Source organism: Falco peregrinus, chromosome Z, assembly GCF_023634155.1.
Source record: "Falco peregrinus isolate bFalPer1 chromosome Z, bFalPer1.pri, whole genome shotgun sequence".
Classification (NCBI taxonomy): domain Eukaryota; kingdom Metazoa; phylum Chordata; class Aves; order Falconiformes; family Falconidae; genus Falco; species Falco peregrinus.
Genome location: NC_073739.1, coordinates 28,900,828 through 28,972,916, shown reverse-complemented (window position 1 = coordinate 28,972,916; position 72,089 = coordinate 28,900,828). Strand labels below are relative to the sequence as shown.

At 40.9% G+C, this 72,089-nt stretch overlaps 1 protein-coding gene across 1 annotated transcript; it reads left to right on the top strand.

Moving 5' to 3' along the window:
• Positions 1 to 51,373: 51,373 nt before the first annotated feature.
• On the top strand, positions 51,374 to 71,688 carry RGMB (repulsive guidance molecule BMP co-receptor b). The gene is made up of 3 exons (XM_055791653.1): positions 51,374 to 51,798; positions 54,191 to 54,702; positions 68,910 to 71,688. Exons 1-3 carry the CDS (start codon positions 51,678 to 51,680, stop codon positions 69,573 to 69,575), a joined length of 1,299 nt encoding a protein of 432 aa, XP_055647628.1. The 5' UTR covers positions 51,374 to 51,677; the 3' UTR covers positions 69,576 to 71,688.
• Positions 71,689 to 72,089: the final 401 nt, after the last annotated feature.

Sequence of the window (72,089 nt, the reverse complement as noted above, 5' to 3'; positions counted from 1 at the left end):
TAGTCTAGTCTAGTCTAGTCTTTCTCCTTAAATCAAAACTAGTCTGTCTATAGTACTTTATCTATACATGCTGGTCCTCCATTAAGTCATCAGCAAAAAAGGCTTCTGACCTTTCCATTTCAAAGTGTCGTAGTTGAACCTCTTGAGCCTCTGAACTATTTCTATCCTAACACAGGTGTTAAAACTGATTTCTGAAAGCATTAAGTGCTTGTTAAAATCACTAACTTAATCCCAAAGCTGACGTTTTGCTTCAAAATGAAACTTTGACGTACTCCAGGGTGTAAAACCTCAGTCAGGAGTGAAATGGATTAGTTTCATTGGGAAAGAGTAATTAGTTTGGTTTGGTGGTGGGTTTTGGGGTTTTTTTTCTGTTTGAGTAAATGGCCTGTTCTCTCTTATCATGTCTACATGGAGGCATAATGTGTACTTTTCTGATTTATTACTCCTAAAGAGGCACAAGTCAACAAGGAAATACAGTGTTCACCATAAAAGAAAATATTCTAAGTCATGCATGTACATTAAGAACTGATGAAAGCCAGACTTAACAGTTTACTATAGTTGTCTAGGATATTAAAAAAGAGGGGTCTGGAGGAAAAAAACAAACAAACAAACAAACAAATCTTTTGTAAGTAAAGCATGAAAAAACTAACAAAAACTAAAGAATGTCAGGTATCACTGAAGAGAGTTTATGCAAATCACAGTGTGAAGTGAATGGCTAAAAGCTTTCTATAATAAATGTCTGGACTTGCTATGTCCTAAATAATCATAAGTTGTACAGCCTCAATGTTAAGCTTTTCCAAATTTATGTCTCACATGTATATGAACAGGCAAAAATCACCAAAAAAAATGTGAAGAGTGAACTGGTAGAGCTGATGAAGGAAAATTATTAACTGTAGACATTAACAAACTTTTGGGCAGCACAGGTTGGGAAAACTAGAACTAAGGATATTTTTGTTTTCTGTTTGTACAGTACATGGCACAATGAAAGCTTAGTCTAAGATTAGGGTTTGGAGGCTTACTGAAATTACAGAGAACAATTCTTGTGAAAATGTTAGAGGGGGTACCTACAAAACCAATTGATCTTCTCAAGCTCTCAAGGAAAAATCACCCCTTGGAAGAATTCTGTTTGCTTTGAGTAGTGAAGTATAGTATTTTAGGACAGTTACCCTGTATTTGCAACAGCGAAAACCCAAGGCAATCCATACTAAAAACAGAGGAATTAGCTATACAAGGAGCACTGATGTTGGCAAGGAAGGTTTAAGGACAGCAGGAAGCACACTTAGTTAATTCATTCCAAGGTGTCAAGGAAATAAGAAGGGTCCTTACAAAGTCTCTTTACATGTAAAAAATGACAAAACCAGTAAAAATATCATGTGTATACTAAGAAAGGAGGTGTGAAATGTAATAAATAATAAAATACTGAAGCTATGCATCTTGTTTTATTCAAATCTATCTTCAGGACTGAGTTAGCAGAGGTATAAACTAAAATCCCAGTCCTGCTGAAGTCCCTGACTAAGTTGCCACTATCTTTGAGGCTTTTACCCACCAACAATTTAGAAGTAATAAACCAATGGCCAATAAGCAGTTGATTAAAAAACAGAAGGGCTAAAGGAACACTTTGGAGAAGCTAAATAAAAGCAAATCAGCAGGTCCATTCAAACTTTCACCCAAGGACATCAGGAAGTCTTAACAAGCTTGAATTGCTTGTCATTTGAAACCTTTAATCTGTTTGCAGCTGGAGATACAAAGCTGTGCAGAAGTTCTTGAGTGTGGGGGATGGCGGGGGTGGTATGGTGTGTGTGTGTGCAAAGAGAGGCAATTCTGGAGACTAGCTATTGACAAGTGAAGCCTACAACTGAAAAATGGATAGATAGAAGATCTAGTGTTCTTGTACAGGAGCTTTGAAAGGGACTAGAAGGTAACACTATTTTTAAGGGCAGTGCACTGTGTTTGTTAATAATATGCTAGTTCAGACAAGTAGGATAATATATTTTAATGAATAGTGGAATTGAGTTGCAGTTCCCAGAAGGTGCACTACACTATCCTTCAAGTGTATTGATAGTACAGAAGCAACTTCAAGAGAGCTGTAAATGTTCATAATAATACACAAGAAATACAAGAATTCCTAGAATGATTGAATAGATAAAATATTTTCAAGAGAGACTCAAAATAGCTAGAAATCACAGGTGGCAAGTATTCATCTGAAACATATATTTAATGAAACATGAAATATCATGCTGGTTTTCTTACTTGTATTCTTTATAATGTGAATTTGGACCACCTTAAACAGGTGACTTCTCATCTCACGAATCAAGTAGGCAGTATTTCCTCTCCTTTTTAAAAGTCAGTGAAACCACGTAAGTAAGACTATGTTCCATCTGCAAAAAATACCAAAAAAGTTTTCAGTGCTGTGAAAATAAATTCAGTAACAAAAATATTCATGGACTAAGAAAAAATGATAAAAAACTATATTTATTAAAAACACAAAAGAGGGTGTGCTGACACTTTAGAAATCTGTAACAGTGTGTACATCAATAAAAGTAAGAATTGTTTGGATTAGTTAACAAAGAAAAATGTGGGGAACATCAGGCAATCTTTCTGATGCTGAAAAATGTTTTATTTCCGGTCTTATAAAATAAATATTGGAAAATTCCTTCTTGAACAATGAGTTTAGTTGTTTGGGCAAATCTTTGAGGGATATACTAGTGAAATAGAAGAACATTTAGTTACATAATTAAACAGCCTTTTTCTAGAGTTTTCTTCCCCATAAATAGTCATATTGGGATTTTTTTCAGTATAAATTGGAATGTTTCTCAAACAAAACTAAAACACTTCTCAGAATTACCTGATATAAGTGTATTTGTTTCCTTTTAAACTTTCCAAGACATTTTTTACTTAAACCAATTAAAAACAAATAAGCCAAATATTCCTAATGTTTTATAGCTTCCAGTTAATAAAATTTTCTGCAAACATTAAAACTTTCGTATAGGTTTTGTAGCATTTGAAGACATTTCAAACCCACCACAATGGAAACAACTTTACATTTTGAAGTCTTTTGACAAATAGCCCCTCCCATCCATTTTAAGTCACTTTTGTCTGTTTTTGTCTGGAAGAACCGTGATTATAATGATGTACTCTATTGCACAGTGACTAGACTGTTGGCATGTAACTTAAAACAAGCGTGATGAGGCAACCTTGCCTAAGTCTGACCTGAAAAGCTTTGGTTGTTGAATAGCTTGAGAGCACATCAAGTTAATTCAGCAAAACTCCTGTTTGCTTATGTAGCTCAAAGGCAGTTGGGAATACCTAATATTCCCTTTTTCTACTTCTAAACGGTGTCACCTGTCTGAATGACATTTTCTGTGGTTAAACAGGGGTCTTTCCTCCTAATGACCAAGGCATATAGTTCAGATTATTTCAAAAAGGATCTGCTCTGGCCAAGTTACAGCAAAGAAAGAAGTCAATACCTCTCTCGGTGACCCCAGGAGACTTTATGCCACCAGAGTGTGAATCATTGTGTATATATACACTATCGATGTTTATCATTGCTGAACTGAGTCAATGCTCAGTATTTCTGGTTTAATTAGACATTGCAGTATTAGTTTTAAAATGTTACTGTTTAATAAGAATATATTTCACTACAGTCAAATATATTCTGTTTCCACACTCCATTCACTGGAAAAAAACATAACATTTCAGACTTCATTTGGCTTCATGCTGAGAAATAAAACCAAAGTGTTGTAATTTCTGACACATTAATTTTATGTTTCCTTAATTCTGCTTAAGCATATTGCATGACAGTTTCACAGTTCCTTCAGTGTCAACAAGCTGCAACAATTGAGTAACTCACATTTTATTATCTTACCCAAGTGAATGCTGATATGACTGGGTTTCAATGAATTTGATTTGTTGACTATGTTTCTCCCACAGTGATGGATATCATAGTGGTAACACCCAACCATCTCTTCCCATACTTGTAGTACTGAAATAAGTTTCTACAATGTTTTCTTTACTCATATTCTTTTTGGTTTCTTTAGCTGTATAAATTTGTATTTGAAGTTTGTCCTTCATTAGTTAACTGTCACCATAAATCAATTTGATCAACAAGACCTATTCAAGTATTTGAGCCATTTGAACTATAAAATATTGTTTTAAAAAAATCCAAACAGTATTTCATGGTAGTCTTACCACATTCTATGCTCTAATCTATTAAAAATAATAATTGACCTATCTTTTTGAACTTTTAAGCCGTTTTCATTTGTTGTTCCCTTAAGAAAAGCACATCATTGGATAAACTCAGAGATACAACGTTTTATTCCTGAAGCAGAAACACATGCTTATTCTAGCCCAGCTGACTTTTAATTCAGTATAACTGGCTCTCTTGACCCTTGGTATTTGACACAGTAAAAGTAAAATAAATGTGACTGAAGAGACTCTGCTTTTTTATAGATCTGGAAGGCCTCTGGATACTTTCTTAAACATCACCCACTCTATTCCAAGTATCTCAACTTAGCTTTATTAGCACATTCACAGAGCCTGAGAAACAAAGGGCTAAGTGGTAACATCTGAAGCCCATTAATCTTGGGGCATGACACCAAGATTAAAAGGAAAAACTGGAAAGGCAGTCATGAGGGTAAAGGAAAACTTAGGTTTTGTGGATAGGGTAGGATATGCTTTTCTTGTATGCTTCTTACCTTCAAGGCAAATAAGAAAGGTCTTTAGATTTTTATTTTATTGCTTGTCAGATTTAGCATCAAATAAGAAGAGTTTGTACTTTGACAATGTTTGTGTGTCCTATGTACTATTCCATGTTGTATGCTCATTTCCCAAATGCAAACTGTTTTATCAGTGTTGGTCTCAATGTTGTCATAATGCAATTAAAAAACAGTCTATTGAAGACTGGTCTCATATACATAATTAATGCATGATTATTTTGGCTATATACTACCATGAACAACAGTCAGAGTGGAAATACTGATGGCTGTATTTGTTTAACTCCAGCAGGAATTCCAAGCTGTTGGGACACTATTTCACAGCTAAAGTGGAGTCCTCAGCCTGAAGCACAGATGGAGACAAGTACATAAAAGCGTATATATAATAAAAGCCTAGAACAACTTGTGTGACACCATTTATATAGAATATGTGTTTCTTCAGCTGTGTGGTTTTCTTCTCTTCTGACCAGCATTTCAAGAGTTACTGTATTATTATTATTTTAAAGAAAATCTCTTTAGAGGTTTTGTTGTCTGCATCAAATCATTAACTCAAATTGTTAATATACTCTACATAGTATCTCTCTTAGATGTAACTACATTATCTACATACTGCTTGATTGTTTGATTGTTTGTTTTTTAATGAGACCCCAGAATGTATCCAATCACAATAATTCAATGGGTGAGATATACATCACTTAGTTTTGCTTAGCTACAAGTTATTAGTCCTGTGTAATCATCTAAGCAATCTTTATTGTCAAGGCAGAGAGGCAATTCCATCTTACAGGATGGAACAGGAGGAATCAGCTAAGACTGCTAGAAACCAACTTTTTGAGTTGGCAGACAATTGCTTCTGTTGTCCAGAAGTCATTCCAGCAGATGCAGCTTGCTGTCAGGACGATTTGTGTCTGTGCATCACTGAAAGCCTGCTTAGTGACTAGGGTAATTAACCCTCTTTCACTACAGTCATAAACACTTAACCTTATATGGATGTCCTTCCCATGGTTTTGCAAACCTCTAGTACAGTTTATCTGGATTTGCTAAACTTTTGTGGTCTCTGTGCCACTGGGTTTTCCAGAACACAAGCAGAAGCTGTTGCACCAGAGTAGCTTGAGTTCTTGGGACACACTCCCCTTTGCTTTGGCAGCAGAGCAGAGCTAGCTGTATTTTCTGTGAGAGAACTGGTAAAACAGCATATGTATGTGGCTGGGTAGTATGATTTCAGTGACAGAAAAACTACTGTTGTGTGATTAATGTACTGACATACAACTTGAACCATGTGTCTATAGCTCATTACAGCAATCACTTAGTGAGTTACTCCAAAGCTTGGAGTGAAAAGAAGCACAAACAGAAAGGCGCAGAACTGTCTCAACAGTATCACTGAAGAAGATTTAAGTACTTTTTATCAAAAATTGAATTATCCAGGAAGCTTTTCATTATAAATTCAGTATTTGGTCAACTTCAAAAACATTAGCGCTACATAGAAAAAACATCAGGAATCTTTTTGAGCCCACAGAGTGGTCAGAGCCTGGGTAGCAATGTAGCAAGTTTTGTCAGTGCATCTTGAGTAGGAAGTATGAAAATAACATTAGAGCTAGGAAAGCAGCTTGGACTGCATCCCTCATCGGTTCCTTGCTTATGCACAAAACTGCGGGTGCCAAGTGTGGCTTGGCAATGCAGACTGATACCCAGAGAGTTGTGACAAAAAACTATACCCATCTAGTTCCAAGACAGCAAATGGTCAGTGGACAGGAAAGAGTTGCAATTACAGATTCTGTAAGACACATTGTACATACTTATTTCTTACACTGGTCTTAAGACTTTCCTGGTGAGTGTGCAGATGCTGACATGAAATAACTGGTCTACTTTTTGTGCTATGGGCTGTATTTAGGAACAATTAAAAAGGAGCTTCCCTTGAGTGAGAAATAATGGATAAGATAAAATGTCTTTTGTCCAAAAAAAGACCCATAATTTCCTATTCTATTATGGCACCATATGCTCACATGCACATACACATGCTGAATTATTGGCAAGGATGGGGAGGTTGAGTGGGTGCAGGATGTATGCCCTGAGTAGTACTTAAAACAAATTAAAACAAATAATTAAATTAAAAACAATTAAAAAATTAAAACAAATAATTCAGCAGTGATAAGGTACTACAAAAACGTGTAACTGTCATGAAATTAACCCTTTCCAGGGGCATCAGCTGCAGAGTCCCCAAGTCAATCAGATGTGATTTCATCATGTGAACAACACTCTGTAGACTTGTTTCCCATGCCCTTATAAAAATTTCTGTCAGTTTTTGCCCATAAAGAATTTTAGGAAATGGTTTTAGCCATTACAAGCTGGCAGTTATTTCAATGCCACCACTGACCATCACCACTGTGTCAGCTACTCCATTATGAACACCCCAGGTTCCAGATGAGAAAAACATCAGGTTTTTCATTCCAGCATATGTATTTTCCAAAGTCCTCTATATGAAAGTGTATTTTATTCAGAGTGGTACCTTGCTCTGACTGTTGCACTTACTCAGATTTTAAAATATGTAGCAGTTAGCTTTTATGTTTCTCTGGATGCAGTAAACAAGCAAAGCTTGACTGACAATGGAGATACAGCAGTTTCTATCAAACAAGTATCTCTCTCCAAAATACTGTTCTTCAAGTTTTGAAGGTGACTCATTTAACCACTGATGTCGACTTGGTCAGTTATCCTAGCTATCATGACTTACTTGCATTGTGTTACTGTCTGGAAGACAAAACCATACTGAGTTGGTCACTGTGTAACCACCTCAAAAAAGATGTCCCACATGAACAAGCTGTGATATGAAGCTATTTGTGTGCTAAAAGGAATGATCATTAGCCTCTTCAGTGACCTCAAAAATGAGCCTATTTTAAGCAGGTTTAATGCATTATGTAATTAAAAAACTGAAGGAGAGGGCTATTTTGGGGGGGGGGGGGGTGTTTAGGGGTTTTTTTGTTGTTGTTGTGTGTTTGGGGGTTTTCACATCGTCGCTGGGAAGATTTCCACTGGAGCCCACAAACTGAAAACGGTAGCCTTCTGTCTTATTATTTACAAAGCAAGTTACAAGGTACTTTTCTAAATTTTTAGAGATATAAACTACAGCTGATTATTTTGCATTTTAATCTGAATCTTTAATGGAAAATCTACTTACACTTATACTTAATCATCAATAATATTTGTCTAATCTACCAAGCAATGAATTTAGCATTTTCATTTTGGAAGCACTAATGTATAGAGGAGTGTGTGGGCGAAGGTAAAAGAGCAGTGTTTTGGGAATTAGCACCATGGTTATATCTGAAGACTTCAGTCAGACTGAACATAGATAGGTGGATGACATGTTGCTGGTTATGTTGGTGACATTAAGTCCCTGTGTCATCATGCATAAAAGCAGTGAAATGAGCGTGTTTTTTTCCAATTTACTACATTGACAACTTTCAAGTGGATTCCTTCTCATTTCCTAAGACACTGTTAAAATCAAAGCAAGAGAGCACTCTGTTGAGACTCATGCCTAACGCGTTATGTTGGCAGCTTTTTGTCAATCCTTATGAAAGAAAACTATTGTGAACTTTATCATATGAGGTATGTGGGTTTGTTTTGTAATGCACCACAATGCAGTAATTCCAATACTTTATTACAGTTTGTGATCTTCTGTGAGAAATATTTCTGGTCCTGAATCAGTTAACCTTTTTCTGGGTAGCCTGAATTCCTATTGTTTGGTGACTAAATGATGCTTCACATGCTACTTAGCCAAAGCCAGTCAATAAGTTATTAGGGCCATCATCATCATGGTGTCACAGCTCAGAGCTGAACTGATTAGTTATGTTATCAGAGCTTTAGCACCTTCTGGTAAAAGCACATTAATGCTTTTTTGGAAATTATTTTCCAATTAACAATTAATTGGAAAAGTTACAGCAAATTCAAGGGAATAACAGAACACCCAGAAATATCTGGAATTCAGACTATCCAGCCACTTGAAATGCCAGGTTTCTTCTTTTGTCTATACTGAGTGAGGAAACTAGAAAGGGGGTTCAAACAGGAGTGAGGAATTAATCTCAGTAATGGGACAGGAAAGCCTTTTCGCCTGGCAAAGCAATGCTCTAAAGTCACTAATCCAGAGCAAGGTAAGAAAAGAGTGCATAGACATTTCTGCTGTGCTGATTTGCATCATGTGGGAAAGCATGGCTGGTTACCAGTACGCAATCTCTGTGAAATGGCCTCTTCTGTTACTGTTTTGTCCGAGGATTAATAGGGCAGACACAGACATATGAAAAGACACTAACATATAGCTCTTCCCTTTGATTTTCTTTTCCATTTAGCTTTAGTTCAGCTATCGTTAGTTCAATTACTCTTCTAGCTATATGAGCTCCTTGTGTATAACCACCTACAAAGCTGAAAACAAGAAACAGCAAAGAACTATGGGGTTTGAGTCGTGCTCACTGAGAAAAAAACTGCAAGGTCTCTAAAATGGCACTTTGCCAGAATGCTATGGAGGTAGAGAAGATCCAGTGACCACCTGTTCAGTAACATCTGTGACTGTCTCCCAAGCAATAAACTACACTGGTCATAGCACAGAAAGTAGTTTTATAAAGTGCTTGAGAAAAAAAAACCACCCTGCAGTTTTACTTACTTTATACATGCAAAGCATCAGAAGGCATCAAATGCAAGCTATTGGGTGTTGGTAAAGAAGAAGAGAACAGTAGTAAGATCTTGTTATGCTGCTGCCATTCCTCATCTTATTCCTTTGTATTCTTCTTTCTCAATTGCTGAATTTGATAAGAATATATGACAGCTTGTCAGTCCAATCATCAAAAGGCTGTGAAGTACATTTGCCTTAAAGATAATAAGCAGGTTTTGGGGTTTGTTTTTTTTGTATGGGCAATAAACATCATCTGTCATATGACCTGGAAATTTAATCTGACATCATGACTCTGTAAGTGTTTCTGTGTGCCTGTGTTCCTGTACTGTGTGTCTTAAGAGCATGTCAGCAGCATAGCAATGCAATCACCAAAATGCCCAGATTTTCTACCAAGGCTACAAACACCAAATCAGTCAGTGTGAGTCCCATTCCGAACTGACTGGACTTTTAAAGCTTGTTTCCAAGTTTCATATTTTTAATCTACAATATTACTATATGGTGGCTTAAATTTATCAATTTAAATGAATCCTCCCCAACTGGAAAGGTCTGTCAATCTGTCAGAGCTGTTGTGGTTATTTTTTTAAAAAGATAAATGAATGCAAAGATACAAGACTTTTCCAGGTCATTTTCAGAATTCAGGGAAAACTGAGGAATCTGGAGGTAGAAAAAAGGGGATATTTTATTATCCATTTAGAATGCTAAGAAGTGCAATTAAAGAATAGATTATTTATTTAATCTATAACATCCCTTACTATCACTATTTCTGCATACTCATCTTTCACCTTTTTGTCAATAATTTCTTCTTCTGAACAGATCTTGAAACAGATTTGAACACAGAGGAAGAAATTAAGCCAATGACAGGCCAAAGGAAGAACTTAAGTCACAGAAAAAATTATTCACAGATGTAACTGGCAAGGTGAAGAGTATCAGAGGGCAGCATATGTTGTTTCCGCATCCCAGCCATTCACTACATCTCCTTTTAGTCTTCTATATTCAATATAGAAAGCTACTGTACAAGAGCTCACAGCAATGTCAGCTGCATAATGTGCTAATACTGAACTCCCTGTCGCAGTAAGGTTTATGTGCACAATTTTGAGATGACTGGATAGAAGAAACTATACCAGTATCAATATCATAAGTGAAGACTACAGTTTACAGTTCCTGGCCACGTGAGTTCAGTCTGATATCTAAAGATTCAGATGTGTAAAACTGAACATAGAACTTAGAATTAATTCAGTATTCCTTCCTTTTTTATGCAAAATTTTGGTTAAAAATAAGAAGAACCTACACCTTTATGGTACCATATACTTTTAAAATATCACAAATCTGAAATACAGCAAAGGCAAATAACTCAAAAGAGAAGGATCTGAAAGAAAAAAGTTTCCTTGAAAGCTGTGTGAGTTTTCACTGAAAACTTTTTCCTACAGTTTTGTTTTAAAAAAAAATCTTATCACCACACATCTGTTTTCACTGGGAATTATTAAAGCCTTCCATTCCACACTTCCAATCCGGCACAGCAGCATCACATCCAGTGTTCTTGTAACCTACTTAGTATCTGTTAAGGTGCAGTAAAAGACCTCATTTGCTAAGCAGGTTTTTACACACATTCTTGTGAGCTGGGATGGATTCACTTATTTCTAGCAAAGATCTAAAAGGTTTTTTATAATTAGTCCTTCGAGCTGCTGTTCCTGAAGCTGGGGTTCTGTACTCAGTGTGCAATAAACCAATCTACACAATGAGTTGAGATATTTGTTTATTCCAGTTCTGCACAGAGAAGGGTGCTACGGTAGTATGGAAACCTGGCACACCAATTACAAATCTACAATACATTTATACACTTCAAACTTTATTAGTACATGTCCCTACACCAATCTCATCAAATTCATGGGTTAATCACATTCTTATCTTTATTTAATGGTACAGTACTTCATAATCTCTGTACACATCCTCAATGGGTAGGGGGTTGGGGGGGGGGGGGCAGGGCAGGGAACTTAAGTTGTGGAGTGGTTTTCACAATTTAATCAGGTGAGTTCACCCAAGTACACAAAAAACTGGTACATACAGGAAAGTTTGACCATATAATCTACAGTCAATCAATCTACAGAATACAATGCCTTCTACCTAGACCAGTTAACCCTAAGCTTGTCTATACTGATAGTAACCCTGGTTACAAACACTTAAAATAATAGGATGCTTCTTCATTTGATGTTTCCCCAGTTTGAGACTTATGAATTCATGTAATAGTTTCATGTCTCATTAATTTTATTTGTGAAAGAACAAGGTAGATTCTATAATTGGGAAAATAAGTTTTTTATCTTGACACTGAATAGTGTGTGATCGCAGTTTTGAGCAGTCCCACAGCTGTTTTCTGTTCCTCCTTCTCCCTGGCTTCTGGTAGATGATCTTGTTTGATCCGTGTATGATGGAGTCCAGGAGTTAATCCCTTTTATTTTGACCATAGTGTAGGTGGTTAACAGTACTAGGTATAGTCCCTTCCATTTTTCCCTTAGTGGCTCATCTTCCGAAGATCACATGTACACAAGGTCTCCAGATCAGAAATTATATACTGGGGAGTCCAAAGGAAGGGGGACTTGTGTGTTGGTTGAGGTACCTGTACAAAGAGGATAGTACATGTGACAGAGACAATAAGTAATTCTTTAAACTCTTTTCTTTTTATATGCATCTGGTCACTTCTATTGGCTGTACTACTAACTGGATATGGTTTTCCATAAAGCATTTCACAAGGGCTTAACCCTTCCCTAGCCCAGGGGGTAATTGTGATTCTTATTATACCAGTGGGTAAAATATCTGCCCATTTAAACTGAGTTTCCTGACACAATTTTGAAATTTGTCTTTTTAGGGTTTGATTCATTCTTTCTATTTTTCCACTAGACTGTGAATTCCATGGAGTATGCAAATCCCATTTAAACTGGAAGCTCTTTGAACTGTGTCTGAAATTAAATGGGCATAATTATCTGATGATAACCCCTCAGGCACTCCTTACCTAGGGATTGTTTCTTTTAATAACACCTTAACTACTTTCCTAGTTCAATTGGTGTGGCAAGGGGAAGTCTCTGGCCATCCTGAAAATACATCCACAAAAACAAGCAAATATTTATATTGTCTCAGAGAAATCTATTTGCCAGTGCTCCCCTGGGGTTATCTCTCTTTTTACATTTCCAGCAGGTGGTCATTTTTTTTATTTTAGGATTATCAGCTTTACAAATCTGGCATCTTTTTACTTCCATATCAGCACTTGTTTACATTTTTAGTCCCACTGTATCTCTTAATGCTGTTTATCACAGCACCGGTTGCCATTTGTGTTTCTTCATCAAATTTCTTGAGAAAAGTTTCCATTATTTTGGCTGTGGTAAGAACTTGATGATCTGGGGTTACCCATCATCCTTTTTCTTCTTCTTTTGGTTTGTGTTTTTTTTTGTTTTTTTTTTTTTTACATACATAGTTCTGCTAATCAGTTTTGTCTCTCAGAATATTGCAGAGGTTCCATTTCTACCTTACTTCCAGATATCAAAACTCCTATTATATTGTGGAAAGCTGCCTACTTTGCTGCTAAATCAGCCTTTTTGTTTCCTTTTATAATATCTGCTTGTCCTTTTTGATGGGCTTTACAACGAACTATTGCTACTTCCCTTAGTTCAGTGGCTGCATTTAATAATTTCAAAATCTCTTGTTTATACAATTTCCTTATGAATTTAATAATCCTCTTTCTTTCCAGATGGCTCCATAACTGTGTACCACTTGAAAAGCATATTTAGAGTCCAGATATATGTCAAGCCTCTTCCTATTTCAAGGGCCCTAGTCAATGCAATAATTTCTGCCTTCTGTTCAGAAGTGTACCACGGTAATGGTTTGGCTTCCACCTCTTTCCATAGCATCATCACTGCATATCCTGCTCTTTATTCCCTGTGGTATAAAACTGTTACCATGTGTATGTAATTCTAAATCTGTATTTATCAATGGTTCTTCTTTTAAATTCAGCCTCCTAGTGTATACTTGTTCAGTCGTAGTTAAAGAGTCATGTTGTAAAGCCCTGTTTTCTGCTATGAATAGTAATGTGGCTGAGTTCAGTGTAGGAATTTTACTAGAAGTTATGTCTTCTTAGTACACCAGGATAGTTTGATATTTTCCCAGTCTGTTTTGGGAAAGCCAGTAGTGTCCTTTATCATTTAGGATAGCCTTCACTGCATGAGGGACCATTACTGTCATAGGTTGTCCCAATGTAAGCTTTTGTGCCTCTTGAATCAGCAATGCAGTAGCTGTCACAGCTCAAAGACATGCAGGCCATCCTTTGCCCACTTCATCAAGCTGTTTTGAAAATAAGCCACTGGTCTTTTCCAGCTCCCAAGCATTTGCATCATTAGTCATAAAGCCACATGTTGTCTTTCATGTTCATATAATTGAAATGGTTTGGAGACCCAAAACTGGAGCTTATCTATAAGTTTTCATTTCATTGAAGCCCTTTTTGCATTCTGGTGTCCATTCCAAAAAGTCCCCTGGCCCCTTTACAGCATTATATAGGGTTTTGGCCATCAGTTTGAAATTTAGGATCCACAGTCAACAGAATATGGCCATTCCCAGGAATCCCCACAAAGGTTTCTTAGTTTTTGGAACTGCAATTTGGTGTATAGCCTCTCTACTTCAAGATGTCTCTGTCCTTTTGATATTTCAAAGCCCGGGTGCAGGACTTTTTCTTTTGCTGTTTGTGCCACCTTCTGAGAAACTTTGTAGCCTACTAGTCCTATGTAATTAAGTAGGCTGATCATAACTTCCACACAGCTCTTTTTTTGTATCAGCTCCCGTTAATAAATAGTCTACATATTGCAATAAAGTGACGTTGTTGTTGTTACCTTGCCACTGTTCCAGCTCCTTTGCCAATACATTAACAAATACCTAGGACTATCCTTGAATCCTTGCGGGAGCACCATCCAGCATAGTTGCATCTTTGCTCCTGGAGTGGGATTTTCCCATTCAAAGGTGAAGATTATATGGCTCTGTTCATCCACTGGGGTACAAAAGAGGGCATGTTTTAAATCTAAGTCAGTAAAATAAGTGTTAGACTCAGGTATCACAGCTAGCAGGGTGTAAGGATTCGGTACCATGGGATGTATGACCATGGTTATTTGATTTACAGCCCTTACATCTTTGACTAGCCCATATTCCTGAGAATGAGGTTTTCTTGCTAGCAAAATGTGAGTATTGAATTCAGATTGATACCCTCTAAGCAGTCCATATTGCATGAAAGTGTTTATCAGGGGTTTAAGGACTCTGCCAGCTCCCAGTCTGATGAGGTACTGATGTACCCTTACTGGTTTCGCTCCCACTTATAGTTCTATTTTAATTGGACTTACATATTTTGCTCTTACTGGTTTCTTAGAAGCCCATACCAGTGGAATTACTGCATCTAGTACAGTGTTTGGAATATTCTCCTCAGATTCTTACAACATCCCATCTGTCAGCAGGCAGATCTGGGCTTTCCAGGTAGTTTCAAGTGGGATATGGAGCTGCACAGCATTCTCAGAGGTTAATTGTGCATTTAGTTTGCATAGTTAACTCTCATCCCAGTAAAGGAAAGGTGCATTATGGCATGTATAGAAACTCATGAGTTAACTTAATGTCTCTAGTTGTACATTTCACATTCCATAGGTTGAAAGAATGGTCTCAAAGTTTTTTCTCATTGCTCTAACAGTCTCTACTGTGATTATACTGGGTGGTCCTCTACAACTAGTTATTACGAAATGGGCAACTCCATTATCTATTAAAAAATCTATTATTTTATTTCCTATTCTGTCCTTTTTGGTCTATTTTTTTCCTATTGGGTGTTATACACTTTGCATGCTCTCTCTGTCAACTGCAAAGTAGATGTTCCTCCTGCCTCGTCAGCCTTCTGCATTTGTAACATATAAAGGTGAGGCTGTGGGCAGCAGCAATTGTACATACTCCAGGTCCTCCCCTATACAATGTACAATCCCATTCTTATTACTATTGTCACCACACACACTCTCCTTCTTTTCTGGTACACATAGCATCAACACATATCCCCCCAGTTTACACTTTCCCTGAATATCTGGTTTTCTATACAGAGTCATGACAGTATCAGCTTCATCCCACTCCCTCAAGAGGCAACAAAACAATATTAATTGTAATATAGTATTAAATTGTAAAGACCTATTTTCTAACCACCATTCAACATCAACCAATTTATAATTTGGCCACTAGTGGTTACGATATCTCTTCATTTTAGCTTTAGTAATCTGATCACCCCCAAACTTACTCCAATTTTTTTTTTTTCAAAACACAACCAAAAGGGCTACAGAGAGGAATTGTGGATCAGCCTGACCCCATCCTAACCAAAAGCAAATACTGGTGGCTGTGACCCCTCCACAGCTTACCTCAATATGCACTTGTCTCTGACCCCACTAGTCAGTTAAGGCCCCTCTGGCAGCTATGCGTGAGAAATAATAAAAGTATTTAAAAGGTGTTTCTTCCTTTGATAGCAAAATAGTGAAGAATTTTTTAAGAGACTTAATCTAAGTTCTAAACAAACAAAATTGTTTAATTGTAAAAAACCTAAATAAACAAATTCTAACAGTAAAGCCTAGTAGTACAGCTCAGCTACATTTATGTTAAGAGCTAGATAAAGTAACTTTCTTATTCTTACTTTAAACAGAAGCTATTTCTACTTAAAACATTAAAAGAGAACTCCTTACACTGAAGTTTTACCTATCAAGAAAAACAGCAGTTAAGGTAAGGACAAACATGGACCTAAGACTTTTATAGCATCCACTTAAGTTTGGAATTAGAATTAATGACTTTGAAATAGTTCACTGCCTTCTTTTTACAACAGAATTTAAAAATATGTGCATTTCTCTGCCAAGGCAGAAAAGATAAAACTCCATAAATAAATAAATAAAACATTTTATTGTTTTATTCTGGCTGTGAAATAGCAAATGTTTATACCAACTTTTTTAAAAATACGTTTTAAATGAGCACAGCATTTAAAAATACAACCTTATTCTGTACTATTTTTATAAATAATTAACATATAATTAAAAATGCTATTGGATGTTAGAATTGAAATATTTCTTTACAGAAAAAGAAGTGATTTCACTTCTGCTAACCATATAGAGGAAGGAGACAGATGTGTTTTATAAATGATGACTTGTAATAAAGAGAACTCTTAGAGTTAATGTTGAAGTAAAAGCTCAGATCTCCTGAATTTTGTTTGAGGCTGGTCCTGTGAATTATTTTGAGAAATGCTTTTTCCAATGAACCATGCTATTGTAATAAAGTTATAAAGAATTACAAAGGCAAATACTCCCTTCAAATTTACAGAAGAATCTAAGCAGACCTGAAGATGTGTAGGATGCATCTGGGCAGAATAATGGAGCACATGCTTACAGGAAAAGAAGTAGGATGAAATCATTATTAGAAGACCTTTCTGGCAGAGAATGAAAGTCATGAACTGCTGTTGGTAGCTCCAAGTTTGGGAAAGTTTGCTGTGCATGGGCTAGCAGTGATGCTGTGACTACTTCAGTTCCCTCTGCTGCAGCTTTTTTTTTTTCCTATCAGATAGTTACAGGGACTGAGAGCTAAACCAATTATCTGGAACAGCTTATTCTTGACTGCTTTGCCTTGGAACTCAATCTAACAGGTGGAACTTGTGTTGCATCTCTTTTATTGTTTTTTGGAAGAAAAAAGAAAGGATTTTTTTATTTTGCTTTCAACAAAACTGTATGCCTTCTCTCTGTTCAAGATATGATTTTATATTTTTTATTATATGGAAGTTAATTATTGCCTTAGCAAAGTGTGGTCTAGCAGTAAGTGACTAGACTAAAATTCAGAAGAACCTAGTCCAGTTCCCATTTTTGTTCCTTTTGCTATATGACCTGAAATGCTCATAAGTAACAATGTATTGGTTGAAACTAAATCTTCATACACCAAGTGTGATGTTTTCACAACATTGTGCCCTGAAAGACCAGGAGTACTGCTTTTCCTTTTTCTATGAAAAAACTCACATGAAATGTGTATGTATGAGTGTGTCTGTGCATTTGTATAAACAATACTTATATACATAAATAATCTGTGATGGCAATATCAATGTGATCTTCCTTTCGTGTAAATTGTAACCTCAGAAGATCAGACTGAGGTCCCTTGGGAGTTATATAAAGATGACGAGACCTGACTGCTCAGAATCCCACCCACATGAGAGCCAAAGACAGCAGTCATACTATAGTGAGTGGTTGCGTTAGATAAGGTTCAGGCAGAATCCTGCAGGTAGAAAAAGGATTTTGGATTCTTAGTCTCTCCTTAAACTTGAAGCATGAATAAATTACATAAATTGGCATTAAAGTTACATTTTGTTCACCATGTTTTGGGAACATAAAGTGCCTGTACAACCATCATGAATTTCTTTGCACTAATGTCCTATTTCCCACCCCATTCACATATCCAGTTCATCAGAACTGATGTGGACAGTCAACAGAAGGTTGCTAGTTTTGGACCAGTTCTACAAGTTTCTATACAGACCAATTTGCAGGGATGTTTTTCAAACTTAGTTGTGTCAATTTGTCATACTGTATCATGGTGAACTGTAAGGTGAAGACAAGAAAGTTTGATGGTAATAGACCAAGGTGATTTAGCCTCCAGTTTAGGTCCTTTAGGAAGATCTATATCTGTGCACTTGAATGGATAGGTATTGTCTGACACTTAGATTTTTGCCACACAATGTCTTTTTTTCTAACTCAGCAAATAATGTATTCAAGGTATAAGAGAATTGTTTTAGTATCGAGAAGAAACTCAGTTTTCCTTGTTTTAACTTAATAATAAGCTTTTTCAGTTACTGTGCTACAGAAAAGGAAGTCTGGTGATACAGAATCATCCAGCACTGAATCTGTAGTGTCCCAGTCACGTGGTTCAGAGTATTGTTTTGCAGTAAGAGATCATTTTAAAAGTTTTTAGCTTGAGTGAACACAGTTGTGATGTTTGTATAGGTCTGTTTTTAATTCCAACTGTGCTATTCAGCTCTGGAAAGTAAATGTCCTCACTTGTATAATCAAGGAGGACTCTGAACTTGCCACTACTTGATCATCAGATTTAACTGACTCAGTTACTGACATGATACTTAAAAGTTTAAAAGTTGTTTAATAGCTTTCTATCATCTAGGTCGTTACTAATACACAAGGACAAAATATTTGCTTCCACAGTCTTCATAGGGGCATTTCTTTTAATTTGTGAAACTACTGCATTTTTCATAACTAATGCACAAATATTTTTATTTTTATATATCATGAGCCTGCTGTCTGTGAAAGTTCTTTCAAATAAGGTTACTAGTGTGGTGCCATTGCACAAGTCGTGCTCATAAAAGGGCTTAAAAAGTAATACATTTATATGTTTATATATGAGGAACTGGATGACAAGCTATGAAATGGCTTTATCTGTATTTGTAGCTTGCATCTCAGAGGTCAGCAGTTTTCATAAAGCCTAGACATTGCTCACTCTTCCTCCTCACTTTCACAGCAGCCATATATCTCCATTTGGAGACTGTCTGCAATCGCTCAGTAAAGAAAAGAAAGCTGTAGCAAGGGATATTATTCATATCCTGACATAGAATATGCACCCAAAGGAAGCTGTAGCAAAATAAACCCTTTTGAAACCTTGGCCCATTTAACTGAGGAAGTTTTATAGCTGATTTTATCAGGTCCAGCAGTTCACCTCTGTCCAAAAGAGAGCACAAGGTATCAATCAATTTTAGTGGTAGTTAGACACCTTTCCCTAGCTCAAGTTCTGCAAGTTTTTTACTGCCATTAAACAAGTAATGTCTAAGTTATAAATGAACTTTTCGTACTATTTCTCTCATGCAGCATTACTACAAATGGACAGCAATATGAACTGTTTGCCCCACACTCAAACCTGGCTCAAGTCCACACTGACCCACACACTACGGCTAGCACAGGTTTATAACTAAGCTAAACTCAAGCTAAAAGCCTTACTGACAGGCTACAGACCAGGGCTGGCTTGGATCACACTTGATGCTTATCTGTGTGATTCAAAATACAATGGCCCTTGTTTATATGCATGTATTGCTGCCTGGTTTTCTGTCTTTTTTGAACACTATTTCATTGTAACTGAAATTATGATTTCAAGCATATATGTGAGTAGGGGGAAGACATGATTGAATAACCTCCTTGGGGCAGGATGTGTCCGTTCTTGCCATTGGGCTTTTACAGCTTCAATCATGATAATGATTTATCATTTATTTATTTACCCTTCATGGAATTTTCTTGAGAAGAAAGTGAAAAGCAGTTTTAACATGAATTATCTTCATTATCAATAACTTGCAAGAACACCATACAAACACATTCTGAGGTTTGCTATCCCAGAGAAATGTGACTGGAGGAATAATCTTATAATAAATTATATCATAAATTTATATTGAAAAAATGAGAGGCAGCCTCATATGACTACAATGAATCCAAAGGCTGCCTCAGAAAAAAGGAAATAGGAAAAACAGAATGTAAGCGTAAATATTTAAGCCATGTGCTCACAGCCAGCTGTTGCATTTGAACTGATAGAATATATTTCTAAAAATAAGAGGGGGGGAAAAAAAGGCAATAATGCATAAACTCTTTTTCTTTCAAAATTATTAATAAAGTATGATATATTTTAAAAAAGCATGCCCTTGGTCACTTTTCAAGCTTCAAAGAAGTACCTTATTTCTAAGTATCACATCGACTTTTTTTTTTTTTATTTATAATTGTAACACCTTGGGTTTTCCAGTATTTATGAGTTCATGGAACATTATTAGCAAAAAAATATGCTAAGTGTTTCCTGTCTTATTTTTGTATTGGTGTTTATGTCCCAAGCAGTACTGGTCAGGTGTCACAGAACCTCTTTCATGCATGCTTCTTTGGAGTTCTTACATCGAACAAAGAACCCTGACTGTATATGACCATGGGTATGTGAAGAAATGAAAATGTTTAACTAATCAGATGTCTAATTAAATGTGATTAAAATATTTTTTTCATTAGGGTAGTCTTTTGCAAGTGGATTTTCAAACAAAAATTTATAAAACATCTAGTGTTATAGAGACAACCACCAACGTCTTAGGAGAAGAAATAAAAATAATGAAAGCTTTGTAGTTTTGAGAGGGATGCTCTTAAGTCATTGGCCTGTACACATCCTTGGGACAAGTCACACAAATGTCACAGGTAGCTGGATGTTTCCAGTTTCTGGATGCTTTAGAGTCTTTTTTGTAATGTTCACAGGAAAACTAAACCATATGTAAAAAATTATTAATTCTATTCTATGCATTAATCATTTCTTGTTTAAGTGTTATTTCTTCATAAGTAGAATGACAGTAATAGAATGTCAACACCAGGATTTGCTCATTCTCCTAAAAAAAGATAAACCCATTTTTTAATGGAAAAATCAATGTGTGTTTCTTCCTTACTACATATGTTTACTTGTTACTACATAGTACAGAGGACAACACCATTGTCACAACTAACTTAAAATTGCCTTCTGCAATTGTACTTTAAGATCTTTCTCTAAATGATTTTAAAAACTTCCTTCTGCCTGGATGCCTGTAGAACTTGGCACCTGGTTGGCAGTTGCTATGTTCATGCTGACTATTGTGTTGGTGTTCCCTTGTAAATCTGTTTTACCTCTTATCTTTCATGATTAAGTAAGGAATCATCCTTTGTTTCTCTGTCTGAAAGCACCTGGTCCACAAATATGCCATTTAGTTGTTTCTATTTGAATACAAAGTGAAGACAGTAGCTACCTCCTCCAGCAAACACAAAAGAAGGACAAAACCAATTAATTTCAGGTTTTACTGCTTTCAGCTTTAGAGAGGAATAGTGTGACTACCAGAGGAGTTATGTGTGCAAGAGAGTGATACTGCCCCACACATTCATCACTGAAAGATATAGATGCAATCAGTCGTTGCATGTAGTGTTAATTCTGCTTGAAAAACAAAGACATTATTTTCAGTCTTTCTTACTATGAGGATGTGGCACTGAGTTCCTGGCTAATGCTTTTCTGTTTCCAGCACAGTAAAGCTGAAAGAACAGAAACTATCACAATGAGTTACTCCTCTCTCCCACTCTTGCCCCAATGGGACATTGTGGTAAAGCACAGTCATTAAACCTCTAAATGATTCTGATAGGGTCTTGCATTTGATTTCTGGTAGTACAAAAAGAATCAAAAGTAAAAGGATATACCCACCTAGAAATATCACTGTTAATAGACATTCCAACAGTCCATATGCATTTCGACAAATGTTCTTGTAAGACTGTTGCCTAAATGGATTGCAGATTTCCTCTGTGTTTGATCTGGACAAATATTTTACGTCAAAACCTGATAGTCTACTTTGAACAGTGAAGCAGACTGACCTTCATGGCTTTCAGATTTGGTACTGCAGGTTGCAAAAATCAGATTTACAGCTTAAGAGATTCTTCTTTCAACACACTTTTACAATATCAAAATACTTGATGTTGCCAATCCATTCCTAAATGAAAGCAAAGATTTAGGTGGTTTTCCCAGACCAGTACTTTCAAAACTTCTTAACATCTAACATCAAGTTAAGATATGTTTACACATGACGCTCCAGGCAAACAAGAGCTAAGTCTCATTCCCTGGACCTGGAAAAAAGCCATATGACTGCATTCATGACAGTGCTGAATTTAAGTTAATGTACCCTGTCTTCCACGTGCCTCTGAACAGTTTATTTGCATGATATTAATGCTGTCACATGGTCATTTTTTTAGCTAGGAGAACAAGACAAGCAAGTTCACATCTGCCTAGATCGTGTTGTACAGATGTATCCAGTTACATCATATTTACATCCAAGACTATTTTGTTTTGTTTTGTTTTAATGAAATTCTTCCTTCCCATTGGCATCCTGATCATTGTCATTTCTTTCTGAGTAGGTACTTTCTCTGCTGCTAGTTTCCCTTTATCTTTCCCTGGTTCTTCTCATTACACTTCCTAATCCCATGTGTCTTTTTCTACAGCTTGTTCTCTTACTACTTCTCTTGTTTACCAGAGGAAAGATGTCTTCAAAGGCAAAACACTAGTGTAGTACTCCCTATCTTGGTTTTACCACTCCACTTATTGCAGATTTCCTTTTCCACTTTGACTGGGCTACTTCATACTTCTGTGATTCTTCTTCCCTGTCCATAAAACTTGTTTACAGAGTCAGAGGAAGCAACTAACTCTTGGCAGGGAGATTCTTCAATATTTTTGAGGATAACAAAGTGGGAAAGTCAGTAGAAATCCATATTTGTACAGATGCACAACTGTCTTGGTTTCTGTCAGCTTTTCCACCTGTTTCATTGCATTTTGCCTAAGCCAGGATTTAAGATTACAGGACCAGTCCCATGTCTAGGATTCCAAACGTGACAATCTCATGGCTACTTACAAGTGGCAGTGGAATTGTGTTGCTTTCCCTAGACATGATGAGTAATGTGATATGTCTGTGTTCCTTAGGACATCTTTGCTTGTCTTTTTCTTCGAACGCCTTAGAAATCTCCCTCAGTGCTTTTCTTCCTAAATGCTAATAAAACGTCTATACCCTTTCACAGTTCGGACTGAACCAACAGGTCCAACAGTGCTGGGTAAGAAGTGTAGTTGGCAACTGCTGTTATACCAGCCCTGGGGAGCCCAGGGAACAGGAAAAAGCAGTGGCAGATTTCTCATCTGTGTGCATGTGTGGATGAGTGTTCCCCATATTAACCTAACAACTGCGAGAATTTCACACTGAGGATTCTAATCTTCTGATGATGAATGAGGCTTTGTAAAACTCAGTTGCTCAGGCTGTGGTTTAAAGAGGGCTTCCAAGAAGTCTGTATAGCTGTTTCTGTCAGAGGGGCAGGGAGCATCTGCCTATCTATTTACAGCTGAGTTTGATTAGATTTTTCAGAACACTCACAGGACAGTTTTGAGTATAAGATGCCCTCTATAAATGTCTTAGGTTTCTGTCTTTTTTTGTCTGTTTGCATGTTTGGTGCAGGGTCAGTGGTTTAATGCTATAACATGGCTCAAACCAGTGCTTGGAGGGGCAGTTATCAAAGAACAGAGATGAAGTGTCAAGATACTGGAATAATTAGAAGCCATGAGGAGGATAGAAACAATCTGTCACAGGAGATGTTACATCTTATTTACAGGGAAATATGCAGTGCAATGCAGAGGATTCCTATTTGGGTTGTGAATACCTAGCAAGTTACTCTCAATGATAGCTCAATGGGAAAGAAAGATGTCTTTGCAACACCGTTTTTGAAACAAGTTGAAGTTGCAGTCACTGTGGTAACTTAAATCATAAGAGGAAAGTGATATTAAGAGAGGTTATTTTTGTCTTCACTTTCTCTTCTATACCTCAGAAAAGTTGCCTTCTGAGTAAAGTTAAAATGTACTATAATAAAAGAACATACAGGTCTCTACAAATACAATTCAAAGCATATTTGTAAACGCTGAACAGGAACTGTGCTTTTAAGTTTCCTAGCCATTAAAATCCTAACTCAAAACACCGTAAATTCAGTTGGATGCTTTACATTTACTTCAATGAATTTGGGACCAAGCTTAATTTACATAAATTGAAGTACTTTCTTATGCCCCAGAGCATTACCTAATTTGTGAAATCAGGTTTCTGGAGGAGGATGTGCTCACCTTCTTCTGAATTGTCAAGTGTTAGCTGTTACCAGGATCAGATCTGATGGCTCAGTCACATGATGCTTTGTTGGAAACCCTGACGTTTAAGTTTTAAGTGTGGTAGGATTATTGCAGCTAACCTCCTTTTCCATACACACAGCTAGAACATACGTGCCCACATCTTCAGGAAGAGATACTCATTGTAATTGGAACTTCATGTAATATTTTATTGTAAAGAAACAAAAGATCAACCATGTATAAATATACACATACCACACATACACGTGTCTATTTTACCTTTCTTTGTCTATGCATGACAATATTGTTCATATCTTTCTAGATCTGCAGGAATGTGAAGTCTGTATGGCAAGTGACATACTGTATGCGTTGGCCATGAAAAGTAGGTCAGACTCCTACTTACAGTACATTAACTGCACTGCAGGGTACATGCGGGTAGAACAGTGCAGTGATTACATTGACAGAGGAAGGTAATGTTACAGTAGCACATAATCCATTTGATGTTATTAATTTTCTTTGGCAAGCTTAAGGGAAAGCTGTGTTGTCAGTGGGAATCTCCATCTAGGAGATTCTTGAATTCCCTTTCTCTGCAATTAGTCTGATGTTTCAGAAAGATCAATTTCAACTATGTTGCAGACCACTACAGTAGATACAGCCATGCAGCACCAAGAACTGAAACTCATCCGTAACCCCTGTAATGTCTGCTTTTGACACATTGCACTGTTTTTTCATGCTTTGCACTGAAAAGCAATATCAAAACATCAGTGAAAAATGTCTGTGTTTATATCCAACCTTGGAAATCACCATCTAAACTTAGAAAACACCAGCTTTGGTAGGATTCTAATCCAATACAGATGACAAAAACTCTACAGCACATCAGGTCTCTATATGGGTCAGTGAGGTCTCTTAGGCAGAAGTGTTCACTCACTAACATAACCAGACATGCACTGTGACAGCTTTACATTTCTGATAAGATAAGAATATTGGAAATAATTAATAGTAGGAGGATGTAATCCATGGTATGATAGAGGAAATAGATATGTTGAATAATCATTGACTTGTTAATTTACCTATGAGACTGTGAACAGAACAGGTTTCTTCAGTATGTTAGCCCAGCAACCCTCTAGAGCAGAAGCAGGCTCCCCTGCTCCAGGGGATGTCAGCTGTGATGTTCCTTCCCATTGTGTGGGCAATATTATCTAGAAGGCTTCATTGCATGCACATCAGCTTATTTTTTAAATTTTGTCAGTTATCGACTACAACAACCTATTTGTATGTAAGTGTATTCTCTGAGAAATAATTTTCAAAATACAGCCCTAAGCACTTTGCAGACACTTTCAGACTTGTAAAATAGAGAATTGCCTCATCTATCAACACCCTCTACAAGCTCTCTACCTTTAAGGGAACTTTTCCTGTAACAGCTTGAGTGTTTGAATGCTTGAAAAAATGGTATTAGGGTAGCATTAGAGGAGGTGATGAGAACATACTATAGCTACAACTGCTTGGTTTTAGCCTTGGTTTACGTAAGCCAACATGAGAAAGGTTGACATAATCTGGCTCTATAAATCAATGGCCATGGTTGTAGAATGAATTATTACTCAGCATTAGTCAAGGGGACACAATTTCCTATGTCACACTGTTCAGGTATCTTGCTTTCTTTGTGCTTTTTACGTCAGTAGAAAAAGTCCATAGCAGTATGACAACATTAGATCGTAAGAAAAAGGAAAGTTGTCCTATGACTTCTGTCATGTGAAAGGGTGGGGGCGTGGGATGGTAGAGATTTTCTCATCCCCGAGTGTTTGATCTGTCTATCAGCACCCCAGGAAAGCTGAGACCCTTGTGGCCAACCAGTCTGTGAGCACCCCGTTACAGGGACCCTTCACTGAACAGTCCAGCTGGATCGGAGGGCAATTCGGCTGCCTTGTTCAGCGAAATGCACCAACAGCATCAGGGGCACCCAAACAAAGCAGTTGTTACCTGCTACTGGTGACTGCTAGCACACATGAAGGACTAACACTAACAGTTTACAGAATAACACTATTAATATAAAATTGTGAGAAATTAAGGTTTTTGATTGCTCGTGATAGTGACTGCAAAAACAAGTTTGAAGTGATACACAACCAACCTAAAATCACTAATGGCAGCTAGAATGAGTTAGTTATTTAGCATGCATAAGACAATGTTCTTATCCAACAGATGTCCCTATGGGGGAGAAGGAAGGTTCAGCCCATTCACTGATCCCAGAAGTTACGATGGAGTCTCCCCTAACTTCTCCCCTCATCTGCCCGCTTTTTATACTTCATAGTACATTGCATATTCATTCATCATACACAGGACTGGTTACAAGTTTCTTGCTTCTATGCAAATTAGTACACATCCTCAGACAACACTGCTGAAACTCTCTACTAACTACACATGCTCCTCAAACAGGGGTTTGCCCTCTGTCAGGGGGACTATTTGAGTTGGAGGTCACGATGTCCCACTACCACAATTCTCTTTGTCCTATTTTCAGCTAATTTTCTGTTGATGTCAGTGGATTGCAACAGGTTATCATCCTGTTCCCTCTCATAGCCAGAACTTTCCTCACTTGAGGGATTGTCTCTGTGTAACTTAGATAATGCTGTTCTTTTCACTATCTGTTCTTTGTTTCCCATCCTTCTCAAGGCTGACTCCCTTGATTAGAAGTCCCTTCATTTTTAACAACTTTAGAGAGTGAGTCAGCTTGGCCTAGCTTTGTGAACACTAAATCAGAGTTGGGTAGTCTGGGAGTTTAGACAACAGTTCCCCCCCCATCTAGATTTATTTCAGTCCAGGACTAGTCCATTTCCATCACATTTAGGTGGCACTTGAGTGACTCCAGACATACATGTTGTTACTGACTAGCATCACACGCCCAGTGAGGTGCAGTAGTTCGTTGGAAGCAGGTAACTTTGAGATGGAGGTGTGCGTTGGTAATACAATGAGATTATTTCATGAGGAAAGTCATTTTGTCACAGTGGCTGGCTCAGCAACAGACATCTTCTCATAGAATCTTCACGTGACAACTGCTACACAGCTTACCAGCTGTGTGCTGCCATCGAATTCACACTCCTGCAGGGAGCACAACAGAGCCTGGCCACGGGGTCTCCACTCCGCTCCAGCCTCCATCACTCCCATCAGGGTGCTAAGCTCGCAGGGTGTGCTGCCTGGGGAGCTGTGGTGGTCTAGATTCCCTGCGTGCCAACCGTCCTGAAACTGATAGCTGTATTTTACCCTAAAAATCTTTCTATAACACTAATAATACTATGCTTCTGTTAGGTCCCAGTTTTCTCCAGTTCCCCACCCCACCCCACCAAAATAATTTTCCCACAACCTCTAGTGAAGTATCTTCCTGGGCAAGCTGTTTATAGAGTTAACTGGTAAAAACACCTAAGACTGTTGCAGAGCTTCACATATTATGTAGCTCAACATGAGAGGACTCAGCCTCTGCTCAGATCCGGCCAGAAGCCAGCCAGTATGGAACAAAACTCTGTGTCTAGGGGTGTTGCCATGGCACGGATCTTGTGAGCGTAAGCCTCTCTGAGGCAGAAAATGGAGAGCAACCCACCCAAGCCCTGCACTAATATAGCTACGTGGCTTCTGGAACACAGGGAGAGCAGGCAGGGTGAGCCCCTGTCAGCCTACAAAAGCAGCATATAGATGTACCTTTGCTGTGACAACATTCAAAGTCAAAGACAGGTTCAGGGGACACAAATTATGACTATCAAATTATTCTTCTAGATAAGTATAAAATTAAAATGGGGTGGGAGTTGCCTCAATACAAGAAAAAACATAAATATTTCTTGGACAGCATCGAAGCAAAAGCAAACCATAGGTGACGTTCTTACAGTCATATTCTGTTTTCTTATTCTGTTTAGGCATGATTGATAAAATAAAGAGTTTCTTTCTTGGATTTTTTTTCCATAAACTTTCCTAATACAGGAGAATCCAAAGGAATCAGTTTGTCTCCCTCTGTTTTGAATATTGGCTACGCTTTTCCTGAGGAACCATATATATTGTCACAGACAGAGGTTGTAGGAGATGGAAACTGACCCTTATTAGGCTCACCTTGCTTCCATGATGCCTGCTGTACTTAGACCTGGGATAGAAGTACTGTGTGGTGTAGGAGGTAGTGTGGTAATCCATACAGTACATGAATCTTTATCTGTACCATGAAATATCCACAGTAATGTTTTCTAATGCATAACATACAATCTGAAAGTAGAATATAATTGGTTATATTTAGACTTCTTGTAACTCATTAAATATGCAAATATAAAAAGTCTCAGATACTAAAAAAAGTCTCACATACTTGCATTTTTCTGCTTTTAGTGTTTTTGGTGTTCATGACTCTTTTCCAGTACTTTATCTCTAGGACTTTACCTTTAAATGGGAATTTCCTTTCACAAGTTTTGGTCAATTCCCTACAGCAAAATGAGACATCCAGATATGTCTCCTATGACTAGAAGAAAATTGTGATGAGCAAATAAAGGCTGGGTAAACTTCCAAGCATAGACATGTAATATAAATATAGGGTCAGAAAATTGCTAAGTTGATATAACAGAAGGAAGTAAAGGTAACTAACACTCATGTATCTGAACTGTTTGACAGAATCCTATCTGATGCTGGTAACATAAAGTATATTTGCTAGTGCTTTTTCTTCAGGGAAGGCCCATCAAAGTACACCATACCTATACCAAATAAAGTTTTTTTTATCCTTCCTTAAGGCTTGCTGCAGCAGTTGTCAAAGTCTTTCTTCTCTGTCAGATTCTGTTTCATATACACATGCACACGCACAAACAGAATTATGTCTTTGCACAGGCTGACAGTAAAGTAAACTGGTCCTAGTTTAACACTCCATGGCAGAATGCAAGGTAGGCACACTAACAGACCTTCCTAGTATGAAATTCCCTCACCACATTCATTCTCTCTGCATTTCCCATGTCAAGGGGTAATCACCTTCCTCACACTCTTACACATTCTTCCCAGCATTTTGTAATGTATGTGATGTTACTCAAATCTTGGAGCTGAAATCAACAATGAAGAAACAAATTAATCAGGAACATGATCATCAGAAGTATGTGCTGAGATGTTAATGTCTCTGCAAATCAGTTGCATTTTAAAAAGCAGCATGTGACACTAATAAACCCATTAAATTGAGAAAGTTTATGCTTTTGTAGAAGTGCTATTTTGTTTTTAACATTCACTTTTGTGTTTTACAAAGTTTTCTCTTTTTTCACGAGACAAAGAACTACCACAAATGCTTGTGATGTGTGACAGGATCTTGACTGAACTTAGCAATATGAAATAGAAAGGGGAAATAGATTGGAAAAAGAAATAGCCTGAAAGCAATTTTTTTATTTACACCTGAGATGGGCTGCATATTCCTCCTCTTAATTTCTTAATGACAGACAAACTCAAGGGGAAGTTTACCTCTGGATATTCAAGAAATACCCTGACATGATGGAACTGATCTTCTCTTGCAGATGCTCTTCATAATTCTCCTCCAGGGGTAAGCTGCACTTTTTTTTTTTTTTTTCCAAATCACACACCATCCATGAGTTTTAAAACACTGTTAAACTATGCAAAGTGGAAGATCTTTAAGGAATCAGTTGAAAGTTTTTGCCACAGGGAACTTGGGGTGTACAAGTGGGGATATACAAAAGGATATTTTTCACCAACTGCATTCCACAAAGAGCACACCAGGCCTTCAATATATAAACAACTTCTTCAAAGAGAAGCATTTCAAGCTTCATGACCTATGCCACACTGTTACAGTGAGTGGTAATGTTAATTGATCAGATGAGACCATTTTAAAATTAAAGAATCATTTGTTACTGGTGTCATTCTATAAACAGGGAAAATGGATCTTGACACGTTCAATCCAAGAGGACTGGAAAGAAGAATTTGCATATAAATGTACTTTACAATACTAATAAGCAACAAATAAAAATTGGTTTTCTTCAGTTGCATGTTGTGTTTTCATGTTGCATACATTAAGGAAGATTCAATATCCAGGACTAACTCTTGTCAAACATCAAAAAAAAAAAACCTGGAAGACATTCTGGATCCCTTTCATAACGAAAACCAGTCCCTATTCTTTGCTTTATATTCATCCATGGCAGATTAACCTTAGAATCACTGATGCATTTTTGAAATTGCAACAGAGGAATAAAATTTAATATGACATAGCCCATACAATAGTAGAAATTTTCATACCTGGAAACCCAAAGCTGGCTATATAGACAAGTACAGCCAACACCTTCTCACTTCAGCTGCACTACAAGCCGGGCAAGCATAAGCCAGCTCTACTCAGATGATGTTAGATGTGTTAGAACAATCCTGTGTCCATGCAGACACCCATGCTGAGAGTCAAGTTACATTAATTTGGGCTCAGCGTTGTAATGACACAAGCTAGATCTACCCCCTCAGCTGAGGGGAGATTACAGAAGTAGCCATGGCTGGGCAATCTCAGCAGAAGTAAGTATGCTCACACCTCCATACTAAAATAATGGGTTTAATATTTTTTGAGGATGATTTCTTACACTGTGTTATCCTCCAGGTTTTCTCAGTTTGCAAAGATTGGTGGGTCCCAGGCTCAGCATGCTGTTTTGTGAAAACCATTCTCAGATATTCCATTTTCTTCGTTTTATAGAGAATCTTGTTAATTCCAGTAAGCCCAAGGTGCTGAAGACCTTAGTATCACAATTTGTTGACCTCTGTTTTCAAGCTTCAGCCTAGTTCAGTCTTCTTGAATGGATTCACCACACCTAACTTCATGCATCAAAAAGGTGGATGTTCAATCCAAGTACTCTTTTAAGCTCCAATGGACCTTTCCACAGGATGGCATAACGCTTCTGAAATAGCTTTCTAACACAAAAGGAGCAAACCATCCCCCAATATATGCTGTTTGCCTTAGCCACAGAAAGAGTTGAGGCAACTAATTTATGTGAGACATCTTACCTCCAGGTGGCAACACCCGGCTGAGATTAACCCTACCTTCTCTAGGACCACTATCAGTAAAATGAGGTTATTACTTCCCTCTTCCGAAAGGTATTACAAAAATAAATACAAGACTTAAAACATGAGTGTCTGTCCTACAATGATGGGACTGGGTAAGAAACAAGGATAGAAAGAGATAACAGAATATGAATCATATTTTTCTATCAAACTGTAATCCAGACAAGGAAATTTACAGTGAGTCTGGATTAGGAGCAGTTTGGTTATTTCAGGGAGGATGCTACAAACTGACAGGTATTATTACAAGCTGACAGGTTTCTACTCTGTTCCCTTGGGATTTGTTTTTTATTGGCCAGCAAGGCTCAGTCAACTTACTTTAGAATAATGATTTATTTTAAAAATACTTGTGTGGGTATGAAACCTGATGTGGGTGCTGATTTTTTAAACATTTAATGCCAGAAGTTATGGGGTATTTTAGTATCTTCCAGACTGTTGATTTGGATAGCTATCCAACTTATTTCTGATCTGATGGTTAGATTTGAAAACATGGGAGAGTAGGAAGTTTCAGTCTTTCTGTGCTATGTTTGGCAGTTACTGGAGTTTGTCGGGTGCTTTTAAGTACTTGAATCTAAAAGGAAGCAAGGCTCTGTGTATATAACATAGATTGAAGTAAATGTGCTGTAATGCTACTTAAACTTCTTAATTTCTTCTGTAGCTAGGAAGAGGTGAGACTCCACTGGGCTTGCCCATGGCAATATATTTTAAACTGTGTAGACAGATAAGGTGATTTAAAATGTGAAGAGCTTCCCATTTTCCCAAATGTTGTTACAGTTACAGCAACACAGTAATTGAGGTGACTGTGAGTGACTGGAACTCAGAGATGGAATTAATTTTCTTTACTTAATATTGTTTTACGTATACAGCAACAGTAACTAAACAGCATTTGCTGGACACAGTTTCCTTGGTAGATAAAGAAGTAGGACAACATCCACGTATGCAACTTTGTAAACTATTTAACCAGTATAATATTGGCAACTGAAGCTAAAGAAAAATGGAAATGTAAAGACCTGATTCAACAGTGGCTGCCTATAATCACAAAGGAAATGCTGTAACTATCAGTGTAATTTAAACATAAACATAAACATAAACAAACGAGTGAATTAGCATCATAACCCAACATGGCATATATTTGCATCTGCAGGAACAGAACTTACAACATGTTTTTGTCTGTTTTATTTTTATGTTATCACTTCCTGTGATCCCAATATTAATAGAAAACACTGGAAAACAAGGTCATTTGATCGTGCATAGAGTCACTGTGCTTGCTACAGCAGCGCTAAAGGCAAAGGAATCTCTGGAATTAGTCTGTCATATACCTTAAAAGCTGTCTCACTACTTCTTTTGTACCATATAAAAATTTTCTGCAAATTACCATGGCAATATTACTGTGACATGTAATCATATAAAAAATTAATAATAATAATAATACAAGCAAATCTCTCTCACCAACAAAAGTAATAAAGGCAAGAGTCTCCTTAGCCCAAATCCTCTGCTTGCAAAAATACAGATAATCATGTGACATTTCCTGAAGCAGATCTCAGACATTATCATTAACTCTATGAAATTCTAATTCTCTTAGCAGCGAGTTAATTTTACAGTGGAAATCAGATGGCTTGATACCTAACTAATCAGCTTGTCATGGTTGTCCAGAGCTTTGAACACTACACAAGTTATTTACTCTGATGCCTAAGCAAGCACAAGGACAAAATAACTTTTCCCAGCTAAAGAAGCTGTGAAACAGCATTTTGAATATCACCATCTTCATCCAGTATGCCAAGTTTTGAAGCAGAAGGTGTGTGCAGGGCAGGTCCATATTTACTAAAACAAGGCCAAGGACTGGAGGTGGAAAGTTGGGAGGAGCAAGGGGAAAGGATAGCTTCAAGTCTGGAAATTGCCCAGAAACTTAGCAGGGGAATTCAGTATCACTTCATGCTCCTGGACTTCATTCCTTCTATAAGTCCAACAATGGCAAAAAAACCCCTATGTTGTCTTCTTAAGTCTGAGGGCTCAGGTAAACAGAAAATAGGTGTACGCATAATCACACAGAGTGACTTGAAGGAGATGTAAGACAAAAATATACTGAACTTGAGAAATATATACAGCTGAACAGGTGCTTTTCATGCAAATAATTCCTCATAGCCAAAAAAGATCAAGAGGTTTCATAGATGCATCCCATGTCTGTGAAGCACAGACACTGGCAAGTTTCAGTGACTGGTAGGTATCAGAGTCATGCTGGGTTAACACTCTAGGACTGCAAATGCAGCAAGAAAGGTCTAGAGGTATCTTGCTGTGAGCACTGTTACTGAAACTCTTTTAAGGCCACAGAGCTGAGGCCAATGGGGAAAGTGAGTTATTCCAAAGCCTGCTTGAGTTTACTCATCTTCCTGTGGCAGGTATACATACAGTGTATTTTCTGAGAAAATCACAATAGAAAAAATAGAAGGCTCTCACATGAATTATGTAAATCATACAAGGGTTTGTACTCAATTTTAAATGAGGGGATGTGCAAGGAGGATTAAGGACAGCTTTTACATACACATTTTGTTACCTTCCCATATCCCAGCTTTTATTTCCATTTCTTGCCAGCCAGGCTGCATCTGCTTTGGTCTTTATAGTATACAAACTTCTTCAGCGTTATAACTGGAGTCCAGCTGTCCTGAATGTAATACGGCTTAATGACAACAATGTTCCTTAAATCCTTTCATTACCTAAGCCTATTCTGTGTCATTAAACACTGTAAACTGTGAATAACTCTGTGCACATGTGAAGAAAGGCAAGGGACAGTCCAGTTTTGAACAAGTAGCTTTAGAAGCAGTAAAATGATGACAGACTAGTTTCTGACAGATTTGAGTCCCCCTGTTGAAGTCTTTAAGTCACTCTTGTCTAATAATGTACAAGTACTAAATGAAGCTTTTCCCACTGTTGAAGCAGGTCTTCCTTCTCTTCTTCTCTCATTCTCTCTGTAAACATTCTGCAGCACCTAATAATAGCAAAACAATGCTGCCTTTCCTCCTAGGGAGTATTTCTTGCCTGCTTTCTTCCTTTGTTCCTCAAAACCCATCTGAAGTTAAAGGAATTTGTATCTTTGTAACCTATCCCTTTCTACTAAGTAGGTTGAAACAGTGCAGAAAGTTTAGAAACCATGTGGGAGGAAGGGCAGGTAAAAATACACATACAGAGATAAACACATTAACATTTTTTATTTTGATAACCATGCTAAAACAGAGGTATTTTAGAACAATTAGCAATTTGGAAACCTAACACAGGACTGATGGTTTATAGCACCCTAGATGGCTGAGTAAGGGAAAATCTTATTCTGCAGCACACCGAGGCACTAATTTAATGCCCTTGGGTAATATTAGGATGCCTGAGAACAGGCCAAATGGGATGCAGGGCATTGTATGACAGCTCCATGTGTTTGATGTGCTGCACCTGGCATCCACCCCCATTCATACTCCCACCCCATGCCCTGCCACGCCACAGCTGTAGCAATTGGAAACAGACACATCTCCAAAAAACAGTGCTGCTCTAAAATCATATCACTGAGCCCCTGCAGTGTACAGCCACTTCAGCCATTGAACTGTGATTGGGCTCATCTGGGTTACGTATGGGATGGCACAACTGGGAAAGCGAAACTGAATACAGCAAGGATCAGATCTGGAAAAAAAAAAAGCCACAAGGCAAGAACTGTGGGAAGGGAGTAGGAATTTCACTGAGAAATCAACAGAGGTTCAAAAACAAGGAACTGGGAAAAAAAGAAAGCCTGAAATGGGCAGAAATCAAGTGACAGAAAATGGAAACAAGAGTAATTACAGGGAATTAAGGGCACAGTGGCGAAACTAAGACAGAAAAGCAAAGGCAAATGTGGATGGAAAGGAGAACAGAAGAATCTGGAAATGATTTATAGAAGCAGTTGGTTAAAACTCAGTCTTTCAGTATCTTTTGCTTTAAAGAAGACAAAAAAATTCCTCAAAAGAATATTATTATTGTTCTACAAAAAGACAAAGAGAACAATTAAAAAAAAAGAAAAAATAATACAAAATCAAAGAGAAAGAGAAGAAAAGAAAAAAAAAGAAAAAGTTTTAGTCCGAACAACTTTATTATATATAATAACTATACAATCCCTATAACTGCTCTTGATAAGCTTCATCAAAAGAAAGATAGGAATATAGCAACAGTGAGACAATAAGAAAATTGCACTGAGCCTACAAATGTATCAACAAACACTAGTAAGCATCAATCATCCAGAACGCTTGTTGTGGGGTGGTTCTCAACAGCACTGTGAAAAAAACCTGCAGGTGCAGAGGCTACAGACTTCCTGCAGTTCCAGGATTTCCCCAGTAATTGCAGTGGGAAGCCATAACCTGTCCCTTCAGACTGAAAGCAGGAGCAAAAGGAATACTGCACAACATTAAAGTCTGGCTCTTATCATTTTTTGTTCAATCAACCTCATGTTAATGCTCTTATACTCCAAAAGGACACGAAGACCTTCACCTGGTACATTTCTATATTTACCAGACACTGTGGCACATGCCAAAATTGTGATGAGTGTAGGTTAATCCTCAAAATGACCTATCCTTTCCCAAATGGATAAGGAATAAGCTAATTTGCACTAGTGAAAAATATCCTTTCCAAATCCCCAAACTGACAACAAGGCTTGGCAATACCAGAGATGCAGCAATTAATGAAAAACAAGGCATAAAATAGGATCACAGTACAGTCTTAAGTTAGCAGAAAAAATCAATGTGTGCAACAGGAGCCTATAACGTGGCACTGGCACAGTTTCCAGTGACCATTGGATCAAAACATGTTATATGCTCCTACTGACTTGTACTGCAGGTAGAAAGTACAAAGAAAGCATCAGGAAAGGAAAGAACTTCTACAATGGTGCAAGCAAGCAGTTCCCCAGTCTGATGCCAGAGTACTGCTGGAGCTAAAAGCAAATTCAGTTTGCACACTTCCCACATGGGCAAAATAGATTTTGATTTTATGTAAACCAATGAGGTTTATATATCCATTTGTGGATCTTCCACTTTGTACTTCCAGGTCCATCAAGGCTGGTAGATGTGCTTATGAGGTGAGAAAATGAGCTCCTTGATAATGGGGGACACTTTGTGCCTCCTGTGTTCCCCCCCTCAAAATGCATGAAGAGAAGTAAGCCTCAAAAGAAATAAATAGAAAAGCCAACATAATTTGTTGAACATTTTTGTGGTTATTACTCAATCATGAAAGTGATGCCAGAGGTGAAAATTACAATTTCATTTCTCCATCTGAAGACAGATAGATTCCCTGAGTTCTGTATAAGCCAAAATATTTACTATAATTTTATTTCTGCTGAAAAGCAACCAAATCCCAGGCTGTTCATTACAGTGATTTCACAGTTGTGCACCACATACAGTGTGTGGTGGGCAGGCCTGGGTCTTTGCTTGGGTCACACCAGCTTCTTCACAGAGGAGGGTCTGTGAGTACTTTCTCAGACATCATTCACAGTATCCTTCCTTGAGAGATTGCTAATAAAGGTACAGATGGTGAGAGTGATAAACTTAATAAGTAAACTTAATAATGGCATAAACTTAATAAGATTAGGTTGAGCATATAGTTTTTAAGGTGGAATGAAGCAAGCACTTGCATGCCTGGAGGAAACCACACAAACTTGGTGGAAATTTAAAGCCTGTATTACAAAGCATTAACATAGAGAAGAAATTATGCCAGTGAAAGTATTCTGTCATGTGTACATAGACAGAAATACTGACTGACGCTTTCATAATGGCTGTGTATTCAGGCTGTGCTCTCTACTGCCCCTCAAATCTGTCTTCTACCCTATAGGGATTCTCTGACATCTAATAAGCATTGGTCCATGCATTCACCCTTCTCTCTATGGCAGCATGGACAAGGGTTCCTTGGCCATCAGGGTGCCTCGTTCTGTGAAACTTGCAAGAAGTTCACATTTTTGAGCTGTTTCCTCCCTGTCAAATTTGCTTGGCCATACCCAGTGAGCTCGCAGGTTAGCTGGAAAGAGGGACATGTGCACACACACCCCCCTCACACTAGGTATGGTTGTGTAAACCTTGTTTCCTTACAAAAACAGCATAGAAGTGGCCATCTATCACTTTTGTTTCCTCATATGGTATATACAAAGAGGGCTCATTTAGACCCGCAATGTTTTCCAGTGATAAGGGCTGGCTTGTGCTGTAAGCTGGTGGGAGTTAGACACCTCTCCATTATGTATGCACTTACAGATCTCTTCCTTTCTCAAACAAGGAGAGAAACACAATTTTGGGGAAAAAAAGATCATGTTTAAGAAACAATGAACTAATGGGTCTATGTGACAGGTGAATTAAAATAAACCATTTAACCCTGAATTCATTGAGCTCAAAAATTACTAAAGTTTCAGAAAGCCCACCAAAGCACAAGGTGTGATTAGATGTGGAAACAGACACGATCAAAACCCCATTCACATTTAGCCTAGTTCATGCAGACCTCAACAGAAGAAGCACCTCTCCTTGCTTGCAAATAATGTTTCTAGAACAGCACTGGGAAGCATGATGGGCTATCAAATGCCCTGGCTTAATCAGATGCCACAGTGTTATATGCTGTTCCTCTCTCACAGCATGTTATAAAGTAGATTTCTAGCAAAAATATTTATTTTAGAATAGAATTTCTGGAGCTATATTTCCCCCCTTATTTTAGATGAGCATTTCTTGACAGCAGAGTACAGCAATCACAGATACGCTGTCTGTGTGTGTTCTGGTATCTACACTAGAACTAAGCACTGTCTGTTGCTGTATAAACGGATTAATAATTCAAAACATTATGTTTTAAAGAAAAGTCACTGGTTTATATATCTCAAGACAATTATGGTGCAATTCACCTCAAAAATAAACCAGAAATTCAGTGTCACTAACCTGTTGCATAGCAATGAAAAATTAACACCCATGAACAGGAGGGTAAATGTAACACTGAGCACTCTGTCAACCTGCTGCTACTCTGCAAACAAATGCCAGTAATGTGAGGAAAAAGACTAACATAATGGACTTTTTTCTTTCATACCGTGTGTCAGATTGCTTTAGAGTTTTAATTCTTCCAACTTAAAATACCTTTCTAAGAAACTTTTAAAAAGAAAACTCTCCTGGCTGCCACATTTTAGTAATAATTTTACAGGTTTTTTTAAATCTCAATAAAAGAAGAAAACAACAAAAAAGCACATTTTTCTTAGTTCCTGGCATCTGTGTTTTACTTAGTTGACAATACAGCTCTCATAATGCACTCAGATAATGAATACAGAATGAAAATATATAAGCAATGGGTTTTATTTAGATGGTGAAGCTCAACATTTCACAGATCCAACTTCATACTATAAAGGAGAAAGATCATGAGGTAGTTAAATGGCAAATCCTTATCAAATTTTCTGGTGGAGTATCAAACTATTGCATTTCCTTACTTTCTTCTGCAGTGTCATTAATTTCTCAAGATGTTTGTGAGATGTTCACAATCAAAAAGCAAAAAAAAATGTTTCCATTCAGAATCTGAAGCTCAGCAGGAAATGCAGAGCCCTTAGCAGCATAACTCTGATCTAAAATGCAGTGGTTACCATCCTGCTCAGTTGAGTAATTTCATTTACAGCAGGAGCAAAGTAACTTATTCTGAGGATTTAAAGAAGTCTGTCTTGAGCCAGGACTGGTTCTTGGCAAGGGAAATGGGGGCCTCTGTAAAAGTGCTTATGAAAAGAAAAATTTATTTACTTCTCCCAGTCTTCTCTGGCACTCCAACCTCGTGCTGCCCCTTGTGCAGATCACCATGGATCAGAAGAAGGTCAGACTTCTAAGTAACCACTCAAATACCTAAAGTCAGGCAGGAGCACATAACAGATTCATACTGCTCTAGCAGGAAGAATGAATGAGATCATGTTTGGCAGCTCTGTGTATGAATTAGTGCAGAGTCAGTTAGTGCCATACAGCAATTCTGGACTGTGGCACATGCCAGGAGCAGGAAGCACTGCCTAGCTTTTACACCCTAGAACTTCCCTGCCAGCTCCTGCTAGAGCAAGACCCAGCAAGTACTATTTTCCCCCCACATTTCTCTTTTTCTCTGAAAAAGAAATCTAAGCACCAATTCCTGGTTCCAGTGCAGTCATTTATAGATTGTCATAATACTCTGTGGAAATCCTGACTGTTCACATCTCTTGAGGAAAGAAGTGGGGTCCATCCATGCTAGGCGACCAGCAATGACAACACCAGTGATCTGTGGCATACATGATACCCACAAGCTGACTCTCTGAAGCTCACCTTTGCCAGCATGACCTGTTTTCTCAGAAATGCTGGTTTGTAAGCAGGAAGAGAATGTACCTGCATGGAGCTAAAACTGAGGGCTCCCAGCCTGAAACCCAACCAATATCACCACTCCCTGTGAAATCAAGACTTCAGACTTCGCAGGATGACTACTTTGTGAGTGAGCAGGTACTGTACAGGTCAGCCCCAACAGCATGAAAAATCTTTGACCAACGTTAGGAAGAAAGGATGAAATCTGGAAGCTGCATGTGGGACTGGACACTGGTGCCCCAGCCTCTGTGTCTGACATGAGAAGATCCTGGTGTGCTGATAACTGTGCACAGACTAAAGCAACTGCAGCCAAAGGTGAAGGGCAAAAGAGACACATTTTGAAGGATAAAGCAGTCATTTGTTTGGTATGCATCATTATCTCACCTCCTCAACAGCAGCTTGCTCCTCCACTCAATGATGTGATCATTAGGTATAGTATGACTTCCAGATGTCATAGCAGATGAAAAATTGTTTTGCAAGCTTCCCAAAAATGCAAGGACAGGCAACAGACTTGTTATAATTACCATGACCAAACCCACATTGATTAATGCATCAAAACAATTAAACATACTTAGCTCAAATACTTTTACTCAAATTAAAGCTGTTTGTAGAATAAATTGCCCCAAAATAAGTACAATAATAAATCAGTTTTAAGTCTTTAATGTGCTAAATAATTAACATTGTGGCAATGACTGTTCAGTGCCATTAAAACAATGGCTACAAAAAAATATATTTCAGGTGCCCCTTTTTTATTTGCAATGTACTCCTCCAGTGTTCCTGATTGGAATTCAATTTGAAAGTTCAGCTACTGTTTTTGCAGCCAAAACCACACACAAAATGTTCAGGCAAGTGCATATTTCCTGATCAATGATTTGTCAGGAGGTGAGACAGTGAGAAGCAGAGTAATGTTTAAGTTTCCTTCTGAGTCTGACTGCAGACAAGAAATTTCCACTTGGTAAAGTCATCACTTCTGATGAAATGATCTAATGAACCCATTCTCTTTTGTGTATCAAGAGAAGACTCTCTATAGGAGTATCCTACTCAATAGCATGAGATGGGTTAACAACCACAGGAATGGGGGAGGCTCAGTAATGGCTCTGGGGTGGCCAAAGGGAAGATTTCCCTATCTTCTGTTCACCATAGTGCTTTGTTTCCCATGCTGTTCCTTGAGCTTATCTCTAGCTTGTACCCAGCCTGTAAATTGATCTATGCAGGAAAGCTTTTACGCCTAGGCAAAACCTTTTTGAAGCCTAGATAGGTATGCTCATGTGGAAGCAGTTGTCAGGATACAGTTTTAAGGAAGATACAAGTGGCAGTGGCAGATCTACTATTACATGATAACTGTAGAACACATGGCGCACAGCAGAATCTGTAGTTCTGCTTGGAGTTGCCTTCTAACAGGTCCTTAGATTTAGCAATAAAACTGCAATAAAAAGAGAGAGGGAAAGACAGAGAGGAAGCTATGATGCAATGAAAAGATAATTTGTTCCAGGTAGCCAAACTTGACGCTGAATAGTAGCACAGTCAGATGCAGACATCCCTGCCCTAGGTGCAGGTCATCCAAGTTCAAAGCAAGAAGGAAGGTTTCCATGACTGGTTTTCCTGATGGGAATTTCTACCATATACCAGATCTTCACCAATAAATCTCACCTACCAAAGATCATACATATTGTTTCTTCCTAGACAGTCATATTCTACTTCTGCTTTCTTTTTTCCCTAATTCCATGCCTTTCTCCAATCCAATCTACCCTCTTTCTCCCTTCTTCCTGATTTGTTTTAATAGCCTTTGAGCACAATGTGGCTGTGCCCATAACAGAAACATTTGGAGACAAAGCAGCACAAGCAGGAAAAACTTGTAATAGCATAATTGTTTCAATGGTCCCAGTGAACTGCAATGATAAACACATCCAGATCATGCTTCCCTCCTCAAAGGGGTATAGCTCCAGGAAAGCTAGTTCAACCATTTTAGGATGTATCTGACATGACTGCATAGAGTATCAGCCATAATGCCTAGTCTGGCTCAAACCAGTTTGTCATGCCTATTTCGTATTTAACTAAGGGATTCTCTATTTGTACTACTGTTACTGCTTTCTGCTAAAATACGATACATTGCTTGTCCCTCCTACATTTTAATCATAAGAAATGTTATGAGCATATAGATTTTGGCAGTGTATTATTTCTGCAAAAGAAAAGAGGAAAGTCCCAGTCCCAGTGGTCACTTGAACTTCACCTGGAGTTCTGGGAATGAATCCAGAATTGTCATCATGATATCACCCAAAGTGTCTAGACAGATAAAATGATAAGCAAGATGGCTGTGAAGTATGGAAGAATGCACTGAACACTGGGATCATATTACTTTGAGTTAACACTGCAATCGGTCATAAAAGAAAGCAAAGAATTCAGTGTTATATTTAACAAGTGGGTTTTGTGCTTCTTTGGTAGTGCTTTCAGTTCAGACAACAGTTAATTTATTTTTGTAATAGTTTTCTTTTAAAGACAACAGCAAACTGTAGACATTTTAGATATTAACAAAAAGAACCAAAGCTTTGGAAAATCATAAAGTGAAGTTACTCTAGGAAACAGAACCCAAGCTATCCAAAACCAAGAAGATGGAATGGAAATACATTAATCTCTTTGATGGTCATATAAAGATGGTAGCAATAATCTGGGATTGGGAAGGCTTCTCTCAATGAAAATAGAAGTAATAGGATTTAGGTTAGATATGGATAAGACTATGAAAATATGAGTTATGCAATGGAGCAAGTTGCTAGTGGAGGCTGCAAATTTGTTGCTTCTGTATACATTCAAGGTTATAGATTACACTTATCAATTACAAAAGGCTTAAGAACAATTAAACAAATCCTGTTGACCACTCCAGGTCTGCTCCCTGCAAAGATTTTATGTGCTATTTCACCGGAATGATATACATGTTTACTTTGTTGCATAGAAAACATTAATAATATTCATTGCTTATCTGATGTTTACAAACAGAGAAAGACTGTCTTCTGAAGTTGACTATCAGGGTGACTGGAGTAGAAAAAGTAGTTGCAATATAATTTGGAGAAGAAAGAAACTAAACATGGAAAATTCTAAATGGAGGTTACACAATAGGTTGTTCATCTTTTTAGGTCATTGGTCATAGAGTAGTTGCAACATAAGACTGATGTCATCTACAGGAGAAAATTATTTCAGTCTTTACTGAAAGTACCTCATTTGGCCAAACAGGAACAGAAACAAAAGAAATAGCAGCAGTAGCTGCAACTATGTCATTTCTTTGTTGTTCTGGCCCATCTTGGACTTTTCTGCCCCTGACTGCACCTGAGGCAATGATCTAAAATGTAATTGCTCTTTTTTTGCCTGAAAGGTTAGCCAGTGTCTGGGCCCTCACAGGTTGATTTCTCTGGGGGTAAGGTGGGGGTCAGTTACTTCTTTGATGTGGTCTTGTTTATTTACAAGTGATGTGCACAACGCCTGCTGCTGTAACCATGGTAGGCTCAAACAAGAAGAATCCAAAGACTGTCCTTCCATTTCAGAGGCCTCCTGACAGCTCAGTTTCTTTTGGCTTTCTATCAGGGCTGCACTGGTTGTTCTCTTGCTCTCTTCTGATTTTCGTGTTCTCTCTGGCTTCTTTTTCCACCCACAGCCAGACAACTGCAGCTAATGCTACCTCCAGTGCTCTGGGGCTTGCATCCAGTCCGGTCTTTAGACAGTTTCCAGAGACTCAATTATTGCCAAACAAAGGGTCATTTAGTCATTCCCCCATTTAACGGCAGCTGTCCCTCATACCTATCAGACCCAGAACTCACCATAGAATCAAGTGTATGATTCTCATCCAACTCCAAGCATAAAACCAAGGTAAGGTAGCTTCAGCTGCATGAAACACAAGTTACCTTCAGGGAGAAAACAAAAAAAACCAAAAAAAAAAAAAAAAAAAAAAAGAAAAAAAAGCTTCTACCATATCTCAAAATGTAATTCTTCTGGGCCCAAAACTATTTTCACTTGTGTATACTAAGGCACAGAAATACATAACCTTCTAGCATAATCTCAGGTCAACAGACTCCCCCTTAATATTGGGTTGCAAAGACTGTCTATCCTGTCCACTTCAGAGGGAGAAGGATCCCGAATGCAGTTGCTCAAGAGAAGAATATGCTTTTTCATGTTTATCTGTCATTAAGGCAAGTTTTCCTACCATTTACTTCACCACACAGCATCTCCTTAGAGATATATTCAAAAAAAATAAGGGAATTCAGATCTGGCATTGTCATAATCCAAAGTAAAGTGAGAGATAACTTCTGATAACCTGCTTACTATATCCCATTTTTCTGGCAGTTCTTTGAAAAACAATTCTACTTCAAAAGTGTATAAAAGTGCAGCTGCATGCCAAAATACATTAATAATGTACAAATAAAAAGGCATGCCGTCGTGCTTTTGACCCCAAAGACCTTGCCCTGGACTAACAGCTGAGAAGCAAATGACTTCAAGTCTCAAATAGCTACACTTTTTTGCCAATAACAAAGACTGTTTCTCCTCCATACTTCTGTTACACGTCTCCTATTTTCAGCCATATTTTTAATTAGGAACTTCTTAATGTAGTCTTGGTTCCTTTTATTAGGTTGATAACAATCAGTTCTATGGTGCTTATAAAGAAAGAATTAGCAAAACTAGAAAGTTTGAAATCTGTACAGACCAGGCTTTTTGTAGGTGTCTCTACCTCCATCAAGTTACCACAGCATTTTTTCAAAATTATGTCCAACCTCATCACTCTACTTCAACATACATCTCTTGAATGCTATAAACATGTACTGTAGGACTTCTTTAGGTGCACTCAGACACATGGCTGCTTGCACTGCCATGACATATCATGTCCATTGTTCACTAGACTGCATTTACACTGCATGCAGGACTGGCTAAAATTAATATGCAAAGTATCCACAGTTTAGACAAGCCTCTGCCAATTCCCTGTGATGTTCATTCATTGCTAAACTGCTGGAAAGACATCAGTCAGCTGTGAAAAGAACCATTTTTCCCCCAGCTCTCCCATTAAAATCCTCTGCATCTAGGACAAACAGAGTACCTAGACTGTGGAGTTTTCAGGTTTGCCTGCAGGAGCCTTGTGTTGGCTGGAAAGACTTCATCACACCCCTACCATTGACTCATGAACTTGCTCTTTGCTTTATGAACAACAAAATTATTATAATGAATAGTGGAATGTGATCATCCTTCCTACACCAGAGGGCTTTTGGCCACAGTATTTATCCTTTCAGTATATCTTTTACAATAATTTGTCCTCACACTCTAAGAATGTGTTGGGTGATGATCTGAGAAGTCATTTCTCATCAGGTCTCAGAGAACTGTGATTCACAGAACACTGCAAAGTCATGATTACACTCACCTCCTAAAGTGCCTCTGATAGCTGATCATATTAACACCGGAATCAATGCTTTCAGACACTCATATTCCAGGATCTGCCCCTTTGATACCAGACTCAGTATTCCAAGATAAAGAGATTATCTTACAATTTTAACCTAGTTTCCTTCCTACCTGTTATGCCAGCCTTACAGAAATGTTTCTCTACTATCCAGATAATTCCATTCCATTTTGAAAGGGATTCTATTAGATAAGACTTTACATACTGCCAATAGAAAACAATTTAAAAGCCGAGACATTATTTCTGTCTTGATTTCTCACAAATATCTATCATTTTGGCCTACTATCTCTTTAAAAAAACTCTTGGCTTTGGGTTTTTTTCTGCCAAACTCCATCCAGTTATCTTTCTCTGCCTCTAATCATCCTACTGAAAGTCACTCAGCCTTTTTCCATCCACTGTCATCTAACTCTAAAAGAGCTTTTGTCATGTTTCTTCCCCCACTGTAAGAACAACCCTTGTACAGTACAGTTCAAGACCTAAATATGATGGGCTAAGTAACTGAGCCCCCATTGAAATCCCATGCAATCTGCAAAATTGATTCTGCTTCTGTAAAAAATGGCAGCCACTAAGTGAACAGGACAGATACCCGCGATGGCAGATACCCACCACCTTCAACAGCAGCACCTTTAAGTGCCACATTTCAGCCAGTTAAAATGGCTTTTGTGCCACACATATCTAAAGCAGTTGCAAGCTCACTTCTAAATTAAACACCTAACTGAAGTCTTTATCGTGCCTAGATTCATATGGAAGAACATTACCAGCCTGGGATGTTGCAGAACCCAAACATTTAATGGAAAGAAACCAAAACCCTCCTCAGAAACATCTCCTGAAAAAATGAATCAACCAGATGCTGTTCCAACAAGGACTGAGCTCACTGGCATTTGGCATTCTGCCTTTAGCTTTCTAGCTTTGCTTCACAGGCTCCATCTTCTGCTATCCATAGCAGATTTCTCTCCAACAGCTGCCAAGCACTTTGTACCAGGTGTTGGGAGACCATCTCTCAGCACTTCTTTTGGCAAAATTGTGCTGCTGTTTCTATAAGTGGACTCCAATCATACATATTCTCCCACCGAAAGGTTGTGTGACAGTCTCCAAAAATAAACCTTGGAAATAAATTCACTCAAACAGTTTTTTCTTATCTGACAGTAGCTTATGTTCAGACACACCTTGTCTGCCTCCATGTTATAGCCTGTGCTCAGATGTCAGTGTTAGCTCTGGATTCTCTGGTGGCAATGGGACCTTGATCAGCACTACATGTATGTCTGTAGTCTGCTGGCAGAAGGACACTCGGGATATGTCTCTGCAGAGATGCCAGCCCTGGCATAACCTATCGTTTCAGTGGCAGTAATTAACCACTCTCACCAGGACTAAATCAGGCTGGCCCACCTCCCAGTAACATGTGCCCTTTGGGTTTGTGCCTGGCCTCAAAAACTGATAGCCAAAATGCCTGGCTTCACACTGACCAGCTGCCAGACTTACAGCTAGACCCACTGTTTCAGAGACTTTCGTCTAATGTAAAGAAACTCCTTCCTTTAAGCCTTCCTTTAACCTTTCTCCTTTTATTTATTACCAGAGGGCACTGGGGGTAGCTCTAATGAAAGTATATCAGTGTAACTGAGGAAGAAATAAAACTCATAAAGGAAAAATGTGTGTTGCCTAGGTCTATGTGCACTAACAGCATCCTAAATTTTAAAACCACTGAGCACTTAGCAGCTGCTTCTACAGACAACTGAGCAGTAGGATTTCTGTAAAGCATAATGTAGGTAAAACAGTAACATTACTTAGGACAGTGTCTGTACTAGTAACACAGGAATGAAGGATGCTCCCCAATGCTCTCCTTCCATCTCCAACTGTGAAAATGTTGCTCCTTCTTTTATTTCAGTAGCATTTAGAATGCATAAAATGGCACTCTACTAAAATATTTTCTACAAACTTTCATGTTTTTTGAAGTGTGTTGTGTCTCCCTTTTCTATCCTCTTTACTGAAAGAACATGTGTCACAGGATGCTGACTCCAATCTTGCCATCCAAGTGATTGGTACTTGCTTAGAGAGACTGGGCTGAGAGGAATGAGGCTATGTGAAAGAAATGGCACATACATTATTGACAACCCCTCTTCCTCTTAAGTCCCCTTTTGCAAAATAAAAAGGAAATTACTGGATTATAATAATTTGCTAAGTGTCAAAAAAAAGGAGGAAACCTAGTTAAATGGAGGTTTTTTTCTGCAGTGAATCTTTAGACAGAGGGACCTGGGGTTTCTGTCACAGCAAAAAAAATGAATGACAGAGCAGAAGCTAGTAGGGATATTTAATTTGATTTTTTAAAAGATGGTATATAGCCTTTTTACATTAAAATATAAAGTTCCATCATAAATTTTTTAACTGTTTGACAGACTTAATGGAACCTTAACAGTCCTTTTGTCCTTTCTCTCTATTTGACCTCTGTCTTTTGCCTCCCTCCTCCATTTTTGCCTTTTAAAAAAGAGGAAAACCGTCATCTTCTGCATGTTGGAACAGTGTTGGCATGACAGTGCTTCCGTACATGACAAAATGTGTAGGGGCCATGTCTCAGGGGGATATTCCAAACATCAGTCCTGGCTTGGAAAGCACTTTAAATACCTGTGATATAGATGCAAAACATCAGTTCTGCTGAAACCAGTGATGATCAGAGGTACGTCTCAAGCTGTTAATAATAAGCATCAGCATAAAGTACAGGGATACCAGATTGCTAGGTAAATGATACAAGACAGCTCATCTCTGAAAGGTAATGAAAGAGAAGAGCTGTCTATTCCTGGCAGGATTTTTTTATCATGTGTCCCCTGTCATCGTCATTATCACCCCACCCCCCACGCCGTTATTCAGCACTTGAAAAAACTGCTTTGGAAATAATAATGCTTCTTGGTGTCAAACAGCTCAGGAATCTGACAAAAGTCAGAGGTGAGGAGACCTTTCCCTCACCAGGCCCCTAGCCCTGATAACAGAGGAAAGGTCTGTTTCAGACTCTATTCAAAGTGTTTATTTAATTACTGCATTTCTTTAAGACTGGACGAGCTGACTTCTAAGACATATTGACTAATGTTTTTGGAAAGAAAAGGGCTTTGCCTTGCTAAATTATGTTTGTTGTATTGGCACTTTCTCAACAAAGAAGAATAATGGTAAAGAGTTGGAATCACATTAGAAACAACCTCTAAGGCCAGCTTTCTGGGACTGCTTTGAACTCTCACTCATCATTATTTTATGCACCCAATCTCCTTTGTGCTTATATGAAGAGGGTAAGAAACAACGTAAGTCTTGCCTTTAAGATTTTTAATCAAAGCTGCAGCTTTTCTGATTGCAACAGTGGATTTTCACGCTCCAGAGCAGTTGTGTAAATTAAAATCCCATGTTTCTGTGAGCTAGGGAATGGAACTGTTTGAAATGTTCTTAACAAGAAGAGCTCCCTGCCACTGTCAGAAAGGAGGAGAGGAAGCTTCAGGAGCTCTGGGCTTCTATTGCCCCACACAGGGATCTGTGACTGATAGACCACCGGGGGGTGTGGGTGCAGACTTGCGAACAGTGTGACAGTCTCCATCCTTTCCTGGATAGGCCCTCACCAGCTTCCTTCAGATCCACCTGCCACTGGACTGAGGAACAGAGAAAACAGTGACACATGCAGCAGAGGAGGCAAAGGGCTGATCATTTTGAGATGTACCTACCCAGTGCACAAGGCAGCCCCTAGCCCCTCAAAACATCAGATGCACGTCTGCTCCCCCAAAACACTGTGTAGCAAGTTCAGGGATGAAAATGTGATGAGCTGGAGAAAGAACATTAGGTTGGATCTGTAGCTTTTGTAATAACGCAACCAAGACTTTCCAGACACAAGGCCAGGTCTGGAAGTTTTCCTCCCCTGCCGCACCCCCCCCAGCCCCCCACCCCCCGTTTGCCCTTCTGCCCAGCTGCTACATTCTGGCTTTGCATTTGTGAGATCATTCTAGACAGATGTCGAATGTTGGCTTGCCAGTTATTCCTACAGGGGCCAGTGGCTCCTGCACTGGATGCCCAACATAAAAAGAAGCCCACCAGCAGGTGCAAAGAGAAAAGAGATGGTAGGCAGCTTCAAACGGGGAAAGTTCATACTGGGCGGCCGTGCAGCCTGCTGCCTGGGCTCCCAGCACCCGTGATGAGCTCGGAGCTGCGGGTGGCTGAGCCGAAACCCGGGATGCGCGGGGAGAAGGCGCATGGGAGCCACACGGCGGGGCCGGGAGCCTGGCTGGGGCTGCCCCGGCAGCGCGGGGCTGGGCCCGGGGTCGGGGGTTGGGACCCGGGGCCGAGGCGGGCGGACGGGGCGGGTGTGGGCAGCTGGATACTGGCGGGGGCGCGGTGGGCAGCGCCCGCGCGGGAGAGGAGCGGAGAGACAGGTGGAGGAGCATCCCTGCACTGCTCTCCTAGGGGGATCGTCCCTGCTCCTCGCTGCTCCCACCCCCCCCTCCACCCACCCCCCTTAGCTTTCTATAGGTGACAGAAAGAGGCTGTCACTTAAAGCCCATCTCCGCCCTCTGTGCCGGTGCTGTGCCGGAGGGGCGGGCGGTAAGCGCCGGGGCGGGTCGCTCGCCGCTGTTGCTGCCGCCGCTCCCGCGACGCCGGCCACTGCCCGCGCTGCCTCCGTGGGTGCCGCCGCGCCTGGCTACCCGCCCCCGGCCGCCGGCCCACCGACCGGCCCGGCAGCTGCCCGCTGGCCCGCCCCGCCGCTCCGGGAGCTGGTCGCCGGCCGCGCTGCGCCCGGACCCCGCCGCCGGCGATGCATGGGGAGAGCGACGGGGATGCTCGGTGTGAGTTGCTTGTCACAGACCTTTGTTCGAGCTGGGGTTGCGGCGCGGGGTGCGTGTCAGATAGCGCGTTTGCTTGTTTGCTGTGTTGAGTTTCTTCCACCTGCCTTTAAGCAGCCCAAGCCTGCCTTCAGAGATGCTGAGATCTCAGGTATCGGGGACCGGAGAGGGAAGCATTGCCGAGCTGTCCAGGCACACATCTGGATTCACTTGAGAGTTTGCACACTGCAGGTTGCATCCTGTAAAGCAAGCAGCTCGCAGTATGGAGTGCTTCCCATGAATGTCAGGTTAAGGGGTATTGTGGTGGCTTTTTTCACACTGTTTTGTGCCTAAAACATGTTCCTTTCTTGAAGTCGAGGTCGGTGAGAGGGTGGCCCCCACTGCATGCCACTGAAAAGGCAGCCCCGGTGGGGTCAGCGCCAGCAGCATGGATTTTCCGATGGCATCTCCCAAAGGTGGGACAGCAGGGTGCAACCCTCCGGGCCCATGCTGGGCAGGGCTGACAGGCCCCAGCCTCAGCCCCGGGGTGTAAGGCCAGGATGCATGCAGAGATCCTAAGTGGGACAGATGTCAATGACTGCCTTTGCTCTGCTGGAAAGAAGGAAGAAAGAAAAATGCCAGGGCATCTGTAAGGCTGCTGTGCTTAAGTTTTTGCAGTTTTTGCCTGATAAGATTAATGTTGGGGTGGAAGGTGGTGTGAGTTTCCCCAGAGGAATTGGCAAGAAACATGCTTGCTCTTCAGCTGCGGCAGGCAGGCCCCAGGCATGCCTTGCACCAGCTGGTGTGCCTGCAGCAGCACACCTCGCAGCGCAGATGAGGAGCCACCACTGTGCGGGTCCCCTTCTTGCCCCCGCTGCAGGGCTGCTCACCGGCCTGTGTTGTCACGTATTTGATACGCAGGTCCTGGCCCGCAGAGCATCCCGTACTGTCCAGTAGGAGAGCACGGCGCAGCCCTGACCCTGCTGAGCCACACAGCGTGCCAGAGTCAAGCATGATGTAAGTACCCGGTGTGGCGTGGGCGAGCCGCCGGGGCGCAGCGCTGGGACTAGTGCCCTCCCGGTGCGCGTACCCTGAGGAGCTCAGGACGGCCCGGGAGAAGAGGCCCGCGGTGCTGCCTCCTGGGACCGGGGATGCTGCCCGCGGGGAAGCGGCTCAGGCATTACGCCCGCCTTCTGGGAAGCAAACCACGGCTCGCTCAAAGCCCAGCCGTGCTTCTTGCACTGACACGGCCGTTTAATGCCGCTGTTTTTCCCGGTTCTGTCGCGGCTGTGCTCGCAGCATGCCCGGCTCCGGGCGACCGCTTCCCACCCTCTGGCTGCTCCGCAAAAGCCGCGGGTGTGGCTTCATGCGCCGGGACGGGCCCGTCAGCGGGAGGTTTCAGCCCGCCCAGGCGCAGAACCCGCCCCGCCCCGCCCCGCCCCGCCCCGGCGGCGCCCCCGCACCCGGCCCAGCCCGGCCGCGCACGACCCCTGGCGGCGGCACGTGGCACTGCGGACGCTCCCGGCGCAGCCAATCACGGCCGAGGGGAGCGCGGGGGGCCGCGCGCGGCCGAGTGACGCGAGCAGCGCGGCGGGCCGCAGGCAGGCGGGGCCGCCGGGCGGGCGGGAGGCGGGACGCGGGGGGGCGCGGGACTCCCCCGCCGTCTCGGATTAGCCCCGGCCCGGGGGGGCGGGTCCGCGCCGGCGGCACGTGTGGGCCTTGTCGGACAGGCTGGGCAGCCAATGGGAGGTGACGGGCCGGGTGGGGCCGCGCGGGGCCCGGCGCAGTGCGCTCGGCGGCGCGGGGCGTGCGGGCTGCTGGGGACTGCCGCCCGCCAGGCCGCCCGCACGCCTTCGCCCGCTCACCGGCTCTTTCCCTTTGTGCTCGCCTCTTGCTGCCGCCATGCCGCACCCGTCTGCGCCCGCCCCGCTACGGCCCGGTGGCCGCCTCTCGTCGCCGCGCCGCTGAAGGAGGAGAAAGCAGCGAGGAGGAGGTTGCCCGCCCGCCGCCCTATGCCGCAGCGTCGTCCCGCCGCCGTCCCGGGGACCTGCATGGACGGGCATGGGGAGAGCTGCGCCTTCCCGCGCCGCCGGGGCTGAGCCGCTCCTCCGCCTCCCGCCGCGCCGCCCGTCGCTCGCCGCCCTCGGCCTGCTCGCCGCCCTGGGGTTGCTGCTGGGCTCAGGTACCGGGACGGGAGCGGGGACGGGGCTCGGCGCTCGGGGTCCCGGGGCGGGTGTTAGGCGCAGCGGCGCGAGCGGGGAGCGCCCCGCGCGGGGCAGGGGCGGGCGCGGAGCGGGGCCGGGCTGGCGGGCCTGCCCGCCTGCGGGGCCGGGGAGCGGCGGCCTCTGCGGCGGGGGAGCCGGCCTTTGCTCGGCGGGTGGGAAACCGGGAGGAAGGCGGCGGGTACCCGCGCGTTGCGGACGCCTGCTGAAGCGGTTTGTGCTCCCCGCGCAGTTGTAGGGGGAGGGGGGAAGTCACCCGGCTTTAGTCAAGTTGCCGTTCTTTCACCGCTCTCTGTGCCAAGAACCCACCGAAAGCAGCAAACAAACTCCTTGAAGCTGCAGGGAATGTGGAGCGGCAGATTTATTAGAGTATTTGATAACTTGACTGATTTGCTCAGCTAGGCTAATTTATTTGTGATTAAAATACTATCACAAATCAGAACTGAAGGGGAGCATAAGGTTCCCTGATGCGTCAAAAGTCAGGCTCTGAACCAACATTGGCTGTGCCACTTTTGCGTGGCATAGGCCTTTTTTGTTTGTGTGTCCAAAAGCACAGAATTTGCTCAGTTGTTCTTTTATTTTGCAAAGCTACATATTACTTGCACAAAGGCGAAGTGAGAAACTTACTGCTTACTTACACACTTCGTGGTCACGCTTGACTGTAGGTTACAGATTTCCTCCTTCATACTCTGTGTTATCTTGGGATTTTGACAGGAGATTTGTGTTAGCTACCCATCACTGGCAACACCTGTTGCCATTATAAATTCATGGTTTGGATATTCAGAGTAAGTTATTTGAGTACTGACTCACATGAAGGTCAGCTAAGGGGCAAGCAAAGAAATTGCTAATACTCTCACATCGTTGTGTGAATTGCAGAAAAATGAGAAGTGTTGCAGTACTGTTCAGTTCATTGTCCACTCCTCATTTCTCCGGCATTTAGGAACGTTTTAATTAGGCTTTTAAAATCAGACTGGAGCCATGCCTATTTTACTTTGAGGACACGCAAAACAAGTGAGAAATGTTGTAAAGAGGGCTCTGAGGGGAGCAAAAAGAGTATCTGTTAGATGTATTCTATTTTCCCTTTTTCACACTTCCATGTATCTTTGTAAGCATTTTTGTGGTTTCAAAATCTGCTTTATGACAGTGAAATTACAGATTAATGTATGCACAGCTGAATTTTATAGTTCATGAAAGTAACAAGCACAGCGTGTTTTCAGTGGAAAGTTCTGGCCACTGGACAGCTATTTTATGAAATCTTACAGTATTTAAGAAGGTCCATCTTCTGTTACCTAGCGTCTTCCTCATTTTAACCCCTGTGGAACGTGTGGCTCTGTTTCCTTTAGTGCAGTGTGTAGTCTTGCCAATTTTGTTTCTGATCCTTATGAGTTCTTGTGTAAATGTTACCTGCAGAAGACCGTTGTTAACTGCCATGAGAGTCTGGAAGGGTTTCAGATCATGACAGCAAGAGCTGTGGAGGAGAGGGCTGTAAAACTCCAGTTTGCTGGCTGGGATGGTAATTAATGCTTTCTGTGCGGAAATCAGGTGACCAGATAAAGTCTAACTGGTTTGTTCCTGTAAACTGAACTGCGTACCTGTTGCATACATCTGATAAGTACTTCAGGTTTTTGTGGGGAGAGGGTTTCTTTGGCCCTTGTCTTATTATTGAATTACACTTTTAAGAAGTACTGCTATTGCAGTGTATTGTACTGCACCTTACACTTCAGACAGCTGTGGGTTTTCTCACTCATTAGTCCCAGAAAGTGAGCAGTGAAGCTTTAGCTATGGCAGTGTCAGGGAAATAAACTGAATTTATGGGCTGCCCACTTTCCTACCCTCCTTCTCCCCACCCTGCTTTCTAGAAGAGAAACTGATTTCTGCTTCATTCAGTCGGTTTTTGTCTAAGCATATGTCACTTGCTGCCTTTAGCACATCCTTCTGAGGGGTAGGATTCTGTTTAAAAGTTCAATACCTTGTGTAAAGCACTGAAAGACTAAATGGAGACTTGATTATTGACCAAGTGATTAACGTAAGCATGGAAATTCATCATCACCTTGGTATCTGGAAGGAAATGCTGGGCTCATACTTGGCAGGAGTTTAGTGCTTTTAATTTCCATCTAGACAATATCAAGTAATGGATTAAGTCATGCATGGATCATCTCAGCCTGTGAGATGGTCTGTATTGCTATCTTTCTGCCTCCTGAGCCCTTTTTCTCTATTATATAGTGTTTCCTTAATGGGTGAACACTGCAAGTTGTCTTCAGGTTGTTTTCTGCAGTTCTGTTTCCTGTGGGTGTAAAATGAGGTATTGCAATCTGTTTGCATAATTTCTCTCTGCCATCTGTTTGTGCTTAGGTGACTGCCAGATGCAAACACCTTGTGGAATCCAGAAGTGCACCACTGATTTTGTATCCTTAACATCACATCTGAACTCTGCTTTTGAGGGGTTTGATCTGGAGTTCTGCAAGGCCCTGCGAGCGTACTCTGCCTGTACTGATCGCAATTCCAAAGTATGCCGTGGAAACCTAGTCTACCATTATGCAGTGCTTGGGATCAGTGACCTCATGAGCCAGAGAAACTGTTCCAAAGATGGACCCACATCCTCCACCAACCCTGAGGTGACCCATGATCCCTGTAATTACAATGACCACATAGAAGCCAGAGAATATCAGGGAGGGGGCAAGACGACGACTCCTACTTACCTGTTTTGTGGCTTGTTTGGTGATCCTCATCTGAGGACTTTTAAGGATCACTTCCAGACATGCAAAGTGGAAGGCGCTTGGCCCCTCGTAGACAATAATTACTTATCAGTGCAAGTGACCAATGTGCCTGTGGTCCCAGGATCCAGCGCTACTGCTACAAATAAGGTATGAATTGTTCTTAATCACTGTGCATGCACATGTACAGAAGTAAAAGGCCAAGACAGCAGGGTAAGTCACTTAGCCCTGAACAGTTAGGAAGTGTGGCAGCTTGAGAATCTTCTGTGCAGTAGTCCAAGACAGTAAAACTGTTAGCCTCTTCTGAGAATCAAACAAAGCTTAAACAGGTCCTTTTCTTCCTTCCACTCCACCCCACCACAAAAAAATGCTGTACACATCACCAGGTAAGCTTTTAAGGGTACTAAAGGTAACACTTTGAAACAGTCTCTGCACTGCACCATCTGTGACTGCCTCTGCACTATGTAGGCATTCTAGGCAAGGAGACAGGAAAGTCTGAAGTATCTCCTTTTCATTAGGTTGTGTAGCCATAACAGTAGAAACCAAAAAATATTGACAAAGAGTCACAACAAATGAGTTATCAAGACACTGAGCGTTCAGTGCAGAGACAAGAAAGGGAACTGTAGAGAACTGAGAGGAGGTAGCAAAAAAAATTACATTTGCCAAATGCTTATCAGGTCTTAGTACCCTGGCTTTACTAAAGAAGCAGCAGCTTCTGCTGAATTCTGCTGAGGGTGTAAGTCCCTCTTCAGACATGCAAGACTTAAGATTGCTCTCCTCTGAGCCAGCTGAGGTGGCTAGAGAAGGAATAAATGTGCTATTATTGATATCTTATGCCATTTCCTTACTTTAAGTACTTGTCTCTTTTTGCCGAAGGTAGACAGGTGTCTGTAGGAAGAAAACAAGGATGTATAATGCATAAGTCTGGCTAAGGTGTCCTTTGATTTACCTCTAGAGTCGGGGGTGAAAAATGCTCTGAACTTTTGGGGCTTTCTTTCTATCAGTAAACAAAATCAGTTTAACATACATTTGAAGCTGATGCTGTCACATATTTCATTCCATTTTTGGAGTGAAATGGCCTTTTAAAACTCTGGTGGTGTAGTTCTTGTATTGTCAAGATATGTCAAGCTATGTATATACAGTTTCAAGATCATCAGTATTGGAGATTTTACTGTTTTTCTTAAGCTCAGAAGTAGGTTTTTTATTACCGGGAGCAGGAGCAGGGACTGCCAGTCACAATAGGTTATAGTCTGCACATCTCCCATGAAGATGGCTGTGTAGTAGTATTAATAAGTGAAAATCAGTTTTGCTGGATTCAGCAAAATTCATGCAATCATGTTGCATTCATGCTGGATTCCGACGTACTGACTAATGTCAGTACTTGTGTGAGTGAGGCAAATTTTTGCATTTGCCAGAAGCCGGAGGTTGGACTGGTATGTCACTGAAATTCAGAATCGCCTTAACTTGTGCCTGTTCCAAGAACACTGTGCATTGTGAATGAGTTCCTGAAGGGAGGGTAAAATGAAGAAATGAGGCTGACCTGAGTGAGCTTAGCAGAAGAGATGTAGGTCTTTTGAAATCTGCTCTAGTGGCATTTTCTTAAAGACTCTTAAAAAGCAGTGTTTCACAATCTGCAGTAAGCTTTTATCCTCGGTTTTGATAAAGTCTTGGAGAATATTCTTGATTTCCTTGTTATGGTAGTACTGGAGGAGAAAGTTGAGAGTCTTCTTGTGTACAAATTATGTGGTTGGCTAGAGTGTGATGGTAGTAGATAGGGGATTTCTCTTACCCTTTAGCCACATTCTGAAAATGATTGGCTATGGTAGCATGTTACACTGGTATATGTCTTCTCAAACAGGTAACCAAGAGAACTTCAGGAGACAAATGTCTGTATGTAGTAGGGAAAAGTCTGTTTTAAAGAGCATACCTTCTGTTTTTATTCTCAGTGTTTTTCTGTTTTTCTTATTCTGGAAAAAGTGGTAATGCATTTTTCTCTTTTGTAATAGTGATTTAACATGCCTGCTGTTGCACAAGTACAGTTAAGTGTGCAGAAGCAATTAAATAAAATAGGATGTATCATTTAGGATATTAGGAATTTCTCTAATACAAACATCTGTTACATGTTTCACAGTCCTTGAGTTTTTTCTTTCTTTGGCAGGTAATCAAACTTCTCAGCACACCTATTCGCAGGAAATCAAGGTGGTTTGAGTGTACAAGTAACTTAGCAAGATACGTTTTAATCTTTCTAAAGCATCCTCTTGAATCCTTTATTTCTTTATGGAGCAGCTGCTATAAAAGATACAGAAAAGTCTCGTTAAACTACACTGTCACTGCTAGTTTCATTCCTGTAACATTTTTCTCTGCAAGTACTCAATTTTGGTTGTGGTAGTGGACTATCTGCTGCTGGGTATATGTCATGACTTAAGTGCAGCTGGCAACCGAGCACCACACAGCTGCTTGCACACTCCCACGCAGTGGGATGGAGAGAGAATGGGAAGAGTAAAAGTGGGAAAACTTGTGGGTTGAGGTAATGACAATGTAGTAGGTAAAGCAAAAGCTGCGCACACAAGCAAAACAAACCAAGGAATTCACTCATCACTCCCCATGGGAGGCAGGTGTTCAGCCATCTCCAGGAAAGCAGGGCTCCGTCGTGTGTGAAGGTTACTTGGGAAGAGAAACGACATCACTTTAAATGTCCCCTCCCTTTTTTGTTCTTCTCCCAGCCTTATATGCTGATGGTATGGAATATCCCTTTGGTAAGCTGTGATCAGCAGTCCCAGCTATGCCCCCTCCCAGTTTCTTCTGTATCCCCAGCCTGCTGGGTGGTGGGGAAGTGTGAGAAGCAGAAAAGGCCTTGACTCTGTAAGCACTGCTCAGTAATAATGAAAACATCCCTGTATTGTTAATGATGTTTTCAACACAAATCCAAAACATAGCCCCGTGCTAGCTGCTATGAAGAAAATTAACGCTACCCCAGTCAAAACCAGCACAGTGTACTCTCCTTATTTTGGCCACAGGGTAGCTTAAGGCACTTTTAAAGAGCTGCCAAGAGTAATTCAGTGACTTTTATCTACACGGTGTGTTTTCCCTAGCTGAGAGCATGCAAATAAGTCTTCTACCTTCTTCATTAGAAAAGTTACCAGAACATTACCCATTGTTAGTCTTTCTGCTTTTTCATTGCAGATATTTAAGATAGATAATGGGAGATAATAAAGGTTTATGCTGAACTTAAATTTTGCAGAAGCCAAAGCAAATACTAGCCTACTTAATCCAGCCTGAAGCAGACCTAATGAAAGTAAAGACAGAAGGAGCAGAAAATTCAGTTTCTCCTGAATGTACTTTTTATGGGAAGTGATTTAAGAAGCTGTAGGAACAGAATATTTAATCTTCACATCATATGCAGCGTGCTTTTGAAAGGGACATACCATCATTTCCCTTGTAGGTAGTTATTACCTTCAAATTTATCATAGCTTTCTGGTGTACCAAGCTTTAAGGGAATCAGCAATGAAGGGAGCATTATGTGTAAATAATTTGTCTTCTCTTTCCAAAACTTGTGAGACTTGAGCAACCCAAACAGTCTAGAAGGGTATAGAGGGTTATCCAGTAAGTTCACAAAGGACAAGAGAATGCCAGGAGGAGACTTTAAGAAAGAATGTAAAGAATAAAAGTATGTTGCCCCACCCCACGCATCTGGCAGGAAAGTATGAAAAGCAGGAAAATTCTTCCTTTAATTCCTTAATTGGAAGGGTACATCCACTTGTGGGAGTTGTGTATTTATTTGTAGAATGCTTTTGGCAATTTGTTTGTAGGTGCTTTGCGTATTTGTGGTGCCCATAGTAACAACATCTGTTTCTTCACAGTGTACAAAGCTATTGTATGTTTTGTGGTCTAGCTGAAACTTGAAACTCCAGGTTTTTTGGGCTTGTCTGATAGGCTCATGCCCCTTGGCATAGGATCCTAAGGCCTTTCAGATGGAGAATGAAGGATCATCACCAAGCAGCTGGGAAAAGAGTTTAATCTCTCCTTTTGTTTTTTTTTTTTTCTGATGGACTTCCTGTATGAGTTTTGGATAGGTCACTGGCATCTCTGTCTGCATCACCAGCTATAGATAAAGAGCTCCCCTGTCTTGGAAGCTGTCTTGGGATTTCTGGAGGATAAATGACTGTTACAAGGGGCTGTAGAGGGAGCAGGTGGGAAAGGTATTGTAGAATGCATTAGATGGAAGGGGGGTTAATTTTTTGTGTGCATTACTTGGAGGGGTACAGAGTGTTTACTGGCTTTTGTTGCTGCAACAGGTGTTCTAGATATCACTAGTGTAGTTGCCTCTGAATAGCGAATGAGGCAGAGATGCTTGGGCTCGCACATGGAAAACTTTCCTTTTTTGCAGAGATTGCAAACTAAGTTTTTCCTATCCAGGTGTTTCATAGTGGATAGCTTGAGGGTGAGAGAGGGAATAAGGACAGAGAAGGAAAAACCCACAGAGCTTTTCTGTAGTGGTTTTACTGGGCATAAAGGTTTGAACCTGGGAATTGGTGGTATTGGCAGAGTGGGGGAACATTGGGTATAAATGTTCTTTTTCCTAGACTCAAAACATTTAAATAGCTCTTTTGCAGCATGTTTTCTATTTTTACAGGACATCATTGCAGACTGAACACAGTCTGCTACTTAGTCTCCTTTAAGTAATACTAACACATTTGTCTTCGAGTTACCATTCAGTAGTTCTAAGTAGGAACATTAGTTAAACTTACCATCTGTGATTAGTTTTTTCATCTTTGTGGACATTCTGCCTAAAGTAAAGACGAATTTGTGTTTTTTTCCAAAAGTAGTACATACTACAATTTTTTTGGAGAACAGCATAGAATTATTTAGGTTGGAAAAGACCCTGAAGATCATCAAATCCAACTGTTAACCCAGTGCTGCCAAGTCCACCCCTAAACCATGTCCCTAAGCGCCACATCTACACATCTTTTAAACACCTCCAGGGGTGGTGACTCAAACAATCCCTGGGGCAGCCTGTGTCGATGCTTGACGACCACACACTCCCACATCTCCATGTACTGAGGGGCCCAAAACCAAACACAGGATTTGAGGTGTGGTGTCACCAGTGCCCAGTACAGGGGGACAATCACTTCCCCTGTCCTGCTGGCCACGCTCTTTCTGACACAGGCCAGGATGCTGTTGGTCATCTTGGCCCCCTAGGCACACTGCTGGCTCCTGCCCAGCCGGCCGTCACCCAGCACCCCCAGGCCCTTTCCCACCAGGCACTTTCCAGCCGCTCTGCCCCAGCCTGTAGCTCTGCGTGGGGTTATTGTGTCCCAAATGCAGGAACATTCTCCTTGTGGAACCTCATACAACTGGCCTCATCCCATTGATCCAGCATGTCCAGATCTCTCTGTAGAGTCTTTCTACCTTCAAAGCCGATCAGCACTCCCATCCTGCTTGGTGTTGTCTGCAAACATACAGAGCTTCTCTGGTGTAAAGATAAATGGTTATTTTTCCTGGTGTCCAAGTCAGCCTGGCCTTCATAGGGTGGTTTTGTAGGACAAGCTGTGGCAGGTTGTCAGGCATTAAACTGTTTTCTGTAATTTTTGTGGGGCTGCTAGACAACTGTTAAAGACATTTCAGTGCCTTCAATGCCTGCCTTTGCAGGGTGGAGAAGGAAGGGAGAGATGCGTATATACTGAGCAGTATATATCTGAATGACTTTAAAGCCTCTGGTGGTCTCTTATGGGCAGTAGGACAGGGAATAACAATTATAAGTAGTAGGTTTTTTCTCAGACAGACGTGGTGATGCGACTTAGGTTAAAACAAGCTTTACTTCTCTGTTTGTTGCCATCTAAGCTTTATAGTCCCACTGTGGGGAAGGTCGGGGAGAACCTTTGTTCTTGGGTTGTCACCTTAGAAAAGGAGGTGGAATGTTTTAGCTACTCTTATCATTGATTAAGGATGCTTAACTATTGTCAATTTCTGGGTAGTTTTGAAATTAATCAATAGTAGATTGATTTCTAAGAGTGATTTATAAACAGTGACCTTCTTCTTTAACCATATTCAAGAAACACTTTCCTGAATGATCTTGGCTTTCCTTTTGGAAATCATCTAATGCTGAACTGTCTTGGTTTCAGGTTGGCTTCCTCATTATTTCTCTGTTGCGCATGGAATCCATACACCTTCCCTTCCCTTTTTGTTCTCTGACATGAAATAGGAATGTGTCATGGTTAAATGTCTTGTGGTGCTTCTGTACCACAGAGGCAGGCTGAAGAGGGGTTAACCGTATTTAGTTTTGTAACACTCTGAGCAGTGGTTCTTCTGAGAGGTTGGCCCCAGCAGCATTACTGAGGCAGTCTCCAAATCTTTACCAGACAGTTTGCCCTCCCCAGGCTCTCCCCACCCCCAACATCCATGGAAGAAGCAAGGTGACTTTTGCACATACACCTCTTGCTGGTGTCCTTGTGTTATGTCAACTTCAGCACAACAGTGCACCACAGAAGCATGGGTATATGGAGAGAAACATGAAGAAACTGCTTGGATGATGGCTGGTGCTGTCTGATGGACTGAGCAGTCATTAGCATTTCTAACACCTTTCAGTTTTGTTTCATCCTAAGAGACCTTCTATGCCTATAAAAAGCAACTATCCTGTGATATAACTTGAAATGAGGCTATTGAATCAAGATTTTACAATGAGTCCTTATGAGTTTCCTTTATTAAATCTCTCTGCTTTCACTTTTTGGCATAGGCCATTTTTCAATAAGGTGGTGAGTGATGAGATAAACTTACATGCTTCACACCTGTTGTAGGCCTCTGGAAAGGGAAGCTGTGACATTTTGAGCTAGTGACTTGAAAGTCACCAGCTTTCAAGTTTAAATTTCCCGATATGTATGTGTGTAGTCTAAAAGCTTTTGGATGGCATTGCAAGACCCCTTTAGAAATGTCATGTATGCTATACAGTTATCTACCTGTGACCTTTTAATAGCTGCCTTTCAGAGCTCATTTTTTAAGTCCTTTGCAGGCTTCCCGGGGATATCTGTTAGATCACTGATCTAGTATCATAAAACCTCTTGCTGAAACATCTCCTACCTGTTCTCCAGTGCTTGATTAAATCATTAGTAAATAATCAGGGCTGTGTTTTTCTTTAAACATCCTTCCCTGTCTTTTCCCTATAGTCTGAAATGGTGCATAAGGAGAGCATCTGAATGTTTTCTCATAATGCTAGTGTGAGGTAGGGCATGCAGACATAGGCTGAAGATAAAACTGAGAACCATGAATAGCAAGGTGTTTCTTCACTGAGTGCCTTCTCAGCAGCCTGTCTGACCTACTGCGCTTTATGCAGACTTACAGACATGTCACTGGACAGGCGCACTGTGAGATCTTACCTGCTTCCCAGTTGCTCTCTGTTAGGAAAAGAAATGTTCAGTAGCAAAATCTAATGTCATTAGAAACATTGTGCACTCTTTCAATGTGCATGTTCCACTGGTTGGGTATTCACTTTTTAAATGCTTACATAACATAATCAGTGTTCCCTGCCTCTCTAACTAGCTTTCCTTGTTACGTACCTGAATGCTGACTGTAACCTTTCCAAGGCATGTACTGTGGCCATATGTGCTTGGAGTAGTAATTGGGAAGGATAGTGTGGGTCTGTGGTTTTTAGTAGCACCTTGGGTCTTCAGCAGTGTTGAGGTAGGTTCTGCATGATTGCATGGTGATACAAGCCCTTGCCTGAAAGTACAATCCCGCCATGACAAACGTCTAGGAGGAAAATGGACTTGGGGACTGTTTCAGTAAAATTGTGAGTAAAACTAGGCAAGATCAAACTCTGTCCACAGAACAACAGGAACCTTCCATTCTTCGATGTTAATAAAAATCCAAACAACAAAATCCACCAAAACAAAAGAACAAACAATAACTTTCAAATTTTTCCAGAGTTATTGTCTGTTCAGTAAGTAGTGTCACCTTCTTGCATGTGGTTCCTCTCATCTGTGTTTTAACATCTGGATGAAGTCTTAATTCCTGTGCAGGTTTTGTCTGAACTCTTCTCAGTGTATTGGGTCTGGCTGAGCCCCACAGCAGCCCTCACAGCGCTGTGCTTGTATGGGCAGCTAGAAAGGTGGTGGTAACACACCAGCGTTTTGGCTGCTGCTGAGCGGCGCTCGCACACCACCAAGGCTGCCTCTCCAACATTTCACACCCCCTTCACCAGCAGGCTGGGGGTGGGCAAGATCAGGGCAGGGGACACAGCCAGGGCAGCTGACTCAGAGTGGCCAATGGGATATTCCATACCACATGACGTCTGCTCATATATAAAAGCTAAGAGAAAGGAGAAGGAATTGGGGGGAAATTCGTTATTTACAACATATGTCTTCTGGGGCAGCAGCTGTGCGTGCTGAAGCCCTACTTCCTGGAAGCGGCCAAACATCACCTGCTGATGGGAGGAAGAGAATAACGTCTTTTGTTTCCCTTTGCTTCTGCACATGTGACCTTTGCTATCGCCGCGTTAAACTGCCTTTGTCTTGACCCACAAGGGGTTTTTTCCCATCTTATTCCACAGACACACATACAGACACCACCACCCTCCATGCACACACTTTGGGCTCTGCTGAGGAGGGGAGTGGGCACCTGCCATCCAGGCAAGGTCAACCCACCACACTCAGGAAGATTGCCTATAGTAGGCATAGAAGACTTGAACGACTGAAATTGCATTTCTAGGTGAAAAGGCTGGATTCATATCTTCTGTGTTGTGGAAGGGCTGGATGAGGTTACAGGAAAGCCTTCTGCCCTGTACAGCCCTCACATTATTACTCCTTATTGCTTTATCATGTAGGCAGCCACAGCATTGCGATAAGAAGTACAAGGGTGATCCAAAGAGACTTCTGGGCCTTGGAACAGCTGGTTAAGGGATCAGGAGCACAAGTAGATTTTTTTTTTTTTCTCTGTCCTTCCAGTTGCAGGGAATTATGTTGGAAGAAACAGGAAGACCCAGCTGATCAGTATCTGGCTCCGTGATGGATCTCACTGGCAGAATTGTAGTTTTTTTGATCACACACAGATTGGTCTACATGACACCAGGCCTGCTGGAGACAGATGGGGTACACCTGTCTCAAAGCAGGGGAAGGGTTCTTTGCACAAGAGTTAGAGAGCTCATTGGAAGAGCTTTGAGTTGGATTTGAAGGTGGAAAGGGCTAAAAGCAGGCTCATTAGTGGTAAGCCATGGGACACACGCCAGTGTTTGAGGAACAGGGTGCTGTCAGGGTCCTTCAGTCTGCTCCATCATGTGCCAAGTACTCTGGGACACATTTGAAATGTCTCCATGCTAATGCACTCTGCACCTTAGCCACCTCTGTGAGGGTAAGGGATGGAGAGCCATGTGGCAGCAAAGACACAAGGGTGGTTGTTGTGTTAGAAAGCGTGGAAGCACCTGAGAACAGTGACGTAGGAGTTAGGGTTTCTCCCTGTGGGAAGGTGGGCAGGGTCAGTAGGCTGACTGAAGTGCATCTACACCAATGCATGCAGCATGGGCAGCAAATGGGGAGTTGGGAGCGGTTGTACAGGTGGAAAACTGATGTAATTGCAATCACAGAAATGTGGTGGGATGACTTACATAACTGGAGTTGCAGTGGATGGTTGTAAGTTCTTCAGAAATTACAGACAAGGAGGGAAGGGCAGCGGGGTAGCCCTGTATGTTAGGGAGTGTTCTGACTGTGAAGTGTGGCAATGGTGATGAAAGTTTGAAGTGTTTATGGGTGAGAATCAAGGGCAGGCAGCGCAGTATCACTACATGGGTGTTGTGAGGTTATACAAGGAAAAAAATCAGGGCAAAAGCTCAACTAGAACTTAATTTGACTACTTCTGTAAAAGACAATAAAAAATGTTTCTATAAAGATACTCACAACAAAAGGAGGGCTAAGGAGCATCTCCATCCTTTATTGAATGTGGGGGAAACTGTGACAAAGGGTGAGGAAAAGGCTGAGTTACTTAATGCCTTCTTCGCCTCAGTCTTCAACAGTAAGACCAATTGTTCTCAGGGTACCCAGGGACGGCGAGCAGAATGAAGACCCCCATAATCCAAGTGGAAACAGTTAACAACAGACGCAGGCACACAAAAGTCTGTGGGGCCAGGTGGGATCCACCTAGGGGTACTGAGGGATCTTGTCAGGTGCTCACCAAGCCACTGTCAGTAATTTATCAGCAGTCCTGGCTACCTGGGGAGGTCCCAGAAGGGGGAGGTAGGCCAGTGTGACACCCATCTACAAGAAGGGCAAGAAGGAGGATCTTGGAAACTACAGGCCTGTCGATCTGACCTCAGAGCTAGGGGAGCTTGTGGGGCAGATCTTGAGTGCTGTCACGTGGCACATGCAGGACAACCAGGTGATCAGGCCCAGTCAGTATGTGTTAATGAAAGGCAGATCCTGCTTGATGAACCTGATCTCCTTCTACAACAAGATGACTTGCTTAGTGGATGAGGTAAAGCTTGAGGATGTTGTTTACCTGGACTTTAGTAAAGCCTTTAACAGCTTTTCCCACAGCATTCTCCTGGAGAAACTGGCTGCTCATGGCTCGGGTGAGTGGACTGTGTGCTGGGTAAAAAACTGGCTGGATGGCCAGGCCCAAAGAATTCTGAATGAAGTTAAGTGCAGTTGGTGGCTGGTCACAAGTGGTGTTCCCCAGGGCTCAGTATTTGAGCCATTTTGTTTAATATCTTAATCGATGATCTGGATGAGGGGACTGAATGCACCCTCAGTAAGCCGGGCAGGAGTGTTGATCTGCCTGGGTCACACCAGCCCCACGCAGCGCTACAGGCTGGGGCAGAGCGGCTGGAAAGTGCCTGGTGGGAAAGGGCCTGGGGGTGCTGGGTGACGGCCGGCTGGGCAGGAGCCAGCAGTGTGCCTAGGGGGCCAAGATGACCAACAGCATCCTGGCCTGTGTCAGAAAGAGCGTGGCCAGCAGGACAGGGGAAGTGATTGTCCCCCTGTACTGGGCACTGGTGACACCACACCTCAAATCCTGTGTTTGGTTTTGGGCCCCTCAGTACATGGAGATGTGGGAGTGTGTGGTCGTCAAGCATCGACACAGGCTGCCCCAGGGATTGTTTGAGTCACCACCCCTGGAGGTGTTTAAAAGATGTGTAGATGTGGCGCTTAGGGACATGGTTTAGGGGTGGACTTGGCAGCACTGGGTTAACAGTTGGATTTGATGATCTTCAGGGTCTTTTCCAACCTAAATAATTCTATGATTCCATGAAATGCATAGTAAAATAGCAAAATGAAGTCAGAGCTACATCTTCATAATTGCATTAGGTCACTAGTGAAGGCTAGTATGAGCACTTGGAGTTTAAAGTGTTGCTTTCAAAGCACTTTTCAAATACTTTCGAAAGTGTGTGGCACACAAGCCTGGCACTTTCTACAAATACATGAAGGTCTTCCAGAAACTTCACTTATCAGCTCAGTAACACCATACTTGAAAGGCTTTGCTTCTGCAGTAGGATTAAAGTAATCTTTGTGATTTGTATAGTCAGTGAGGATCATGTTACTGGCATCAGTAGGAGTGGGGCAGTTAAATCTAAAATGAAATATTTCAAGTGTAGATTGAATGTGTGGGGTGTTTTCTGTTTCTGGTACTCTTAGTATAGCTGATGTTTGTTCATTATATTCAGATAAGTCTCTTATTTTCATCTTTTAGGGTTCCTCACTGCAGTAGCTTAAGAATTCTGTATGTGCCCAGAGAACCAGACTCAGATACTTATACTTTCAAAAAAACCTTTCTGCATTTGAAGATTATGGCATTTGGACTTTTCTGTCCTAGGTTTCGGAAGGGCCGGTAGTCTCTAGTCAGTAAACAGTGATGCTTGATCCGCGTTGTGGGGGCGTTCTTACAAGTATCAGCCAGAGTGTAGAAAGTACTATAGATACATGTACATGTATAACCTGTTAAATTTGTTTGAAATAATCTTTTTCATATTTAATGTTTTCTATTACCTTGATAATTTAAACAGCAAAAGTTTTGCAGTGAAATTTGTATAATCTCCGTTTACAACAAGCTCTTGAGTATCCTTCATTCACTTAATAGTCTTTCAGCCCTCGTTCGACGTGCAGTGTTATTGGTAAACTTGCCTTAGGGTGGAGGCTTCTCTTTTCCCTCCCTGTCTCTGAAATTGTGTGCTTTTCATTGTGGCAGAGGAGGGAGATTTGGAAAGGATAATTTGGTGGCTGCTGCCTGATAAATTTTGCCAAGTACCTTGCTTGACTGTTTTATCAAGTAGCCAGTTCTGTTTCTCATTAAAACCATTAACTCTTTTTGACTCCAGACTTGTTCAGGTGCTGAGCAGACTTAGAACTTTACGTCTGTTAAAATGTAAATCATTCTTTCATTGCAGAGCAACACAAATGGGCTCGAGGAAGTAGGAATAACCTTCTTTGTCTGAGCAGGCTGTGATACAAGTTGGTTTCATCAAAAGTGTGTTACGTAGAGTGTAAGACCTGATTTGCCGAATGAGGCTCAGGATTGTATGCAGAAATACCGATCACTTGACAGATCTCAGGTTTCTCTTCTCTGGGTTGTTGAGCTTACTTCACTAGGCATTGAGTTGTGAGGAGGTCTTTACAGCAGCAAGAGCACTTGTGTGTTTTCTGGATTTTGGGCACAGGCATTCAAGCTTACCTGTGGTGCACAGACATCAGTTTGCCAAATGGCCTGACTACAGGTGGCCTCAAAATAGCTGTATAACTGATTAATGCAAAGAAAAAACATTGGAAAAATTCAGTCAGACAGCACCAGTGGGAGCATACAAAGTCAAAATAACAAGTATTGTCCGTGTGAGACGGAAAGACTGTGTGTCAACCAAATGAGACAAACCAAACGTTGAAAACTAATGTAATCCTGTTTATGGTGTGTCTGAATACTCCAAAGGAGAAATTGTAGCAGTGGGAGGAAGGAGATGGGAAGATTTGTCTTACATAACTGGTATGGAGAGGTGAAGCTAATGAGGTTTCATTCGGATTGTCTGTACTCGGCTGTTTCTTTAATCTCTAGCTCTTAATGTAAGCAGAAGGGCAGGAAACAAAAAGTGGTGTGCAGAAGTGTGCTGGTTAACTGAAATTAAGATGTGGGGTTGCTACAGAGTAGATTTTAAGGAAAAAGTGTAGATTGAAAATGCCTTCTGATATGTTTTGGAGTACTCTGAATCTTGTTACAGATTGCTTAACTCATCGACTGGAAGTAATCTTGGTATGATCAGTCAGTGATTAACATAATGATTAAAATAACTGGTGCAGAATACCCTTGGCCTTTTCAAGAAGTCACTCCCCTCTGGAGCTGTAAAGGAAGTAGCATATCTGTTTCTAATATTTATATGCGATTCTTCATTATACTTTTTATTTTAGGAAAAGCCACCAGACACTCCAAACTTGGTCTGCCAAGTAGCCTAATGATTCCCTTCAAGTCCAAGTAGCCTAATTATTCCCTTCAAGTAAGACTGGAGGACCTCCTCTTTCTGTTGTGGCTTATTCAAATAAGCGTTAAGGTTTAAAAGGCCAGCTGTAATCTTCAAAGAATGAGTAATTGCTTTATGCTCCTGGTTTCTGTGTTGGAAGTCACTCTTCAAAGGCATGTCTTTGAGTACCTTTCAGTCTTGCCTTGTTTCTCCAGGGGCACATTTTCTAGTGAAGGCAGACTAAGTGCCACATCTCCCAGTTCCTAGGACTAATGTATCCAGAAGTGCTAAGCAGTTATTTGACTCGTTGTTCTTCTTGGTCTTGCACCTCTCATCTCACTGCCTGTTGTGTCAATGGTTGATAGAGCACTAAATACATCAGTCCTTTTAAAGTAGTCTCACACAGCTAATACTGGTAACGGACCCATCAAGTGTACAGTACCATGACAAGGGTCATACAGTTACTGTAAAAGGAGTGATGAGAATATTGTGAGTAGGGAAAGCTGGGTTCTTTTGTACCTTTCTGGGATTTTGCAGTCTCATTCTGGTTTTGCCATAGTGGCTAGCATTGTAGGAACCATTTGGCACTTCTCTGTGACTATAGGATGCATTCCAAAGTGTTAAGAAACCACCAAGCAGGAGGGAATTGTGATGCTTAATTAAATATAAAGCCTTTTCCTTTCCTGACCGTGTGGCTGTTGCCACATGCCAATATGCTTCCAGGCCAACTGAAGAACAAATTTAACAATTGCCATCTGGTAAAATCCTGCTTTAAGCATGTGTACAGACTGTTTTCCTTCAGGGACAGCTCTCAGCCTCTGACATGGTAGGCAGTCCCAGATATGTTCAGCTGCAAAATGGAAATGGGGTTGAAATGATGATTTTTTTTTTCGACTAACTTTGCCTTTTTTTTTTTCTCACCCCCCCACCCCCGCAGATAACTATTATCTTTAAATCATACCAAGACTGTACAGATCAGAAAGTATATCAAGCAGTGACTGATGACTTGCCTGCAGCTTTTGTTGATGGTACAACAAGTGGAGGTGCTGGGAACATCAAGAGCTTGCAAATTGTGGAGAAAGTCAGTGGCAAATACGTCGAAATGCATGCCAGGTACATTGGGACCACGGTGTATATACGCCAGCTTGGGCACTACTTAACGCTGGCCATTCGCATGCCTCAAGAGTTGGTCATGGCCTATGAGGAGACCCAGGATCTGCAGCTGTGTGTAAATGGTTGCCCTTCAAGTGAACGTATTGATGATAGTGGCCACTTGCCATTGCCTGTGATGGGGCAGTTGCTCCCTCAGGGTGATGCTGCTCATATCCAGCCAGTGTACACGCTGGAAACTGCCACCACCAAATGCCATGAGAAGATACTGGTGAAGGACATCTACTTTTACTCATGTGTATTTGACTTACTCACCACTGGTGACACTAACTTCACAGCTGCTGCTCACAGTGCCTTGCAGGATGTGGAGGCACTGCACCCCAGAAAAGAGCACTGGCATATCTTTCCCAGCAGTGGAGGTGGTGATGTGGGCAAGAGTAGCAAATACTTTGTTAGTCTTGGACTTTGCTCGATCTTTGTTGGGTTTTTGTAGGGGGTTTTTGTCTATAACAAAGTTTTGAAATATATATTGTCATAATATATTGAGTAAAGATGGGTATATGTGTATATACCATGTATATGAAGGGATCTTTTCTCTTGAGACACCCACCAGATTGTACATGTTGTGTTAACTGTTTTCATGTGTGTTTGATGTAGTATTCTTTGTATCTATTTGTTTTGCAGCTGGTGAAATGTTTTATAATGTCCCTGCATTGGGACTTGAGAGAAAGCACTTTATTTTTTATATATTAAATATTTATGTCTGAGTAATTATGTATCATACATACAAACGTGTACATACAATACTCAGTGTTCCCTCTAAGTACTACTTGGTTTAACACATTTTTTAACTGGATTAGCTTGTGGGGATTAACTTGTGGGGATTTTCTGTCATTCTTTTCCTCTAGAGACAGCACATCTCTTGTCCTATAATGACATTGGTGATTTGCTGAGTTCACTAGTTAAAATCATTAAAAATGGAATTGTATTCTAAATGGCCAGTCCCTTCTTTGGAGGGAGAGTGAAGTGCTTCGCCGTAACTCGGATGACCGTCTTGGATAGCATGAATTACAGAACGTTCTTTGTAATTCTGACATTTCCTAGTTTCATGGCATGAGTTTCAAAAGGAGAAAAGGGAATGCATTGGAGTTAGACTTACATAGCTTTATGGGACCAGTGGGGAAGATAGTTTTGAAAGATACTAATGGTCTAGTTGCGTAAGCATGTAACGTAAATATTGCAGCTGCATCTAACCTCGAGGGTTGTCATTCTCCAAGATGGACTGAAGAAATCACAAGCCTGAATTCTGTCCCTTGCTTAGGTGCTAATTCTAGCATACATTCAGAAGGAGGAGGGGAGTGAGCCGCAGGCTCTGACTACTTTTAGTGAGGAGATAAGAGAAGAATGATTTGGTGGCCTGAAAGTTGGTTTTGCTTAGTGCCTTGACTCGCTGCAAAAAGTGGAAACTTTAATACATGCTGCAATAAACCCAGCTACAAGATGGGATTATTCTACTCTTGAAACAGTTCATCTGAGACTGGATGGATGTGTTAGAAGTGCTGTCTGAAGAAGACTCAAATAGCACTTGCATTTGTTAAGCAAACTTGAGCTACTGTTTGCCTTGGTGGAGGGAGATGGAGTTTATTCATGGAATGAAACTAGTTTTTATGGAGACACTTTTGGCTAGATGAGGGACTGTTGACTAGTAAGAATGGTAGTAGTCTTCTCAAAGTAACTAATTAATTCCCAGTATGGATGGGTAACTGCATACAGCTGTTATTCTGGGAATACTTAAGACAAAAGTAGTCTGAGCTGAGTTAAGGCTGAAGGTAAAACTTTATTTTAGACTAGGCTATTGGCAGCTTGTTCTGTCTGTGCTGTCTGAGGGTGCTGTTCCAGGTGAGTTAGGCTGGTGGATTTATGATATGTGATAATGTGGCTCCTGTGGTTTCACCTGATGGTGACAGGCTTCCTCCTGTTTTGTGTGGCTTAACTTCCTCGTCAGTGCTCTCAGTTTCTCAAGTTCTTACGGCTGAAAGCTGAGGGATGAACCTAGTGTGGCTTGCAGTGGTGCACATACTTATTGGGCAGGCACCATATCCTAGTTAATTTTCTCTGTCCCTAGATCCTGTATGTAAATAACGGTATATAGATGTATACCAGCATTGAGTTGTGAGCTTCATGGTATATTTCAGAAATGTAGTAATTCCCATAAAGGTTTTCCATTTTCTTGTTCCTGCTGTGGGATTTCTTGAGAAAATGTTATTTGCACAGGTTCATTCTTGATGTCTGTCATTGCCAAGATTTAGTTAATGCCAAATGGGGATATTTTGAAGCTAGGGAGTGGTCTCTGGAGAGAACTTAAGTTTAGAGGGAATACTTTTTTTGACAGGCCCTCCAAATGGCTGTCTTTTAGAAGGCTACAGATTATTTTTTTTTCATGCTTGGAAACCCCACAATGTGTCAGTCTTTGCAAAATCTTTTTTATGTGGTTCATGAATGTACCAATAACTATATGTTTGTGTAAAAGAGTGGCTGTGCAGTGTGTAAATACTTTATTATGATAGAACAATAAAGTTGCCTGCCCTGCTGAGGAACATCTGTAATGTGGTGTTGGTGACCCCTGGTGGGGTGCAGAGAAATTGGGATGTGGGCCACGTACTGGGCAGGCAATCTATTAATAAAGCACCAGTTTGTCTCCTAGCCATCACTTGCTGGACAGGAATGTGCTGAGTACAATCATTATACTTCCTTACAGATGCTTGTTTCCCCTCTGCTAAATAAGCTGTGTAGTGAAATTTATGACCAGCAGCTGCAAACCAGGGCAGTTTATTGAAGAGGCAGTGTGTGGGAAGCCAACAACAGGAACCATCCCCCCAGGGATCCCACTTGCACAGCTTCTTTGCAGTGTTTGCAGAGATACTTAGAAGACCTTGAACACAATGATCCGATATGGCTGTATCCATCTTGAGAGGCATTATGAAAATCTTCTAAAGTTACTGGAGAA

Excerpts from the sequence above, each read along its gene's own strand:
- RGMB (XM_055791653.1), top strand. The coding sequence starts at position 51,678 with ATGGGGAGAGCTGCGCCTTCCCGCGCCGCCGGGGCTGAGCCGCTCCTC. Across the intron at positions 51,799-54,190 it reads GGGGTTGCTGCTGGGCTCAG|GTGACTGCCAGATGCAAACA; the intron begins GTACCGGGACGG and ends GTTTGTGCTTAG. Across the intron at positions 54,703-68,909 it reads GCGCTACTGCTACAAATAAG|ATAACTATTATCTTTAAATC; the intron begins GTATGAATTGTT and ends CCACCCCCGCAG.